At 38.3% G+C, this 72,089-nt stretch overlaps 2 protein-coding genes across 3 annotated transcripts; both read left to right on the top strand.

Annotated features, from left to right (window-relative positions):
- The first annotated feature begins 22,942 nt into the window (after nucleotides 1-22,942).
- LOC121354120 (sulfotransferase 1C1-like) lies at nucleotides 22,943-29,735 on the top strand. Its single transcript, XM_041468506.1, is given in 9 exon segments — nucleotides 22,943-23,057; nucleotides 23,890-24,066; nucleotides 25,656-25,793; nucleotides 27,048-27,145; nucleotides 27,456-27,582; nucleotides 28,801-28,895; nucleotides 29,106-29,279; nucleotides 29,282-29,294; nucleotides 29,438-29,735. Coding segments are annotated over 8 exon segments (924 nt in total). The 5' UTR covers nucleotides 22,943-23,057; nucleotides 23,890-23,900; the 3' UTR covers nucleotides 29,551-29,735.
- Nucleotides 29,736-36,993: 7,258 nt separating this feature from the next.
- On the top strand, nucleotides 36,994-68,748 carry GCC2 (GRIP and coiled-coil domain containing 2). Of its 2 annotated transcripts, XM_041468465.1 has the most exons (23): nucleotides 36,994-37,109; nucleotides 40,093-40,155; nucleotides 40,813-40,897; nucleotides 41,972-42,039; nucleotides 43,193-43,297; nucleotides 44,115-46,586; nucleotides 47,254-47,323; nucleotides 48,042-48,142; nucleotides 48,222-48,320; nucleotides 49,868-49,987; nucleotides 51,395-51,559; nucleotides 51,939-52,043; nucleotides 52,598-52,760; nucleotides 53,318-53,418; nucleotides 53,526-53,603; nucleotides 54,289-54,426; nucleotides 56,894-57,015; nucleotides 58,640-58,816; nucleotides 60,371-60,588; nucleotides 61,995-62,189; nucleotides 63,005-63,144; nucleotides 63,915-64,116; nucleotides 65,212-68,748. In XM_041468465.1, exons 1-23 carry the CDS (start codon nucleotides 37,008-37,010, stop codon nucleotides 65,280-65,282), a joined length of 5,160 nt encoding a protein of 1,719 aa, XP_041324399.1. In that variant the 5' UTR covers nucleotides 36,994-37,007; the 3' UTR covers nucleotides 65,283-68,748. The 2 variants fall into 2 exon arrangements, with proteins under 2 accessions (XP_041324399.1, XP_041324400.1); XM_041468466.1 differs by lacking the exon at nucleotides 43,193-43,297.
- The last annotated feature ends 3,341 nt before the right edge of the window (nucleotides 68,749-72,089 follow it).

The raw sequence follows: 72,089 nt of genomic DNA, 5'->3' as shown, positions 1-72,089 counted from the left end.
ACAATTATATTCTCATTGGTTTTGCATTTTTCAGTCTTTAGTCTGATTTAATTTCTTAACAGTCAATTGTCTGTCCCTTTGCCCAGCCATGTTGTCATTGCTTTACACCAAATAAAATCACTTAAATACAAAACACACAGTGGCAGACAATTCACTATTTGTCTCTTCTTGAAAGCATTCTCACACACAGTCAATCAATGCAGAAGTAAATCACTGCTCCTGAATTTCTCTTTTCCAAACACCTAGATACCCTATTTTCTCACCTATTTTGTTTTTCTGCCCCAGCTTTCTAAACCAAACCAACATCCTGTGGCACTACCTGTGGCCATGTTCTCATAGAACATATAGTACTTCCTTTCTGTGATATAGCAATAAACAAACCCAGAACCTGATGAAGACCAAAGGTTTGACAAAGACCATGCATTTCCCATGAAGTAACAATGTCTTTCTCAGCTCCTCATAAAGCCACTCTCCCCTAAATTTCCCCAGGCCAAACAGCAGTGAATTAACAGAGCCTTGTAAACCTACCATTTAAGTTGGCAACCTACAATTATCTCAGGTGAGGCAGACTCCCTAAGAGCAGAAAGGGCTGCAGGTAATTATAAAATATTCATGCCCCTTCCCAGTGACAAGCTGGTTCAGGAATGGTGGGATAGTTAGGAGTCAGTTAGAGAAGTTCCTGTTCTGGCCTTTGGTTAAAAAGACTTATTCATGAGAGGTTTTGTCAGGAGCTGTTTTGGCACTATGTGTGAGATAGAAAGTGAATTGCAGAGGATCAAGGATGGGACAGAATCATAGAATCAAAAAGATCTCTGAGACATTGACTCCAGCGTATGACTGAACACCATCTTGTCAAGCAGACCAAGGCACCAGGTGCCACGTCCAGTCTTTCTTTAAACACTTCCAGGGACAGTGACTCCGACAACACTGTGGACAGCCCATTCCAATGCCCCATTCTAATCCCATTCTAATCACCTTTTCTGGGAAGAAATTCTTCCTAATGTCCAACCTAATCCCCCACTTGGTACAGCTTAAGTCTACATCCTCTCGTCCTGTTGCTGGTTGCTTGGGAGAAGAGGCCAGGTTTTGATAGCTGGGATATACAAGGGAGGCTTCTGTAAGAAGTTGTTGGAAGCTTCCCCCATGTCCAATGGAGCCAATGCCAGTCGGCTCCAAGACAAGGACCGGCTGCTGGCCAAGGCTGAGCCACTCAGCGAGAGTGATAGCACCTCTGGGAGAACAGATTTTAAGAAGGGTGAAAGTTACAGCACCACACCAACTGCAGACAGAGAGGAGTGAGTGTATGTGAGAGCAGTACCCCTGCAGACACCAAGGAGGGAGGGAGGGAGGGAGGGGAGGAGGTGGTCCAGAGCAGAGGTTCCCCTGCAGCCCGTGGTGCAGCCCATGGTGAGGCAGCTGTGCCCCTGCAGCCCAAGGAAGTCCACAATGGGGCAGAGATCCACCTGCAACCCCTGGAGGTCCCCATGATGATAACTGGTGAGTCATGGCTCCCTGTTCCTTATCTCAACCCACAAGCCTTTCATTGTTTTATCTTTCCTCTGCCCAGCTGAGGAAGGGAGTGTTAGAGGGGCTTTGGTGGGCACCTGGCATCTAGCCAGGGTCAAAACACCACAGGGGAAAGTAATACTAAACTTGTGATAAATTACTTGGGACTGAAACCTAAACATAATGTAGATCTGCTTAATGCTTCTGGCCATTTAAATGAGACATTAAATAATAAATTTCAGTGTGAAGAGTAGTCTGAGACCAGATAAGAATGCAGAGATCAAATAGGCAAAAAAGGCTCATGTAGAGCCCAAGGCAATTGTCAGGACTCTTTGGAGCCATCACATATGCTAACTGCTTTGGAAAGACCAGACACAACTTGACCTTATCTAGGAAGTCTTCTTTCACTTACAGAAAATGATCCCACAGGTCCCATCATGCAAGCACTTTAACTGGAATAAATTATACTACTTAAAACCAACCACGCTGTCCTCAGCTTCACTCAGTGCTCACAAAGCCATGATAGTGTCTTGTTGCCAGACACACAGCTCTTTAAAAATTACAATATTGGATTTTGCCCTTTCTTTATTGTGTTGATTATTTGATCTTGCTTTTCATTAGCATATTTTTGAAAAGTTTTGAATAGCTTTGTGCAGTTGTCCTTTCAGTTTATGAAGTGAAGTCTAGATAAATTCATAAATACTTTTCCAAATATTCTGGTGTCCAGAAAAGATCATATATCACCTCAACTAAATAATAAACATACTGAATGTCTCATAAATTGCTTGTGATCCAAATAATATACTTAAAAGACAGAATGAGCAAGTTTAAGGCAGAGGTATTAAAAAAAAAAAAAAGGAGAAGAAAGCAACATGATTTAACATTAATTATTTCTGAATGGGCACACAGGCCTAACTACTCAAGGCCCTCACTAGTTTTAAGCATATGCTGACATCACCTCTCAACCTGCTCAATGCAGTGCTACAATTGGCTTAATTTTGGGAGAGAAAAAGGTTTGCAGGGTACCTTTAGCAGCAGTGGCCTAGTAACCAGCTCATCGAAGTGGTGGCAGAATGTAGACTGTCTTCACAGACAATGAGGTACTGTCCATGACTTTTGTAAAACTGAAAACAGAAGTGGAAAATGTGGCTCTGATGAATATCTAAGGCATTTTGCTTGAAAGAGCTATTCTAAGAAAGACTACCTTAGTTGAGGGTATGTATGTGGCAGATTAAACACATTTTTCTGGAGCACACTGGGAGCCCACTGAAACCCAACCAGCTTATAAATGACATACAAACTTCATTTTTTTTCCTAATGTTGCCCATGTACGTCTCTTTGAATGCTTTTTAAAGAACTATTATTTTAGCCTACAAAGGGTTTTTACTGCTGTTAGCTTCCACAGACGTTACACAAAGAAAAAATAAACCCATTACACTCATGTTTTTTCTGCTTTTATCCTTTGATGAGCTTGGGGAGGGAAAAAAGAGAAAGAAAAATCTCCCACAGGCAGAAAGTATTCCTAATAACAATGCTCATGTGCCGCTAACAGGAACAATTCACTCTCATTTTTAATCATAGTTACTTCTTATGTGCAACTTTATCATAGATTTCAATGCTTGCCACAATGAAACCTCAAGTCCTTACCAGTGTACAAAATCCATGTGTGCAAAAATTTAAATTATTCCACAGCTTCCCTTGCTGAATGGCATCACATTGAGCCATGTTTTATTCATCAACACAAGCCTGGCTTTTTAAAAAAAAATTCTTCCCAGCTGTTTAAAACAGGAAAAAAACGCTTTATGTCAATTTATTTCTTAATAAAATGAAGTTCAGAGGATAGACCTTTGCTTGGATAAGTGCATCTTCATAAAAGTCATATCAGAAAGCTGCTTCAAACCTGTGTCTGATGAATCCTGTCATCAGAAACAGGATGGAAATGGCAATGCTTTCTGCCAAAGAGGATGCAGCTTTTCTTACCAGACTAGAAATCATGCTCTGATTCTTGGTTTCTGTTCTCCACACCCACATTCATTTCATCTTGTACCCTACAGTCTCATATGGCTGTGAACACTTGGGTTTCCTCTTCTTATGAATGTGTCCTAAGGCTTCTGTAGAAAAGGCATCACTGGAAAGTAATTCCATTTTGGCATCATCACTACAAGTTGTTTTGTTATGTGTACTGTGGTGGGTCAAACAAAAAAATACGGGCTTTATACAATTTTGAAATAAAACACCAAGAAATGCAGCAGCGAGAGGGAACACCTCATCTCTACTAGCCTGCATGGTCAAGAATGGATCTCTGATCCGAAGATGCAGCTAAACACCTCAGAAAGGTGTCTTAAGCACTCACAGCTCCGTGTGGCTTGTGCCTCAAGGCCCACTAATGGCATATTGGTATTTTGATTACTTCTGTCCTATGTGTGCAATAAATCCATAGCTTTGCAGTTACCTCTGACATACTTACTCAGCTGTATAGGCAAAGACTAGAGAAGGCAGACACAAGATGTGCTTCTGATGTATCTGCACAACAAATAACTGCATCAAAGGGTAAGAAGACAGGGAAGGCAGGAAGACTTACTCTGATCCTTTGTTGTTTCTGTGTGCATGGGCTGTGTGCAAGCCACAGTCTGTTTGTTATAAACTATTGGAAAAATGGACATTTAAGGATAAAAAATGATTCTATGCAAATTTTAATATTTATGACTGAGGATGTATCTAGGACAAAAAATAAATTGTGCCTAATTACTACCTGTGGAGTCATGGCAGTGACTCTAATCTAAGTTAATAGCAGCCACAGATGGACAATCAAGAACAAAATTTGGCCAGAAATCAGGATGAGAACCTGTGAAGATGTTATGTTTACCACATCACAGGCAATACACTAGGGTTAAAAACAACAACATCAATAATTCAGCCACCAGATAGATTTGCTTCTGCATCAGAAATCTCCTGCAGGTCAAATCTAATTCATATTCTTTATTCTGGCATTCAACTGTGTTTACTGCTTTATTAGAGATGGCAACAGGAAAGTGTTTTCCCTCTCTCATCTCACACTCGTGGACATGTCTTTCATAAGGAATAAACTGGAACAGCCACCAGCTGGCTGCAAATAACTGGTTGTTAGTGCTGAGTAGGACTGACTTTGAAACCACAAAGTTCCTATGCTCCTTCAATTCCAACATCATTTTGCAGCAATCCCTGCATCATATCCAAGAAGCTGAGAGTGTGTAGCTCTCTTGGCTGTAATGTTTATGGGGGTAGTTTATTTTTCATGGCGCCATGAACAGTCTGCCTCAGCAGGCTCTACTAAACAAAGGAGCAAAGTGCTTTGGTCTGCTGAAGAAAACCAAACTCCCTTATCAGCACTTTCCAGAGTCTCAGCCAAGTACCTGGTAAATTGCTCAAAGAAATAAGAGTCATAAAGCCACCAGCTACTGGTGGATTATCCTGCATGGGGATACACAGTGCATCTCATGGAGACCATAGGAGCCTGGTGACCTTGATTTGGGAGCACCTGCACAGACCTGGCGTGGTTCTGGATATATTAAAGAGAATGGAATAGAGATATCAAGTTAGATCCCCTGCAGCAAGGGTTCATTCATTTTTTTATTTGCATTTCACTTTTTTTCTTTCCCCTTATGTAGGTAGTTACATCTTCTGGCCTTTTGTGTGATAAACGAAGACCTGGGGATTTATAAGTGATTCCAGTAAAGAGAAACCAATTAAATAGTTAGCCATCATTGATATAACTTTTTATTTAGAAGAATTCCCAGAGAGAAAGTAAAAGTCTTTCTTTTGTCTTTCCACCCTTACAGAAGTAACATGGAGGTGACTATACTACACCCTAAATACCCTTCCCTTATAATTCATACTGCTACTTGCATCCTGCTCTTGTTTTACCTTCCCCATTTCAAGGTCCAAAGAAGATGACACAAATTGTTTCCATTCTGCTGGCTGCAAGAACCAGAGAAACTAATTCAGCTCCTTCCTTCTGAGAATTACCAGCCCGCAGAGTATGATTCAAGGACCTTATCCTTGCAGAGAGGCAAAATCTGTGGAAAGACTTCCACTGAACCTGATTAGAGCCCTTCTTGGGCTACCGAAAATAATTTGTGAAACAGTTGAGCAATGAAGAATGTGCAACAGTAAAGTTGCACAGCAGCAGCTTCAGAGGACAATCCATCCTCAAACAACTTCCCTGATGCTCGTTATCCCAGATTAGGCAACTCACTGATTCAGCCTCAGGACAGCATCTCTTTCTCCCTGTCACCCCTGAACTTCAGGGTAACTTCTGAAGATGCTTTAGGTTTAAATTCCATTATTTGTCTGTTCAGTGTTTGTCTCTCCATTCACTCCTCCTTCACTAAAATTCTCTCAGCAAATTCATCTGCTAGGTATTTACCAAACAACCAGGTTAAAGGGACATGGCCATGGGTGAGCAGAGCTTTTTCCTAAAGCAGAAGAGAGCTGTGCAAAATAAGTTCAGACAGCTACAAAACTTCAGCCACGCTCATCTCATGATGTGTGGTGCTTTGTACCCTCAAACCCCATCACTCCCACTCTTACAGCTGGTCTTAATCATGCTGGGTTATTTTCTGCTTTTCTGAGACCAGGACAGTTTGGATACACACTGAATATTAACACAGACATGGGCATTACATGCATGAAGAACTGAGCTACAAAAACCATACAGGTTAGAAAAAGGCATTTAAGCCCATGACAAAAAGGGCCAAGGTCACCAGGATCCTGTTGAACAGATGTGATGTTCTACTCCATGCAAAACTTGGTGATTGCATTAGGGAACTCTGGCTTATTTTGTAATTTTGTACATTCACAGGGATGTACAACATCAAACTTCCACAGGTGGACTGAATGCTGAAGGCTTTTTCCCACTCCTTCAATCCAATATCTCAACACTCTACACTCTTGTCATGACAACACACAGATGCTATACAATATTCACTGTGATTATTTTCCTTTATCATTTATTCTTTCATCCACATACCCTGTACATCCAAAATAATAGATAGACCCAGCTCATCCACACATATCACTTACATTTCCAAGCTGCCTTGACTGTCTCTACCTGAGGCTGAAATGTATGTCCATGATCTTCATAAACCTATTTTAAATGAAAAATCTACTAATTTCAGCAAAATTTAATCCAACCCATAATGAGATAACCTACTCTGTCAAGCAGTTAACACATTTTGAATGGCCAAACTGCACCTGAAACCTGCTTATTCTAAAGACTGGTTTCTGACTTCAACTACATAATTCACACCTGCAAACACAACTATAATTGCAGCCTAGTAACTCTGAAAGTACTTGTTGCAGAATTAATATCTGAGGTTTATTGCCAAGCCCAGAGGCAAACACATTTATTATGTTTTGCAACTGGCAAACATAGACACAAGAATTAAAATCTTCTTTGAAGAAAAACCCTTTTGAGCTTCACCATTTGGGAGATAAAATTTCTAAAGAGGAAGAAAGAGAAATGACAAGAGAAAGACAACAGTGTTGTGCATGTTGCAGAACCACAATGAAGGAGCAGTTAAAAAATGTATCCTGTTGTTCAGTTAAGGAGCAGAAGAAGAGGAAGTGCCCATAGGTTTTAAAATGTCATTACATTCCTATTCAGAAGAAAAAAAAAAGTAAGAACAGGGGGCCCAGAAAGGCCTCTGTTTTCACATTCAGGCAAAATTGCAACAGACCTTACAAATTTAAGCAACTAAATATATTATTATATTAATGATCAAAGTTTCTACTAAAGGCTGAAAAGGACTGGACAGTGGGTTTTGCCTCATCCCTTTATGATGCATAAATTCCACCCCTGCATTAAATAATTTTTAAAAGAGCATTACATTGTGAGCCTGGTCAGTGGAGGCTGTGTCTTGATTGGTAGAGTACTCTATTCCCCAGTGGCAATGGCTGCCTTTTTATATTTAATTTCTAAGCCATCCTTTATTGCAGCATATATCTATGAAAGCACTCAGTCGTGCAAACAATAACAAAGCACAAAGGGTGTTTGTATTTTAAGTCATACGTTGTAAATACAGAAAAGATGACCTCAAACTGCTTACCTCAGTAGGAAATGGCAATAGACAATGTTCATATTTACTTGTCTGAAATTTTGTTTTTAGGTAATCACTTGCCTGGGGTAAGACATGGGGGAGAATTCAGTGTTTCCTGGTCTGGCTGGTCTTATTTTGGTTTTCTGAAGAGTGACAGCACAGTAAGCCAGCTGTTGTATGCACTTGGAAAACAGCAGCTCAAATTCCCACTGAAAGTTTTAAAAATAGAAATGTTGGAGGAACAAGCTGCTCAGGACTGCCCAGTGAAGACTAATTTTCTTGAGCCTTTAGAAAGTGAGAAAAAAAAGTGCCTAAGTTATCATTCTCCCCTGCTAAAGCCTATGTTTTACCCAGTTCCAGTTATGCAGTCACCCTGAGCACAGCTGGTGAAGGCAACTCCCCCACCTCCATGTCTGGCCAGCACCAACAAGAAGGAGCACAATTCACAAATAGCTAAGTAGGACTGTGGCAAAGAAATAATGGACAAAGCTGCCAGGTTTCTCTTGTTAGGAATATAATCCCCAGAATCTCAAAATCAGGGAATGAGTCCTCCCAAGAGTGTCTTGCCTTTGGGTGACTATAAAAGAGATGTTTCACTCCACTTTGTTTTTCCTAGCAGTCAAACTGGTCAGGAGAAAAATAATGCTGTTTCCTTCAAGAGCCTTCTGACTTGGAGAGCACATTGCCAGCAAGTTACCCCTGGAGTTTGCTGATGGAAGATGACAAAAAGGGGGGGAAAATGGGGAAACTGGGATTTCTAAATCTTCCATTCAAGAACTGAAATAAAACCAGTCAGTTAGTGGCAAGAAGAAAGGACAAAAAAAAAAATACAATGGATACAATGAAGGCTGGGAGCTGCAGAAGCAAAGAGGGCTGGATCTTACATAGGGCTAAAAGTAGGAACTATGAAAACTTGCATGCTGAGCAGGGAGCTGCCTGAACTGCACAACAGGGGCTTGGTGGAGAAGGGTAGGGCTGACCACTAGTCCGCCACCAGCAGTCTTGCTCTCTCCTGAAAGGATGTATCAACCCAACAAGGGAGGGGGCTACCTTCCCCTCCAAACAAATTCTTCCACTTTCTTGGGACACTTAATCTTGGGAAGATTTCTTCCTGCCTTTCCAACCACATAATGGAAATTTCAACAAGGCTGTATGATTGTGATCCTCCCAGTCTATTAATTCCATTTTATATAATTTGTCTTAATAGATGTTGGCCCAAGTGCTGGAAAGAATAATCTGTGCAATAGGCTAGTGATTACACCAATCACTTAGCTCCAGTTTTAGTCAACAGGTCAATGACTACCTCAGGAGAAGAAAAAAAAAAAAACCCAACACTTTAAACCAGCTCTTGTTTCCCAGCTGAAGAGGACTGGGTCCAAAAGAAGCAAAGACCAGAACTCCTCATGCTGTTCTCAAACTAAAGAGAATTATCTACCCCATAGAGGGATTTCATAATTGGTAATTGTGGCAACTTGCAGGAAAAAGTGCAGGTCCTTCCAGCACAAAGATCCATAAAGTTTGTGGCTTGCTATACCCAGGGGAAGAAGAGGGTGCTATTTTCAGAGTTCTCATCTGCTTGATAACAATAATTAACTAAAAGTTAGATCCCTCAAATTACAGAATCCTAGGAAGGAAGCTGTGAACTCCCTTCAGCAATTCATATCAAAGCTGTTCCTCATGTTAATGGCTACTTGCCCTACAGCTCAAAGGTACTGAAGGCACTCACAGTTCCCCTCCAAGAAATCAGAGTAATAGCCAAAGCCAGCAGTCAAAAAAGTGATGCAAAAAACGTCCCTGTTTATTAACCTGAAAAGAATGGTGTGATTTAAGCACCAAACTTGAGAAGGGAATTCACCAATAAAAGCAGGAAAGAAAAACAGAACTCTGTTAACCCCAAATGTGAACACCGTGTTCAGTCTAATGCCAAATGTACTCTCATTCAAGGAAGCCTGAGCTTCCAATTAAGGACAAAGGATTTTTCTAGGCAGTAACCTATCTGAAAGTTAAATTTCCCAGTCCCTGAGGGCATTTGCAGAGGGAGCATTTAGGTCCCTGATTTCCTTTATGGAAGCAAATCAGCAGCAGATGCACATCCAAAGGCAAACTCACCCCCCAGCAGAGACACAATCTCTCAAAGCAGCTCAGACGGTGTCAGGGAGGGAATTCCCATCCCTGACAGCATCACCAGTGACCTGAGAGAATGGAGGCTGAATGCTGAAAACCAAAACGGGCAAAGGGAAAAGCTATCATAAAGTGAAGCAACAGGTACAAGCAGCAGCCAGCAAATCACGACTACAGCAGTGGATACAATTACTTTTTTTTTTTTTTTTTTTCTTCTCGCTAGCAATAAACTCTTGATTACTTTAACAAAAAAATAGCAAAAAACTGTCAGGAGAATGCGAACGCCTCCTCCCGCCGGCGGGACAGTGCCTGGAGAGAGCTCAGTGCCGCTGCCCAGGTGCGGGGCAGGAGCATCCTGCAGAAATCGCTGGATCCTGCTCAAATTATTCAGAGCAGTGCCATCTACCGGAGCCAGCTGCCGGATCCTTGTTTTTCTTGGGTTTTGTTCCCGTTTTTAATTAACTTGGGTGTTTTGATAGACGAGGCAAGGGCTGATGAATGCTAAGGATTTTAGAAGTACCCTTCACATTTCATTAAAATGCCTCACAAAGTGTTTTCTAAAGGTTTAACTTCTCGGTATGGTGCTCAGTTTCTTTAGATGTTTTGAATCATGACAGAGACAAGGGACTTTTTTTCTTTTTTTTTAATTGATGTTCTCCAGCACAATAAAAGCTCAATCAGTAAAGCACTTAAGCAAATCCTCACCTTTAAGTGATTTCTCCGATGGTGGTAGAAATAATTGCAGGTCCTCAAAGTCCTGTAGAGCAAGGAGAGAGATCAAGGGAAAAAAGCAAAAACACAGTTCTAAAAGTACCTGCCTCTTACCTGCCAAACAAAAAGTATCTCTCTGTATTTTACCAAGGAATCACTCAGAAATATTCTGGATTCAGAATCATGCATGGGGGAAAAATAGCAAAAGGAAGAGTATGTGAAGTAAAACTTTGATTCTTATATGAAAAAATATATGTATTGTAAAATCACTCCACTGCCTGAACTAGAACAAATCAACAGTGGAGCATTTAAAGTCACTAACAAGTTAGTATTGAAAAATCCAAAAATTCTTTTCTTATGTTTTAAAATTATTTATAGACTTTACAGAACTTATAACCTTAAATTCTTTCTGGACTTTTTAAATAATGCTAATTTAACAACCTGTATACCAGCTCTACTTTTACATTCGAGAAACTCAGACACAGAGTGTCTAAAGCTAGAACTTAAGCTATGCTGATCAGTCTTGGGTGACCAACCTGTGTAATCAATGGAGCCTGTAGCAAATATAAAAGGTGTTTGCCTTACCACTTTTTGGACTGTACAAAGAAGCTGATAAGGAAATAATTTTCAAAAGAAAAATAAAGAACTTTTAGTGAAAGTGTCCTGCTTATATTTTTAAAGAAATAGATTCTTCAAACAACTTGTGGACTTCTGTGCAACACTTTGTTAAGGGTATAGAAATATGCTCCAAAAGTATGATCTTAATTTATGGATTATAACTCCATCAAAACAGTTATACTGCCACATTCTTTTTTTTTTTTTTTTTCAAAACTGCCTTTTTTATAGGAGTTATAGTGCCACATTCTTTTTTTTTTTTTCAAAACTGCCTTTTTTATAGTCTTATGTGTACTTAAAACACATTTGCAATCAGCTCCTTATCAGCTGTGAGTGTGCTCAGCACCACCACAAATGTGTCCCTAGGTCTTTCCCTTTGTTCTCCAGACAATGTGACACACATCATTTAGTGGCCAGCTGTGATCATTTCGCCTTGCAGTTTACTGCCACATCTACAGGAAGGTTTTGAGCATTCATGTGTAGTGTGATGGCCTCTGTTGGCAGCCAGGGAGTCTCTGAAGAGCCAGGCAGTTCCTTCAGAGTGGTGGAAGTTGCTTAAATCCCTGGTATGCAATTTTAGCCAGCACATTTGCCTAAACCCCACTAGAATGGGATTTCCTCAAGTGCTGGTGATCCCTTCAACATCTAATCCAACAGAGAGCATCAGAGCACTCTTCTAGGATAAACTTCATGTTTCAAAGGGGAACCATTGCTCTGGATGAAAAAAAACTTCTGAGAGAAGACTGCTTGGTTTAAGACCTTATGAGTGGCTACAGCTGGCACAGGAAGCTGTACAAAGTGAGAGAAGAAACATCTAATATCTGTCCTGGCTGCGTGCAAGCCCACAAACACCTATTTCCAGCTATGCCAGAGTCAACCAGCAGTGCTTGCTGTCTGTACCAAATCCAGCAGGGCCTGGTGCAGCATTTCAGTTTTTGGGATTGGAAGTCTTCATCTCATTATCAAGTTCCTATATCAATTCTCCCAGCATCCTATGTCATGATTCATGAGCTTTTTAAAGATGTAAGCAGGGGGTTGTAAATTCATGAAATAATAAGGCATTAAAAACAGCTCCATGGTTATGAAGGAATCTGCACTGATCTAAGAGCAGAGGAGGAGTGCAAGCAAGAGAAGGCTCAGGCAGAAAAGCAGATAGAAACAGACAAGCTCTGGAGATCAGCCAGTCCTTATTGGAACAAAAACCATTTCATCTCAGTCTTGGAGGATGTGATTGCTCCTGTGGCTTGCCACTACTGTTGAGTGACAATAAGAGAGCTGGATGAGCGACCAGTTGACACGGAAAATAAGATGAAATTAGGTTTTACAGTGAGAAAAGTGAACATGCAGTGAGGACAGTCATCCACTAATTGGAACACTTATGAGCACTCACAGAGCACTGCTCAAAGGACATTTTTGCTGCTTGTTCCCCAAACAAACTGCACAGGTTTGAATCATTTAGTTGCTGAAGCACAGTGGGTGCCAAGAAAGGAAAAACCAAATCCTTTTGACAAGATACCGAGAAATAAGCTGGATTTAGAGGAAAAAAATGTGCTTATCATTCCTTTCATTTTGTATTTTACATGTAAATTGCATGATATTGTACTTTATCTCATTCTGAACTACAACACAGAACTGGCAGGAATATCTTTGTCTGGAATGTAAACACAATGGGAGTCCTGAGGCATCCTTCAGTCATACACCACATGCACACATACATGTACACAGTCACATAAATGACTATACACATACATGTAAACACCTATATTTTGAGATTAATAAATACATATGACAGTATCTCAGCATTAATGCATTGTCTCTGGAGCAAAAGGACAAGATTTTAATTTATTTGTAAGATTAGTTTTTGCAATGTGCAACAGCCTTTTTAACACAAGGAAATCACACTACAGTACAGTTACACTCTCCATGCTGAATTTAATCACATGTAGTTTTTATGCCTGCTACAAATGGATAGGATTATTACTGCGAGACATCTACAGGTGGGAATTGAATGTGTTATTAAGTCTTTAAAACAAGTGATCCTATCACTGATGTCCTAAAGCTCTGTGCTGAACACAATGCCTGGTTGCTCCCTACTAGCTCTCCACCACTCCACTCCCAAGGCAGAGGACTGTGATGCTAAGGATCATTTTTAGATCCCTGGGCTGAAGAGAATCCTGAACGATCCATTCTGAGGGACAGTCAGTATGAATGGATCTTAGGGAGCACAGCCAAGGACCAAGGACAAGCACTCACTGGTGCAGCCTTGCTGGTCCAGCTCTGGGATGGAGGCAGGATGGATGATGGGATCCAGGGCACGGGGAGGCTTCTGGGTTACTGCAGACCTGGCTTCCTCCATGAGTGTAATTCAGTCTCTGAGTGCAGGCTTGTATTTGCTGGGCCAGGAATCTCTCACTCCCTCTCATTCTTTTTTACTTAATTCTGTACTCCCTCAGCACTGGATTTTAAATAAGCCTACAATCAAAATACAACATAAATAGAGCAAGAAAATCTGCTTGTGGATTTAGAATCACACATCCAACTGTGATGCATTACAGATTCCTAGTCTCTTCAGCAGCCCACAACTGAGTTACCTTCTTGCAGATACCAGGGATAGGACAAGGTAGCTGGTGGGTGCTCAGGTCACTGTAGAGGACATCAGGTGAGATGTAGTCCTTGGATTTCATTTAGACAGAATGCTTCTTTCTGCAACAGTCCTCATGATAGTGCTCCAACCCACTTCTGACATGTGGGAGATCTAGGGAGATCATACTAGGAATGTTGATAAGTAGTGCTGTTGGCTTTTACATGCTGGAAAAAGAATCTGGAAGTAGTATACAGTACATAATACTACTGTAAAAGAACAAAGTTTAAGTATCTCAGAATTTTCCAGTTTGTTACAAAGTTTACAGCAGAGACCAGACTAGGAGAGCACAATGAGCAAAAAAAAAAGGCATTCAAGTGATGACAAACAAGCTTAAGAAGTATCTGCAGTTATCTAGAAGTATGTCTTTGTGGTTTACAAAAATGAATACTTTTTAATAGAAAGCTGTGATCATTGGTCATGTTTGGCAGACTATTTACAATAAAAGTTTTATTAAAACTAACCAGCTTCTTTCTTTCTGCAAGAAAGAAAAAAATAATACCTTCTTTGAGGAAAAAAATTAAGGAGCTTTATTTTCAAACTTTTGACCCCCCAAACAACAAAACAATTACACAAATGCACGGCTTCAATCATATGCTGAAGTTCCCATAATCAGTGAAATAATGGGACTTTGGAATGCTTTGAATCAGCTACACACCTAATTTTCCATTGAACTCTGTATCAGTTATATTTCATCACAAAATAAGAAGGTCATGGAGAGGGAGTTTTTTTTTATTTTCTAAATCAATTTCTTGAATCAGTCAAATTGTAAAATATGGGGTTCAGAATTCCTTAAACTGAGTGGTCATTAAAAGTCACAAACCTCCTGGTACGACAAATCACAATTTAGCATGTTGGCAAAATCCAGGTCCAGTTTATGGAGAACAGTATTACCAGTATTATTTAGGTTATGGGGTTTTTTTTAATGCTTTAGTTGAGCTGAGAGATTCTGTTTTCCCACAATTAATTTAGAAAATCTGTGTGGCTGATGCTATAGAAAGAGTGCAAAAGACATTGTCTTACATAAAACCTGGAAATAAGCACAGGTACTTGTACAAAGCAAGCAGATTATTTCACCATTTTGATTTGCCAAATTTTTAATTTGGCATATAAGTCAGCATTTATTATGTAACTACTAGCTAGTGTTACAGCAGAAAGAATAAAATGAATGATCAGACTGAAGAAAATCACCTTTATATAGTGGCCATTTAGCCGCCAAAACCCAGGATCAATCGTGGCTCATTGGTTGAATGCCATGTCAATTAAGGCATAACTCAAAAACATTTAGAGGCTTTCATACATGTGAAAACATCATGCCGGAAGGAACAGTGCTGTCAGGTAGGTCACAGAGCAGTTAAATGTTCAGAACATGGAGAAGTGAGCAGGAATTCCAATCTCAGAGCTTCACAATCACATGATAAAAATGATTGATATTCCACAAGTTGAACTCTGAACACAATGTGCAAATATAGCCTCAAGGATTCAAAGCTTAGACAAGAGTCTTTGCATGTTGATTGATGGCCTCGTGTCACTCTGGTTTATGGGTTATGACCATTGGAGACTTCAAAATGAACTAAGCCAAACATAACAGCATCCTTGCTCAGTGAAGCAAGGATGCAGGACTCAGAAACCAAACTGTTCTGTCAAAAAAGAAAATACTTAGCTCAAAAAATCTGTCAGACTATCAACACTTCTGACAGCTTCCATATTCAATGCATACAAAAGAGACTAAGATGAATGCAATCAAAGCATCCAAAATATTTCTTAGACATTAAAAATCCCTAATTTGGTATAATAGCCTTAAATAATTCACACACCTCTTTTATGTAGGTCTCTCTGTCTTGGTTGTTCTTTAGAAGAAACATCTTCATTAAAGTAAACAAAAATAAACTATTCTATACTGGATAGCATTAGAAACTGTTCTTACATACAGTATAAAATTATGATAGTACTTTAAAGACACTGATGAACAGCATATTTTAAAATATGCTGGAAAAATAGTTGTCTTTTAAGCACACAAATATCAAATGTGTTCATCTGGTATTAAGACTGTCATTTCTTATGACAGGAGCAATTTTTCTCAGCATCTATAATGAAATGTATGTTAATGGAGATAATTACCCAATCCTTGAAATTCAGCCATTGTTATTATAAGGACATTGTTTTGTAAAATATTTGCCATTAATTTGCAATCTTCTGTTCTTTAATTTCATTAGGAATCCACATGTCTGACATCATTCTAGTTGAAAAAGAAAAGTCACATGAAACTGGATTATTAATATGTTGCTGAATTTTTTTACCATTTGGAAAGCTGAAACAGTATAGAGTTTATGAACTTTCACTAAATTCAAGAGAAGAGTTTTAGGTCAGACATAAGCAATCTAAGGAAAGACACCTATCCAAATTTATAAAAAAATCATTGGCCATATTTTCTTGATTTTGTAGTGAAGATACACTTAAAAGATTTGAACTGAGATTTAATCATCAGTAGTGACTTTCTAGGAGATATTTTTCAAGATAACTAGAAGAATGAAGAGTGAACACTGTTAAAAGGTAAGAACTTTCTAATAACTGAGAAACCATCCTGTGACACTTTTGCCATTAGGACAGTTTAGATCAAAGCGCAAATACATAACTGGTCTTTTTTTTTTTTTTTTTTTTTATTTATTTGTTATTCCTATAGCATTCTTGCTTCATATCTGTTTTGACTTTAAACTCTACTTTTCTTGTTGGGAAAAACTGACAGCTGGATCTTGTCTTTCTGTCTTGCAGATGACATGTGCAACCATGTACCTCAGCATCCCAAGGAACAAGGCTGGACCTACAGGAACAGAAAGTATGACACAAAGTACACAGAGAACCAGAACCTCACATACCTCCTCTACACTCTCTGGACAAGAGGATTGCTCTCTATGCCATTAAGCAGAGATTTAAAAGTCTCTTGTTTATTGCAGAATATTCACATGCCTGTAAGATTTTTTAAAGCCTTAAACCTTATGATAGTTTTTAATCCCCCACCAAGTTAGTATTCCAAGCTAGCTGTTCTGCCATTAATATATATATTACTCTACATTTTTATGGAAGCAGAACTCTGGCACACACTTTAGAAACTATACTATTTGTACAGAATTTTTTTTCAGACCTTATGTTCAGCATTCAGTTGGACAACAAAGATTTACACTAAAGAATTCTGTTTATTTCTAGATACGCATTTGCTCTTACATAGGTTACTATTCCTCATATGTCAACTTGTAGGTGAGATTACTTAATATGTGCAGTTCAAAGTCCATTTTATTGATAGCCACAGCTGAGTCTGGATTTTACTTGACTAACTTCAGGAGCTCAGGCCTTTTGCAGCTGCAGAGAGCATGGCCATGACATTGCTCTCTCCACAGCTTTCTTACTGGCTACACCCATGTGCTTGGCACCTCAGAAAAATGCAGCTTTTCCTGTTCTGCCTAGGGTTAGGGTTACACTTAGGGTTAGGGTTCAGAAAACCACAAAGCACTTTGTATTTATATTTTATTGGGAAAAGTACTTTTAAGAGCTGCAGAATTCCAATTCTATTTTATCACTTGAGTATGCATGCCCACAATAACAAGATTTTATAATAATATGACTGTGACCCGAACACGTGTAGCTGGTCAGTGTTACACACACAGTAGGCTCCAAAACTTGTTCTTGGGGGAAACACTACTGGAGGGAGAATACTTAAAACCAAGAAATTTCAGAACTGTGATGGCAATGGAGCATACTTGTTTTACTGATGGAGATTGCACTTAGGTATCATGCTTAAATGTGTTTCTTAATTAAAGCTTTAAGACTGTTCATTCCATGGTTACATTTAAAATATCCTTTAGTACTTACTTTGCTACTGCATAAATATATCAGTGATGATTATTTCATCTGTGTTTGGCTGGAACCCAATACTAAATACCCATTACAAAATTGGTGGTAGTGTTTCTATTTTATGGACACCTGCAGGATCATTCTCCACAGCATAGCCAGGAGCCTATGGCAGGATGTATTTGTAATTGAGTCTAAATGTACCCCATAGTACCAAAAGCTTTTGTTGTCTAAGGTCGCTCACTCACTTACAGTCAGATCAAGCTTAATTCAGTCGCCAAGATATGAATGCAGTTTTAAAATTCTAGAAGCCTCAAAGTGACATCTTGGTTTGTCCAGAGTGTTTTTTCATTTCTCCAAAGTATGCTTTTTTTCTGAATGAGGAATACAGGTTGGTATCTAAGGATAGCAATAGCTATCAAATGTAATTTTAAACTCAAAATATTTTAACTTCTTTTGGAATAAAGAAATTGTGTTTTGTCCAGCAGAGGGAGACCTGAGTTTAAGAGAAATGTAATACAAACATGAAGCATAATACAGAAACACATTCTTTCACTCAAATGTCTCAGATACAGATTTTAATTTATAAGAAATAGTACCGTATATTATATAGACCATTAAGTGTAGGCAAAATATGAAGTTAATCAGACTGAAAACCATATCATAGTGCTTGATACTGATGTAACCTTTGACACTGATTTGTAACCTTTATCCCCGTTGAAGTCTGATACTATGGAAATAATAAAAGAAAACAAATACAAGCAAAAAAATAAAATTAAATTCAATAATAAAATAAAATAAGCACAGTGATTTTGGATGAGGAAACACCAGCCACCAGTTTGTACTGAGGAAAAGGTGAATGGAAACCTGGAGGAAGCTCTCTATAGAGACTTTTTTTTATAGTGGTCCTGTAAATCATGGCTGCAAAGAAATCCAGTTCCTGGACTAGCCAGTTCCACCCTGATCTCCCTTTTTCAGAACTGGAGAAATTCATCACTCATTGCCTACTTCAAAAGCAGTTTTAAAGCTATGGGCAGTGATTTTTAACCTCACTGCAGCTTATCTGGCACAGTGCATTGTCCAAGGGCTACTCAGATTCACAGCTGCAATAGAAAAGAGACACTCAATAAGCAGTCTTGGGTTTTCTTTGTCATACACACAAATGATATGCTTTGGGGTTTACTGCATTATCAGGATGATTGCATAACTGAGCGTGGTGAGCAATGTTACAAACCAGTAAATCATCTGCCAGGTATGAGAAGAACAAGCAGAACCAGCACTGGCTTAACACAGAGAGGAAAATGGCAAATCTTCCCATGAGAGAACTTGAAAGTAAAAAGAAAAATATTGTACCTTACCCATACATACTCTGCTTCCTGTGTTTTAATTATTCGTTCTGGTGTTGTCAGCCTTCAGAAGAAAAACTTGGTGTAAGAGTCAGAAAAAGATCAAGTGTTTGACCAAAGATTAAACGAATATTCCATAACATATGATGTCTACTCAGCAATAAAAGCTAAAAGAAAGGAGGAGGAAGAGATGGCATTCCTAATTTACACTGCTTGCCTGGTGGAGCAACCACAATGTGTCCTGAAGTTTTGATTCCCAGGAAGTGCCGTGCAACACTTGCTGATGGGAAGTAGAGAATAAAATCTTTCAGTTTTCACGTACATGACCCTTGCTTTTTCTTTAGTAAACTGCATGATCTCAGCACAGGAGGTATTTTTCCCTCTTATTTTCTTCCCCACTGTCCTGCTGAGTAGGGGAGTGATAGAGGAATTTGGTGGGTAGCTGGTATCCAAAGTCAACTCACTACAGTCGCTTTTGGCACCCAACATGGCGCTCAAGATAACAGCAGTTTTGTATTAAGTGTGCTGTAGCTATAGCAGGTATTACATGGCAAGCTCCTGTGCAGGTCACAGCTTGTTGGCTGTGCTGCTTCTCTCTTTATTTTGTGAATATGTTAATAAAAATAATGTCTCTGTGTTTTGCCCTGGAGTTGCTGGCCTTGCTGTGCTGTATCTGCCTTGTGGAGACGATGAGGGAATATATCTCTCCTGTCTGGGACTGATGTGGATGGTTTATTAGTCAGGCTCACAAGGTCCTTGTTCACCCTCACATGAGCTTTCATACTAATAATTAACACTGTTAGCATATTATGGAGCTTGTGGAATCTGGTGTTGTCCTGATATCAGAGAAGACAGATTTTGGACGAGGCAAAATTGTAATGTGCCCTGAAGTGGTCATCCCTGGATGGCAGGGTGTGTGGAAGGATTTGGGCAGATTCCCAGGATAGTTATCTCCTCCTATGACCCAAGACTTTACATCTGAACAAATTACTCTAGCAGACTGAAAATCAGCAGCCTCTAGCACTGTACTAGAGCCTGGCCTGTGCCCAGTGAGCCACAGTTCAATACTGTCAGAGAACTGTAATTGAGGCAGGGACACAAAACATGTTGGAGAGCACCATGGTTGAGATAGGGATCCGAACAATGACAGTAATTGTGAAAAAGTTGACAAGGAGAATAATGGATCCATATCATCCTTTAAAAGGGGGCAGGAAAAAGACAATGGGTTTTATCAAGAAGTTGTTTTTTCAACAAAGAAACTGGAGGAAGGAGTGAGAGAATTCAAAAAGAAAGAGGAAACAATACAGTCTCCGGTCCAATCAGAAATTTGAGACATTCTAAAAGATTATATCCACAACCCGGGTGAGTGAATTTCTGTCTGGCAGCTTCAACAGTTGAGTGCTTCAAGCCAGGGAATAGACAACCCTACCAGAGGGGATATGACACTGCATCTGGTGGTCAGCAACATAAGTGAGCTAATCAGGGACATCAAGATCAGAGGCACCTGGGCTGAGGTTGTCATGCAATGGTAGAATTTGCATCCTGAGGAATAAGAATCGGGTGAGGACAAAAGTTAGGCCCTGAAGTCTAGGAAAGCAAACTTCCAGTTCTTCAAGGAAATATCAATAACATCCCCTGGGAGACTGCCTTCAGGGACAAAGGAGCAGAACAGAGGTAGCAGATATTTAGGAAGGCTTCCACATAGAGAGTAAGAGGTATCAATCCCCAGGAGCAAGAAATCAAACAGAGAAGGCAAGAGACCTGCAAGAATGAATAATGAATGAAACTGCTGATCAAACTAAAGGGAAAGAAGGAAGTCCACAGATAGTGGAGAAAAGAACAGGTGACCTGGGAAGATTATTGAGATAATCAGGTTGTATGGGGATGGGGTGAGGAAGGCCAAGGTAAAGCTGGAACTGAACACGGCAAACAACACAGAGAGTAACAAGAAGGGTTCCTATAGATATGTTAACCAGAAAAGGAAGGTTAAAGAGGGTAAACTTCCAAAAATAAACTATGATGAAAAACTGTAACAATGGAGGAGGAGAAAGCTGAGGTGCTCAAAGACTTTTTTGCCTCAGTCTCCAATGGCAACCTCTCTTCCCACATCTCTTGAGTTGATGGACAGCAGGATGGGAACTGAGGGAACAAAGTACCTCCCACTGTAAGGAAAAATTAGGAACCTGAACATATTAAAGTCCATGGGACCCAAAGAGATACATCCCAGAATCCCGACAGAATTGGCTGATGCAGCTGCCAAGTCACTGTCTATGGCAGTCAGGTGAAGTCTCAGGTGACTGGGAAAAGGACAAAATTGTACTTGTCTTTAAAAAGTATAGAAAGGAGGACAACCTGTCAGCCTGACCTCTGTGAAGCTTCCCCCTAGAAGCTGTGCTCAGGCACATGGAGGACAGGGAGTTGATTAGGGACAGTCAGTATGACTTCACCAAGGGCAAGCCCTGCCTGACCAACATGGTGGCCTTCTATGGCAGAATGACCATATCAGTGGAAAAGGGAAAGGTTACACATGTCATTTATCTGGACTTATGTAAACATAAGTTTTAACACAGTCCCCCCCAAAATCCTTCTCTGTAAATTGGAGAGAGTTGGATTTGATGGGTGAACTGTTAGATGGATGAGAAAGTGGTTGGACAGTAGCAGCCAGAGTGGTCAGTGGCTCAGAGTCCTGCTGGACATCAGTGACAAGTAAAGTCTTTCAGGAGTCCATACTGGGACCAGGGTTATTTAATATCTTCATTAATGAGAAAGACAAAGGACTGAGTGCACCCTCAGCAACTTTGTTGATGACACAAAGCTGAGAGGTGCTGTTTACACATCTGAAGGACAGGATGCCATTCAGTGGGATCTGGACAGGCTTGAGAAGTGGGCCCATGGGAATCTCGTGAGATTTAACAAGACCAAGCACAAGGTGCCACACTTGGGTCAGGGCATCTCCCAGTATCAACACAGGCTGAATGGGGATGAACAGACGGAGAGTAGCCCTGGTGAGACGACTTGAGGGTGCTGATGGATGAGAGCCTGGACAGGACCCAGCGATTTGCACTTACAGCCCAGAAAGTCACATGTGTCCTGGGCTGCATCCAGAGGAGGTTGGGAAGTGTAATCAGGGAGGTGATTCTGCCCCTCCACTCTGCACTGGTAGGACCCCACCAAGAGTGCTGCATCCAGCCCTGGGGTCCCCAGCACAGGAAGGACATGGACCTGATGGAGCAAGTCCAGAGGAGGCCACCAAGACAATGAGAGGGATGGAGCACCTCTCCTATAAGGAAAGGCTGAGGGAACTGGAATTGCTCTGCCTGGAGAAGAGAAGGCTTCAGGGTGACCCAACTGTGGCCATGCAATATCTGAAGGGAATCTACAAGAAGGAGAGAGACAAGAGCATAGAATGACAAGGACAAGGGAGCTTCAAACTGAAAGAGAGTAGGTTCAGATTAGTTGTTAGGAAGGAATTCTTAACTGTGAGGGTAGTGAGACAGTAGAACAGCCTGCACAGAGAAAGTGGGGATGCCCTGTCCATAAGATGGAGTTAATTTTCCCCATAGCACCCCCACAGTGCTAGTAAGTATAAGTGCAGTAGGCTTACATACAGCAACCACCTGTGGGCTGAAGCCCTGCTACCTGGGAGGTGGTTGGATCACCTGCTGATGGGAAGTAGAAAATAATTTTTTTTCATGTTTTTACCTTTGCCTGCACACAAGGGATCTTTGAAATTTAGATTAGGTATTAGAAAGAAAACTAATTATTCTAAGACAATGGGAGAGACAAATTAATAATCTTGCTCGAGCTATTGACTGACATTTTACATTGTTGTCAGTAAAGGGTCATACTTTACATGAGAATTCCAAGTGTTTTTCTTTCACAGGATTCGAAAGGATTTCACAAACCATGCCAGAAAAACTACTCAGCTGTTGGCTGCTGCTGCACTTCCTCCTTTACTCTCCTCATACTGATAGGAAGAATGGAATCTCCACCCACACAAGTTTTCAGCCTATTTGTGCCTGCAGATTTAAGTTCCTGCATAGTTGTCAATACAGCCAAGGACTGAAGACATTTAAGCAGGAAAAATTATCTGACAACTTTCTTTTTCCTTCATTTTTTAAAAATTTCTTGAGTGACTGCCCAGCCACCAATCCAACATCTCACTCCGCTCAGCTGAATCTGTATGAAATTGCTGTGAGTAAACAAGAAACTAAAGAAAATATTCTAGCAATGTTTGCTGTTGGGATTGAAATGTCTTTTTCCTGGATGATATTTTTAGTTGAGATTACTTCTGTAGCCTCCCCTTAAGCACAGCTTTCTTCTGACCAGACTCAGGAGCTGTGAAAGTTATGCTTAAGAGGTCTCCCTGGGAGAAATTCAGAAACCAATAACTAGTTATTGTAAAACAGATTGATTCACATAATTAAAGTCTAACAACATTTAGTTAATGATCAATCTAGTTCAGGTTATTTACGGGCAACACATTTCAAAATACAGCAAAGAGTTCCAAGAGTGCTAAGATCCAGGAACGAAACACAGAAAAGGTCTGCAAATATTTTTGTGAGTATAAGGCACAAAGGGTGTTAGCAGGCCTTTGTGTTTATTTTCTTCATAGAGGATGGGTTAAGTCCTGTATGCTGATTTCATTACCTGCTGTTATTCTCTGCCTTCTTTTGAATCATGCCTCTGATTACTTTTTTTTTTTTTTTGCCTTTAGAAGCCTTCATACTGACCATCAGAATTTTACACAAATGTGTTTGATATGACAATAATGACTTTTTTTCTCTTCTTGTATCTGAGTAAACAGTTTTTAGAGACACAGAAAACTACCACTAGCAATACCCTATGCATTTCTGAAAATGAGATCCAGCTTTAAGGAGTGTATATATGGTTCCAGATAGGCCAAATCATGGCCAAAGAAATCAGAGGACATGGAATTTGGTCAATAAGAGAGACCTCAAGATGAGTAAATTCAGAATTTTTTTTTCAGAGCAGCCATGTTAATTCTAAGCCTTTCTTCATGCAGTTCTCATTGCAATGAATAAAATGAAAGATTTGAGTCTGGAAGAGAAAATGATTCGATCTGAGTTATTTGAAGTGGATGGTGTTCCCCTCACACAACCAATTGCCAGCATTTGGGACCAAGTGTGGAAGTTCAAAGCCAGGCCTGATGATGTGCTCATTGCAACCTATGCAAAAGCAGGTTGGTGTGGGTAGGAAACAGAATAGAAAAGTTTGGCATAGTGCTCATTGTTGGGATTGAGATATAAGTTTTTTCTATTGTGACTGATATTTGTTTAACTCCAAACTAGACATATTTTAAAGACATGAAGCTGTGTCAGCTGTGACTAGTAACTCCCGACTTCTTTGGCAGATCCAACAACCACCTGTTACTACTCAAGTACAAATAGCTAAAGTCTAATGACCTATAATTGTTACATTTAACTGAGTTTATATACATTTACATTACGGTGACAATAGGAGTTTTCCACCAATATCTAGTGATTTAACAATGCCTAGAAAGAAGTGATCATTACTAAGAAATGATAGAAACTAACTATATGACTATGGAATGTATAATGTATTTGGGGAATGATTTCTGAAAATTGATTAATTCTTTAAAATAACCAAATTAATTTAATAATTTCAGCCAGCAAAATAAAATACCACCATTAATATTAGCTATCTGGCATTTTACTCAGTGACTGGACAATATTTCTCCTCTTCATCAAATCCTTCATACTTACTACACAGGAAAACAATGAATAACAAGCATCAATATTAATTCTGTATGATTAAAAACATGTACAGTTTTGGAGATTCATATTGGATCATCATAAAAAAAAATTGTTATTTGAATTAGCAACAATTTTTAGGGTGCTTTTTTATTTTTGTCAGTAGGGGAAAAAATGTTTTTAACAAAAAACTCACCATTAATTTTGTAAAACCTGAAAGCTTTTGATTTACTACCTGTATACTAAAGGCAAAACCACATTATTTTATCCAGCTGGGATTAAAACCTTCCAGCCACTGAACTGAAAATAAATAAAGTTAGGATTCCATTTGGTATTATGTCATATCTGTGTGAGATGCATAACACAAGCATCTTAAGAAGGGCTGAATCTCCTGCCTAAATTGCGTTCCAATTTATCCCTTAGCTTGATCTGTGGCTGACCTGCCGCAGTACCTCCGAGGAGATGTGGTTGACACAGAGATGACAGCTATAAAAGAAAAGAGACAGATGAGATACACTATACTGTAACTCTTACAAATGTTGCAGTCACTCAGGCAGATGAAATGTTGTACAGACTTTAATGAAAGTGTTTCAAATGGAAACTTTGCAAATACTGCCACTTTTTTATATTTTCAAACTGTATGAAATTTTAATTCATTTGAAGTTCAGGTATTGCATTTTTTTTTGCTCAAATTCAGTATGAAAACAAAATACCTGAATTTTTGTGAGGGATTAAAGGAGGGAGTTTCATTCCTCTGCAAATAATATTCTCCCAACAGTAGTGAGTTTGTCCCAGTGTTTTTTTTCAGTACTGGTGTGGGGACTTATTTCTTTAGGCCAGAAGTCTGTCTAAAATGGAATTCCTGAATTTGAGAATTACCTTTGTTGCTTAATTAGGCATTTTGCCTGTAGTATACTCTTTTTCCATTTTGTCTATTATTTTCTACGCTATGCTTTCCCTCATTAGCACAGAGTCCATCCTTCTGGCTTTCAGTGCCCTAGTAGAAGAAACTCTTGGCTATCCTGGAGGGAAACATCTAAACACTTGACATTTTCAGGTACCACATGGACACAGGAGATAGTAGATATGGTTCAACAAAATGGAGATACTGAGAAGTGTAAACGTGAGACTACTTACAAACGCCACCCTTTCCTCGAGTGGTTTTTGGCAGAGCCTCCGTCTGCACGTTACTCAGGTGAATATTATTTGTATTTTAAACAAAATGAAACAAAACAAGCACATAGTGCTGATGGCAAAAGTTTCTTGAGAAAGGTCCCACTTGCTTTGCTCTTGAACTAAGCACCATTTTGGCTATTAAGGACCAGTTCAGGCACTTTAACATAAACATCTAGTGCTACTCAAGGTGCTGCAAGGCTGGCAGATGGGATTGCTTCAGGTGTTACCACGTTGTTTTGTAGTCATATCTGAAGCTGTGTTTGATACTCCACAGTATCTAAACCAGCAGCCGATATGTATATAATGCTAATTGAATGGGGCATGGGGGCAGTTGAATGGCATTCTGTGATTACAGGCTATATGGAAGAGAAACATTTGCCATGGACCTATTTCCAAGAGGTGCATAATGTTTTAGTGGTGTTGCTACTGTTTCAAGTAACTGCTGCTCAGTTCTAGGGTCTAGTAATCTAAACAAGCTATGGAACATTTAGGCAACCAGCAGGCTTCACAGGCTTGCAGTTTCTTGCAAAAGTCTCCCTCAGCAAGGGCTCCATTTCTACAAAAATTGTTAAGTCAGACTCTTGCAACTGAAGCTAAAAAGCTTGACTAGCTCTGCAGAAGTGATACTTTTTCTATTCTAAACTAGACTGTGTTGACACAGAGAGTGACAAAAAAATTATAGACAACAGAGCATGACAAGGCTAAAAATTTTGGAGGTCATAATAGATGTTTAAAAGGGAAAGGGGAGGAGATAACACATCCCCAAATATCACCAGATATTCCCAAGTAGTCCCATATATCCATAGCTAATGAAAATCCACTGTCATTCTCCTAGTTTATGTGCTATCAACAAAGTCTAGTCAGCAGTCATATTCTTGTATCCTAGAAAGAAACTAAAATTTCTTACCTGTAAGGTGGAAGGAGACCACTAAATACTGCAAAGGAAAAGCTTTGGATGGATAAATAGAAATCATTATTCATCATTATCCCTTGGAGAGAAGGAGTTAGGTATGGGCCTAAGAAAGCAAGAAGACATAAATCAATGTTTCCCATTTTCTACTCAAATACACAGGTCGAATTTTCTCTAGAAACATTGAAGATGCTTATGTAATGTTGTATATGTTACCCTGCTATGTAAGTGCTTTGGAGATGAGTGATCAATGCAAGGTGAACTGCTGGAAAGTCACAGTCACAATCACATGTGTGAGCACAGGAAAGAAGTGCTAGTGGAATTTACAGAAAAACTCACATCTCATAATTAAATATCCCACAGGTCTGGAGTTAGCTGAAGCCATGCCATCTCCACGGACAATGAAAACTCATCTGCCCGTGCAGCTGCTGCCTCCATCCTTCTGGGAACAAAACTGTAAGGTAAGGCTGAAGAGCCCTATTTACCTTATGGACAAAGAAAGTGACATAAACCAGGGCAGAATATATTTTCCAGAATCGCTGGGAAATCAAAAGGTCTTAAAAAATATTTTCCCTTTAATGTGTGAGGTCTGTGGGAATCTAAAGTCACGACTAAGTTACCTGAGCTGGATTTTAGAAAATGGCAGCTTCAAAGCAAAACCTCTTAAATCTCTGCCCGCAGGCTCTAAGAGAAAACTCCAGGAGATGCTCAATGTCTGTATTTGTATGCACAAGTTAATTTATTTCTCTCTCCCTTTTTATATCAATAAAGATAATCTACGTGGCAAGAAATGCAAAAGACAACCTGGTGTCATACTACCATTTCCACCGAATGAATAAAGGATTGCCTGATCCAGGAACATGGGAGGAGTTTGTGGAGAAATTCGTGACTGGAAAAGGTGATTAACTGCAATCAGTTATATTACAGATTTTGATCATTTTAAGAATGCACGGCATTGATTTTTTAATTTCAGATATAGTTTGAAATCCTATGCAGATGCTGTGGAAGGACATCTGCTGAAGATGTTTCAGTCATAATTTTTCTTCATTCGCTGGTTTTTATTATTACCTAAAGGATTAAATCTATCTTTATGCTCCCATTCTGAGAAAAAATATAAACACTAATCTTTATTCTAATTCAAAAACATATATGACAATTTTCAGGCTTCATCTCTTCTCTCTGAGATTAAAATAAGCCATTTGAAAAGGAACAATGGTTTAACTGGTCTTACTATAAACTGATAAAATTTGAAATTAAAAAAGAAGTGGAGAGTTAATTTTGCTAGAAATGTGCAGTGTGAATTCGAGATAAGAGAGCTTTTGTACCTAAATTAATGTATCTAAAAATCAGCCATCTGAACAAAGCCAGTTATCTAACTAAGGGCAGGCAACCCAGAAGCTGATTCTTCCCCTTCTAAAAGAGGTGCTGATATCACAGGGTATTCAAGAAACAAAATCTGACCAAGTTGATGGCAGTTTACAGTTTGAGTCATTAAAGTTTCCTTAGGTCATTAATCTTTTTGCCACCAAGTAAGCCTACAGATACCACTGTCTGGATCAGCATGAGAATCACATGTCCAAAGGAGACTTATGCCATGTGTTTGACCAGCTCAAATATGTCCCAGTGCAGACATATAGAACGTATTTACTTCTGTCTTAGTTAATCATTTTGATGCTTGAGAGAAGCAGGCATTTCTGATAGCATAGCAAATAGTAAAACCAGGTAGAATCATAGAATAATGCAAGCTGGAATGGATTTTTGTTGTCCATATGGTCCCAACCCCTGCCCTGCTCAAAGCAGGACTAATTAAGACAAGCCTTGTCCAGATGATCGAATGAATACTGGAAATGCGTTTTTCCATTGACTATAATGCATCTGCATTTGTTTCCTTCTAAAGTTACATATGAATCCTATTCTGAGCATCCATAAACCTAAGATATTAATAGCAAAAATGCTGTAATAACCACAGAGCACAGCAGTGCTCATTATCACAGCCATACTGATTCAAAACCAGCTTGGAAATGCACAGGTACTGGTTAAGAGGCAAACATGAGTGCCACATGTGTTAAAGACACAATCAGCATTTATAGCTGCTGCTGATTTTCTTCTTTTTCAGTCCTCTGGGGTTCCTGGTATGACCACGTAAAAGGATGGTGGAAGGCAAAAGATAAGCACCGTATACTCTATCTCTTCTATGAAGATATGAAGGAGGTAAAAGGCTGAACATATGTTTATAGAGCTCTGAAATCTGTAAGTCTAGCAGATACTAATTACAAGCAACAGTTTTATATTATAATGCCAGTATCAGTAAACCACACAGTAACCTGATCTTCTCTGTGTGAGAATTGCAGCTCTCACGTGATATTTGATTTCTTTGCTTTTCCTAGCTCTGTGTCTTATCCCATGTAATTGTCTCTGCAGAATCCAAAGCGAGAAATTCAGAAGATTGCAAAGTTCCTGGAGAAGGATCTGAGTCAGGAGGTTCTAAACAAAATAGTCCATAATACCTCATTTGAGGTAATGAAGGAAAACCCCATGGCAAACTACACTAAAGACTTTCAAGGAATAATGGATCATTCCATTTCCCAATTTCCCCATTCATGAGAAAAGGTTTGTTACTGACAAACTCTGGCTGTCATTATGTTTTGAAATAAGCATTGAAGTACAAGTATCCAGTAAGTTGTGGATAATGAGCTGCAGAAAATACTGGTAAATCAATCTTTTCTCTTCTTTTTTGCTTTGCCATTTCTTAGGGACCGTTGCAGATTGGAAGAATCATTTCACTGTGGCACAGAATGAGAAATTTGATGAAGATTATAAGAAGAAAATGTCTGATACCTCTCTTGTTTTTCGCACGGAAATATAATTACTTGTAATTTAAATTTATGATCCTCAGCCTTTCCCATGTTGCATATTTTGCTTTTCTTTCAAAAAAATCCCTAAGATTCCAAAGTCTTCCTTTCACACATCACTGATTTTTCATTATTGGAAGAGTGCCCAAATTATGCCAATGTTTAAATCTCCCTCCAGAAAATTATTCCACTGGACACTTCTCAGTCACTCCTACCACAGTATATTGCAGCATTAATAAAAATATTTCAGACATACTGTGGGTTTTCTTCTCTGTAAAATTGCAATCAATAGCCAGCATTTTCAAATTCTAACAGAAACTAGGAGCCAACAGGAAAAAAGGTGTTAAAAGAATGCAACAGGTTGTATGAACATTAATCAATAAATAGAAATATATAAATTGAAAGGTGATCAAGTGTAAAGAGAGGAACAGAAGAGCACAAATAATAAATAAATTTCATTTTCTCTCATTTTAAGTTGGACATAAGAAATGCTGTTGAAATGAAAGCAACATTTCCAAAAACACCAAACACCCATTACTTCCTTTGATAAAAATTGCTGAAGGGCTATATAGAGGCATTTATTTACAGTCTAGCTGTGGGCACAGTAGTCCTTATTGCATCTCACATTTGCCTTCTGAACTGGATATCATACTATTCTCTTAACATTTGGAAAATTCTGAAAGTTGGTATGAACCAGATGGAGAGTCAATGCTGCAAATGCCATCTCCCTCTTCACTGTTGTAAAAGTGTTCATCAGACATTTCATGTCATTGCCTTCTCCTTTACCTTACTCTTAATCAAATATATAAACATCTTGTTGAGGGCTCTTAGTTGAAATAGGGCCTGGTAGATACTGGAAAATAAAAACCAGTTCTGCTTTAGTATTAGTACCATAACTAAAGCCTTGCTTTGAGCTTGTGCAAAATTAACTAAAGCAATTCATAACCCATTTAATTATAGGTAACTGCTGCCAATCCACTTTTGGATTTAAAGTGCCATCATGGAGTTAGCACACAAAAAAGGCCACAAAGACTTCCTGCTTAACAGAGTTTGCACTCTGAATGTTAGAGGGAACAGAATGTATATTACAGCAGCTAAAGGAAAGTACTGTCTTAGTCTCATTTAGTCTAGTTTAGTCAAATTTAATACAAAAAATGTTTGCTGGGGATATTTTCTCTTTGGCTCATGGAGAGTTAAAAGTAAGCTAAAAAGCTGTAGCAATATGAGCAGCTGTCAAATGCAAAGCTCATTTCAGGCTACCTTTTTAATCCACATATTGCAGTCATTAATGCAGTCATAAAGGGCAGCAATACCTTGCATCAATTTGAAAACCAACAAAAAGTTGCCTAGTAAAAGTAGGAGTTACATTGTCCTGGCCCACAGAGTTTTCCCCAAAAATGCAGGAATCACAGAAACTGGAAGCATGTATTTACTACATTAGTATAATTTTTTTTTTTAAACTTCAGGTCCACAGATTCCTGCCCACAAACAAAGGATGTCTCAGTAAAATGACTCCCTGAGAAAAAAAATTATCTGTCAGAGGCACTGCTGTTCATCGCAGCAAGGCTAAATACCAGCTTGAGGAGCTTTCTGCTACTTGTTTGGGTTTTGTTTATGATTAACTTGATTTACTGTCTCACTAGTATGAAGAGAAGGTGTTGCCTACTCTTTCAGATATTTCCACTCTTTTGGGTTGCTCTATGAAACCACATGAGTCAGCACAGTTTGTCAATCTAATCCTCATTCAGTGCCACAAGAGGTATCAGTAAATGAAAAACATGCTTAACTCAGGAGCTTGGTGACATTTTAAGAACAGTGCTGTACAAAAGGTCACAAAGATGACCTGTTTGCTCCTCCCTTGAAATCTCAAAACTATCAGAAAAGCAAAATGCTGACAGTGGCTGAAGCCTTATTTGAAAAGGGAGTTGCATAGCAACTGCAAGGATAGAGGCACCGTATTATAAGGGATTAGTATCACATTGGGAAAGTCACCTTTGCTCTCACTTCCTTAGGTAATTTTCACTCAGCTGCAATTCAGTTGCTATAAACAACAGATAAAAAGTACCACAGGTCAGATTGCAGTCCTAGAATGCAAAAGGGAAGAAACGAACACTTGATGTGTGGCTACATAAGAAGTGGCTTTTCTTATGCTATTGATATTATGCTTCTATATATTCAGAGACAGGAGTCTTAACTATTTTGACAAAATATAGCTGGCAGGAGGATAGAAAAGTGGAGGATAGAAAAAACTTTCTGCTTTTTATGCCTTTTCAGGCCATCATAGCTGAGAGATCAACTTATGGATTCAGTCATGGTCTGCAAAATGTTCTCTAGTGTAAAACTACAGGGAGTAGTTTATTGTTACCAGTGAAAATTATTTGACCTGTAGTTATGAAGAAAATTTGGGAAAAAGGTTAATGGGTTGTATGCATCTCTCAAAGGCCACAGATTTCACCATGGTTTGGTGTCTATTTTGACTGTATGTCAATAGGATTGTGCATATGCTTCTGGGCATATGTCTGGAGGGTGCCCTCACCTAGAGTGCCTTTAACTTCCATATATTTAGGTCTGACAGTTGTTAGGTACAGAAGAGCTTTAAATGATGTGTTTATATATGGAGATTTTTTACTAATACCAACAAAAGTTGGTAAGAGATTTAATATATTTCTATGTAAGATACTGTAAATTAATGAGCACCTGCAGGAGATTGTATGTGTACAGCCAAATTATTTCAAATAATTTAAACTATTGTCACACTTCTGATGCAACACATGACTCTGTTTACTGTGGAGATAAAACTGTACAGAAATATATTAGACATAAGTCCTAAAAATACATCCATGCTTTATTTTCGTTCAGTTATCTAGACGCACAGTTTTACTAACCTTCTCAGATGCAACACCTTCAATGTCAGTTTAACAGGACTTGTGTCAGTTTAGCTAATGCAATCCCACAGCAATTTCTTTGATGCTGCTTGTTTCTTGTTTTAGAAGAAAGTGTCCCTGCTGGGTTTTGATAGTACAGAAACTTTGTTATTCATCTCTAAAAAATGTTTCAGGGTCAGTGTTGATTAATACACCTTAACTGTTCATGTGGTTCTGTTTTGCAGCTCTGCAAACCAAACAACTACCAAAACAAATCCTCCCATGGGAATGACTAAAAGATTCCTGCTTCAATACAGACTGTTTAAAAGACACTGCCGTATTAATCCTACAATAGTCATATTCACCTTTGAGCTTGGCTGTCGTTAGCAGCTAGGGGAGACATTTTACCTTCACATGGAATGCAACCATTTGTGAAAGAGAATGAAAGAAGCACACAGCTCCAAGAAAATTAAAGAAAGAAACACAGAAGGGAGCTGTTCTATCTTCCATAGCTAGCATTCAAAGACAGAGGGACACTGCTTTCCTTTCCACTAATCTAACTGTAGATTATCTGCTTCTTATACTTGAACTGAAAGTCTCTGTTTCTCTGGTTAGGAAAACAGACCATGCAGAGGAAGAAGATTTTGTGTAATTTGCCCTATCCATACAGGATATGGATATCATACTTTATATTAATGGTTTACATCAACAAGTTCACAAAGTGTTTTACCTTGACAACAAGGTTAATTATCAATTCTGCCATTTTTCAGAAGTGCATTAACACATTTTAAGCCCGGACGGAAGTTTTCATTTCCCTCACATCCTCAATGAATGCTGCAAGGTCTGAGTGTAGGCTATAGGTGAGCCTAGAAGCACATTGAGAGTGAGAGTTAAGCCCTTCATACTTCTAAGATGCAGCCAAACTGTGCTGCCAGACTGAAAGTAATGGGCTTAGGCTGGATAACAAACAAGGCTCTACCTGTCCTCCAGACCAAGCACTGTGTAGGTAGATCAGAAAAGCCATCATTCAGCAGCACCCTGTGGTTAATGTCAAAGAAGCAAATTACTCATGGATTCCTTTGCAGAAGGGCTTTGGCAGAGGCTGCTGCAAGGGCAGTTGTTATCTATCAGCTGTGTGAGCTCAGACTGCCTTCTGAACTGAAGGCTCACAACAGAATCATACCCATCTACCATGACTATGGAGACAGAGGCATCATGTCGAAAGCAAGCTACACTGGGTCCTGCTGTGGTACAGGCAATATAAATACAGGTAGAATCTTAGGTTAGGCACCTAAAAATTAAGGTAATTAATTTTTTTTAAATTTGTTAAAATTGGACCTTTTGATTCACAGTAATTTGATATTGTACCAATAACACTCAGCTACATTTGCTACTATCTCTTTGTGCAATTAAAGGTTCTCCATGTGCTGTTAACCATAGAACAGTCTTTTGTAGCCAGACCTCATACCAGGTGTGAAAACAAAATGGTTCCTTGTGTGAGTTTTACATTAATCTATCAAGAGGCTTGTTGGCTTCTGCTGGTGAGAACACCAAATTGCCCATCTCTGTTTCCTATTACAGTTTAAGACCAGAATTAAGGACTGTGTATACAGTCTAATTTTTTAACACCTAACCAAATCTTTCATACACAAAATGGTACTGAGATAAATAACTCTTTTATTCACTGTACCATTCCACTCCTGTGGGAACCTACTGAACCTCCAACCAAGAAAATGGCCATAGTCAGCCAAATAATTTGCAGTTCATCTGCACAGGGGGTGTGCTTTAAGCTTCCAAATAGAGGACAATAGTTAAAATACTAGAAATTCATATGGTGTTTTCCTTTATATTAATCTGGCATGTAAAAAAGGCATAGAAGCAGCTCAAAGGAAGAACTCTGACTGGCTCAGCATGGGTCAAAACTAAGAGTTTGCAATCCTCAGAACTTGTTGCAAAGACAGATTCTACAGTGGCAAGTATTTAAAGCATCTGCTCCTTTATGCCGAAAACACATTCCCCAGTAGCAAAATTACAGGCATTTTCTCATTCTGTGCTCTTCAGAAAATTCTTGCAGGTCTAATAATTCTAATGACAGTGAATAAGCGTTTGTAACCTACCTTGATGTAAGGACTAATTACAGCCCTGTGGGACTTGGCTTCTCAACGAAAGCAGAACTGAAAATTTGTTATGCTCTGCCCCAACACAACCCATAAATCTCTTGGCAATCTTGTTTTACATAGACAATGCTATTTAAAAAGATGAATTAATTATCTTTTACAAAGATAATAAAATCATGAGATATATAGACTACGTAAGTTATTCTTGTTTTTCTCACTTATCTTGTCTCAAATTAGCTGCACTTATTATGTATCAGCTTACTGTCTCCTTCTAGATAGGTAAGACACCATTCATAAATTGTTTAAGAAAACTTTATCAAACTATTGCAGGTACAAATCAACATTTTTCCCCACAAAATTCAGAGCAATTTGCACTTTATTGTAACAAACGGAAACAATCAACAGACAAAATCGTCAATCTTTTTTCTTATAGTTATTCTAGAAACTTTTCAAATTCTTCTACCGTTCCCTAACCAGGATTCTTTGCAATTGTTGTTGCAATTCAGGACCAGAAAGAAAGACTGTTAAGACAATCTCAAATGTACAATATACCTAAACTCTGTTACATAAAATGGAGGGAGGGCTGAGTGGTCCCTAGCCAGAATCAGCTACAGAAAGCCTGCAATGAGCGAGCCGGTAGCTCAGTGTCTTCAGTACTAACACCTCTGAAAACTCTTTTGTGTCTGCCTTGGATGAGCTCCAAAATCAATTCCCTCGTAGATTAAATAATGAGATGACCCAAGAGTTGGTACATAATACATACTGTGTGAAGATAGGCAGAAGGAACAAATTTGCATGAAACATTGTTTTCTCTGTGCTTTCCCAAAAGAGAAGGTTAGTTTCCTACAGTGTTCTTCCCAAATATTCAAATTCAGTTGGAGGTTGACCTCAAAGTACAGAGCCGTGCAGTATGGCATAATTTGGGGTGAAAAGCTTCTGCTCTGGAATGGTTTTGGAAGGACATTATCTCAGAAAGCTCTTACTGAAATTGTGTGAAATCCCCATGTTAGATCAGAGCAACACAGGCATAGGTAACCAGTTCAGAGTACTCCAATGTAAAATGGGAAGGAAAGAATAAATCTGTTTACTGTTCTCTGAAGCTTCTAAAAAGTATAATACAGAAGTAATGAAAAAACACTGTCATGCTATTTCGTTAGCGACATCTGCTCCTTACCAGCAACCTCGGTGAGCATGGGACCATGTGCTCCTGCTACAGTTGTGTAGCTGAGTAAATAGATATATATGAATATATGTAATGGACAGTGAATGCCTTGGAGGTGGGGAAAAAAAAAAAAAAAAACTTTCTTAGGTATATGTGAAGAACTTTTCTGCTTTTTGTCACTATTTGCCATTTGAATTTTACAAGAATGACAGTAAGCAGACTCAGAAAAATGCAATTATTCTTCCAAGACAAGCATTTCAACAAACGACTCTCCTTTTTTATTAAAATACATATTCCCCTCATGACATTATAATTAATTCGGTGATATTCAGTGTTCCCAGTGAACCATAAACAGAATAATATGCCTAAATTGTTTTTCCCAGGCAACTTTTCATTAAAAATCAATTACTTATCATGAAATGTGAAAAATTATTCAGGCACTACCAAAGTGCATTCATGGTTACAATGAAAAATGTGTGCCCTTTAAAGTAGGCATTGCTCCTTCCAAACACCTACTCAAACAGGCATAAAAAGTCTCTTTAAGAACACGTAATTACAAGCCGTAACACCTAGGTTCTACTATTTGCTCTGGTAGTCCTTCACATCCAGTTTTAAATTTATGGAAGCACAGAATTGTTAGGGTTGGAAGGGATCTCTGGTGATCAACTCATCCAACCTTCTTGCCAAGGCAGGGTCACCTAGAGCAGGTGCCAAAGAATGCATCCACGTGGGGTTTGAATGTCTCCAGAGGGAGACTCCATAAGACCCCTGGGCAGCTGTGCCAGTGCTCTGCCACCCTTACGTGGCAGAAGTCCTTCCTCATGCTGGGGTGAAACTTGTTGCAGTTTTATTTCAGGCCATTACTCCTTGTTCTGTCGCTGGGCAGTGATGAAAAGTCTGGCACCGTCCTACTGGCATCCGCCGCATTTAATTTATAAGTAATTTACATCACTTTGTGTTTCCATCAAGGTATTAAAAACAGGGTCTTAAATCGCTACGTTTCTGCCCGAGCACGTCATCCTTCACCTCACACTCTCCTTACTTAGGGTGGCAGCGAGACACGCGCCTGCAGCACTGCTTTGCCCTTAGGAGCCCTTCAGGAACAGGGAAGAGCGGGGTGCACTCGTCCTGCAGCCGTATCCCTTCCCCTTTCCCCTTTTTATAAGGCGGAGAACACGAGGCCGGCAGCGATACGCACTCCCCAGCCCACGGCTCGTCCCAGGCGGGCTCGGCCGCTGAGGCACCGGGCCTTGGGTTCAGCCCCGCCCGTTCCCCGGGGCGGCGCTCCGTGACGGACGGGCCGAGCCCGGCGAGCCCGGCGTGCCGGGATGACGGAGGCGGAAGCGGCTCGGGGAGGATGTAGCGGCGCTGGCAGCGGCTGTGGCGCCGCGATCTCCCCGCCCCTGCAGCCGGCCGGCCCCGCCATGGAGGTAACGCGGCGGGCGGCGCGGCTTGGGCAGAGGGGCCGCGGAGCCCTGGGGGTCACCGCAGCTGGGGCGGGTGCGGAGGGGGCGGTGCGTGACCTTGGCATGTAGCACGGGGGACCGGGGACGGTGCGGACCAGCCCCTCCCACTCCGCGGGTTCCTTTCCCTTCCCGCGGTGACGGGCGGAGAAGCCCGTGGGCCACTGGGCGCCCTTCGCCGCCGCCGCCTCGCAGCCCCCGAGGGTAGCGCAGCAGTGAGGGAGGCCGGGGGTGGGAAGGGGGCCCTGCCGATGCCTCTGCCCTGCGGAAATGCGAGCGCCGGTACGGGCTACGAGGGGCTTGTTCTGTGCCCCTCCTGTTAGAAGGTGGGGACATGGCCCTGTTGGCATGGGCTGGGAGAGCGGGCAACGCTAACTCCAGGAGAGCGACACTCGGGTGACACACCCGAGGCCAGGACGTCGAGTGGTTACCGTGTGGCAGCACCCACGGGCCAGCAAGGGTTCCTGCTCCGCTGAGGTGACCCGATGTGTTAACAGGACGTCAGCTGTGAAACACCTACCAACGCAAACAAATAAAACCACTGAAGTGTCTGGGTCTAGTGAGGCTTTTATGAACACCAAGGAAAATCCAAAAGCAGCATTGAGGAATTTTAAGTTCACACATTAAATTAACTCTCCTCTGCTGCTCATGTGCCACTTTTTAATAGAGGTTCAGTGCCATTGTTCCTTGAAGCAGTCACAATTCGAATTGTGGTTTATGTGAGTCTTGGTGCACTTAGAGTTGGTGATGTCTAATAGTTGCACACTGCTCAGAAGATTGCTGTTCATGATGTCCACTACTGCCACAGTTCACAGCAATATGGCTAATATATTGCATTTATGCAATATATATTAGCAAATTGGTTGCTAATTTATGCATTGGTTGGGCTTTCTAAGAGTATGTTAAGCTATTGCAAAAGTAAGGGATAGATAGCAGTTAAAATACATCGAACATCTTGAAGTGTGGCATGGAAACCCCTTAGTGTAGCGGGTAAAGTAGGCTTGAAATAAAATCTAAAAAAAGAATGTATGTATGTGTGTACATATATATACATATATATGTATATCTCAGTAAACTATGAAAGCATCCAGATTTCAGAATGGTGGACTAGGAACCATGCAGGACTGTGTTGTGCTTAAAAGCATACTTAGTAGCTGCTGGCTCACTGCTTGGATGCAGCTAATCTATGAAAAGCTCAGGGTTTTTCGGTAGCTCATCCTCCTCATTTTTCTTCTAACTCAACTGGGTGAAGCCCTCTACATGAGCTGCCTCTGGTTTCTGTTACCAGAAAAGCAAAACTGGATGCATCATTTTACACAGTATGTGGTTCTGCTTCTGTATGTATTAGCTTAAAGGAGTAAAAGTATTGTGAGAAAAAAATTCATCTGACCTTGATGTAGTAGGGAGAGTGGTGAGCTATCATTTTCTCAACAGTACATGCAGTTTGTTATCATTCATTATGCTGTCCAAGTGCTAAAATACTAGGAGTGTAAATGTTGACAAAGTTTTACAGGCTAAGAAAATCTGAAACTTTATAGCTTTTTTTCCTAATGCTGTACAGCGCATTTTTTTTTAAGTTTCTTTTTTCCATCTTAAAAAAAACCCCAAACACTTAGCATATGTGTACATAGATAGATGTGTACATAACTGCCTTTGTCCTTGGTCTGTACTTGAACTCATATTTCTAAAGATGATACTTTTTATCTGTATCACCTGTTCTGTCTCAATTATTCGTGATTGTCCATTTTCACAGTGTTCAGATCTAGTTTGGTTCTTCCTTAGTTTCTACTATAAGAGTTTTGATTTTTTTGGCAGAATGAAGAGAGTAGCAGAACAAAAGTGAGTGTAGGTGTGTATACATACACACTCACACACACAAACATCTAGATATGTAAAAATGTAAATATTTATATATATATATACCTCTTCACTTTTATACTCATGCACATATGATAGATAGTATGAAGAAAAAAGTAGGGTAAAGGTGAAGGTTTGGAAATTCTATTCCTAAGGTATTGGAAGCGTCTGTTCCCTTTCCCTTCGCAGCATCGTGGCTGCGTACATTTCTTTGTGTTCCTGATTATACGTAAGCATATCCCATCTAAACAACTGTAAAGTAACAGTCTCCCAGATTAGATGTGTGGGAGTTTACAGTAGAAGGCATTTTGCATGTATTTTAGGGACAGAGAGCCCAGAATTTGCAGAGCCTTTTCAGATATGGTTGTCAGGCCAGCAATCCTAGTGGGCGCTAGTATGTTTAAAAAAAGGTAGAGAAGGGTTATAATTTGTCCGAATGAGCCCTGACTTTGCCGAATCTTTTGGAATATATTTGATAGGCTAACAATTGTAGTGATAAATCAGTGTGTTTAAGAAGTAAACAGTAAACAAAAAAAGATTAGGAGCTTGTGTGGTTCAAAAGTTCCCAAGGTTTGATTTAACTACAGCTCTTCTACAAGTTTTTTTGGGGTTGGTTTTTTTTTTTTTTTGTTTGTTTTTGTTGTTGTTGTTTGGGGTTTTTTGGGGTGTTTTGTTGGTTTGGGTTTGGGTTTGGGTTTTTTGTTTTTGTTGTTCTTGCTTTTTTTTTTTAATGACTCTTTTAAGAACAGGATAGTGAGTCATGCTTTTGAAACTGCTTGTACATAAAATTAATTTACAATACCGTATCAGCTCTAGATGTCCATTCAGTAATGGAATCATAAAGTCATTCTGGTTTGATCACTGGGAGCTTTCTATTCTGCTGTTCTCATAATCATAGTAGATCTTTTTCTACTATGTTTCTGAGTCACCCTACAAATACATGTTGTTTTAAAAATTTTGTTTTACTTCTTTTCTTGGGCTTTTGCTATATTCAGTTCCTCTCTGTTTGGAGACTTTCAGTTAGTTATTTTGGTAGTCTTACACTGAAAAGTCTGCTACTGCAGCTTGTACTTTATTTTGTACTTTGTTGTAGGTTCAAGATGCTGGGCAGGAGATGGTGGCGTCTTCTGGCCCACCAGGATCAGGCAAATCAAAGGTAATCAGTCCTCACAAACCTAATTTATTTGGATAGCAGTAGTTGCAAGGCTTAGCATGCAAGCTGTGACTAATAGGAAGACAAAGATATTTTTAACATTTCTTCTAGGCAGGAAAAATTAACTTATAAACATTAAGATAAAGTGCTTTGGAAACCATGAGGGAAAAAAATATCTCTTTTTGGTATGTTCACTTCCTGTTATATTTGATAAATTATTAATAGCATCCAGTTTTGGCAGCAGTCTGTTTCATAATGGACACAGACATCTTTACATACATTTGAAGTAAATTTAAACAATGATAATGTTAGGTCAGTATGCTATTTTCAGAATATTGTTCAAATTGTATTACTGAATTGTAATCCTTCCTGAGATTTCCTAACCAATGCTGCCCAATTGTGTGCTTCAGAATTGTTTCAGAAAAGTACAGAATGAGGAGTAGTTTCTGTTACTGTAATTGAAATAACAGAATTGGATAACAGAACATCAGTAACTTGGACTGTTATTCTTCTTTGAAATGTTACACTTCTTGCAAATGTGTGGTAAGAGTTACTTGTCCTAAAATTCAGCTTTTTGGAAGTCAGATGCTAAAATGCCTTGTTTCTGTTTCCCTCTGGGTTAGAGGAAACTGGTTTCTCTGATACATACTTTCTTTACAGCTGGACACATTGCCCAAAGAAGACCTCATCAAGTTTGCAAAAAAGCAAATGATGCTTATACAGAAAGCGAAGTCAAGATGTGCAGGTATCTTACTGGAAAGTGCAATTTCTGCCTTAATGCGTGGCACTGCCTGACCTTTTCAAATATCACTGTGTGGTTTTGATAGGTAGATTTAAATTCTAAGCAAAAATACTAGATTTTATTTTTCTTCAATTTTGCTATTTATGGTGGGAGGATAAGGACCGAAGTAATTTGATTAAGAAAGAGAAGAAAAGAAGCATTGCTTTTGTCAGGTATTAAATTAATTTTGGTCTGAGAGTATGGCATGATGGAACAGTGTAGCTTTTGGAAAAGTTGAAGTGGGATTTGTCATTGTCTCTTCCCCATATTGGTGGAGGTTGCTTTTCAGGAAGCAAATGGGAGGAGGAATGTCTGGGGGGGTTTGCATAATTAATAGAGTATTGTTTGTTGTAGAGTGCAGTGACTTCTGTAAGATAGATTGCTACTTTATATTTGATCATTTATTGCTTTAACAAGAAGTTGTAAAATATACCAAACAAAATTTTATGCTTAACACCTAAAAGTACCTGTAAATCTGTGCTCTCATGTGCTGTCCTTGTCCGCTCTGCAGTCTCTTTTCCTCCAGTGGCCCACTACTTGGACTGGTGTCATTTCCCCTTGTTTGGAATGGCAGTTATGCCGACTGCTGGTAGCTGCCCTCTGAAACAATAAGGATACAGAAATGGGCTGTACCAGGCTTTTCCTCAGTGTGGTTATTCATAAGATCTTGTTCTTCTGCTTGCTGCCTATTTTTAGAGAAACAGTAGAAACCGAGTATCTTTCCTCTGATTTAAATTGACCATTAAATAGAAGGTAAGATGGATGATCTTCAGAAGAATTTCTATCTGTTGTCCCTCTATCCAAGCCAGGAAGTTTTGCTTCCTCAGGAAACCATGCTCAGTGTCAGGACTGGAAAAGTAGTACTGAATATTTGTTCTCTTTCTGTAAGTCCTGTCTATCACTCAGTAACAAACAAAAATTGGTGAACTAAAAGCCTTCTCTGATTTGAATAGAAGTGTTGTCAGGCGCAGGATTTACTAAAATTTGCTACTGTGATGCAGCATCAATTAATACTGTAACATTTCTTTACATTTTAAGAGCTGGAGAAAGAAATTGAAGAACTCAGATCTAAAGCAGCTACTGCAGGAGCTGATGATATTATTCAGGTAGGAATATGTAATTGGTTTCTACTGTATTATGTATAGTTAGCTGAAACAAATCCACAGAAATAATTTGGTAAAAAATTAATAGCTTGAAAGCCATTATTCAAATTGAATGGAATCAATCTGCAGGAGTCCAAGACACTTCCTAAAACCATATTTTTTCGTTCTCCCCTCACATCCTTACTCCACTTGCCAGAAACGGTCTTGGTTCTGTGAGGAATAGTACAAAGTAGTACACATTCCAGGCAGAGCTTACCACAGCACTTCAGTACTTGAAGGGAGCTTATAAGATGTGGACAAACTTTTCAGCAGGGCTGTTGCAATAGAACAAGGGATAATGGAGTTTTAAACAAAAAGAGGGTTGATTTAGATCAGATATAACGAAGATTTTTTTTTTTTTTTATATAGAGGGCAGTGAAACATTGGAAAAGGTTGCTCACAGAGGTGGCAGATTTCCCCCCCACAACAGAAATATTGAAGATGAGGTTGAATGGGGGTTCTGAGCTACCTGATAGAGTTGAAGATGTCCCTGCTCACTGCAGGGGGGTTAGACTAGGTGGCCTTTAAAGGTCCCCACCCACCCAAACTATTCTCTGTGACTCTGTGAATATCCCCAGCAAGACTTTTCCTTGTTTGGCAGGTTAGACCAGCTTTTGTTTATTTTGGAGTGACCATTGCACAAAGACTTTAGCCATTTAGAAAAGTTCTGAGACAATAATTTGATGAGATTAGAAACACATAATTCAAATTGCATGTCACAAGAAATACGTTTAGGATTTGTTTTTCTCAAGATAAGGGTCATAGCATACAAAGGTGAAAATTGGTAGTGAGGAGGAATTTCTCAGTTATAGAATTGTTTTGAATAATTTGGATGGAGATTTCTTTTCTACGGAAAGGGAACTTCACCACCATCACCTGGTAATAAAAAGTTAGCTGATCACAAGTACAATTTTTAAAAGAACTCAACATCATTGTTTTAATCTCCGTGTTTCATATCAGTTTTATTTGGGCTGAAAGCAATTTTTAAATTGCTGACTTATGTGTTTATTTGATGAAAAGTGTCATAATCTATATGTGGGTTTCTACATTTTGCAGACATCACTGTTTCCATTGTTAAGAGACCCTTCTTTCAGTGATCTTTCTCATTTAATATTAGGCTCTCACAGAAAGGCTGGATGTGGTGCTTCTGGAAAAAGCTGAAAGTCAGCAGCAGTGCATAGCTCTGAAAAAAGAAAATGTTCAAATAAAGCAAGAAGCAGAGGTACTGAAATGAGCCACGGAACATTACTGAAATATTTCAGAATTTTATTTATTTTCTAGGTTTGCTTGTTGTGCATCTAATTTTAATCTTTTTCTTCACTTACCTTCACTTACTATCTCTTAAAAAAAATCTAAAAAAATATAAAGGCTTTATAAATTGAAGCATATTTTCTCTTTCCCCCTAGTTTATAATAATAAATAAAAAATTCTTATATATGCTGTCTAGATCCATAGCTGCATGAAGAATTTAGTCTGTGCATTAAAAGCCTACGTAGGCATCAATCAATCAATCAGCTCTGTCTTTCCATGGGAGCATGAGTTTACCTTTACAAGGTAAACCTTTAGATATTCATGTGAGGTTTACCTTTAGATAGTCATAAGAAAGAGCCTGTCAGCCAAGGCACCTATATGATATCAATAATCTCAATTAATAATAAAGTGAAGACTGAATTGCTTGCAATTGATGGACATTGTTATATTCCAGATACCTGAATGTGATACTTTAAAAGTAATCTAATCTTTAATACATTATCAGAATAGCTGCTAAAGCTGAAGTCTGTTGTGACCATTTTGTGAAATTATGCTGGTAAACGTGATCTAGAACTTAGAACTCTTTTCCTTTCTCATTTTGCAAATGTTCTTGTGCTCTGTGTAGTGTCTTCTGAATTGAGTTGTTCTGATACAGTTAGATATTTTAAAGCTATAGCAGTTTTTAAAACTGTGGACTGCTATGTTTTCTTATTCATTTTTGTAAACAGTTCACTTGGAAATTTTGTGTGCTAAATTACCAGTATTTAATAATTTGCTTGTTTGTTTAGGCTGCAGTAGCTAAAACAGAAGAATTGCAGAAGCAACTGGAACAATCAAGAACTGACTCTCTGGAAGAAATAAAAGTTCTGAAGAGTGAATTAGCAAATGCACAATGCAAGCATAATGAGGATTTAAAAAAGCTGAAGATGGAATTAGATGAACAAGTGAAGAAACAAATGGAGCTGGTGGAACAGGTTGAATGTTACAATGATAGTCAAAAAGAAGTTAAAAGATTACAAGATGATGTCCAAAGAATTAAATCTACTTATGAGGAGCAAATTTTGTGTCTTAAAAAGCAGTTGGAAGCTTTGAATGAAGACAAAAACAAAGAAGTGGCAAATCTGCAAGAAACTATTAAAAGCAACTCTCAGTGTTACCAGAATGAAATAAAAAATCTGAATGAGGAAGTTAAAAAATTAAAAACTGCTCATCAGGAAGAGGTGTCAGAACTAATGCATCAGATTGAAATATCATCTAAAGAAAATGAAGAAAAGCAAAATCAAATAAATCAGTTGCAGCATAATTTGGCAGAGAAAAATGCCAAGGATGAAATGCATGCTCAGGCTGACCAGCGTGAATATGACTTGGAGCAGCTGAGAGAAGTCTTACATAAAAATTTAGAAAACAAGATAGATGTTGCAGATAGACAAGAAGAACCTTGTATAAAAGCAAAAATGGAGGAAAAAGTTAGGTACCTGGAGCATAGTTTAGAAGAACTCCAGTCCCAACATAGTATATTAAAAGAGGAGTTAACTTATATGAGCAATGTCAAGATAAAACTGGAAGAGGAAATCCATCGTATGAAGGATGAGTACTTTCATGAGAGGGAAGACTTGGATTTTAAGATAAATGAATTGCAGCTTACTAAAGAAGATTACTGCTGTGTAATTGAAAAACTAAAATTGGAGCTTCAAGCAGCAGGACAGCACTATGAAACTGCTGCAAAAGAGCACAAATTAGAGATTCAGACTCTGAAAGAACAGCACCAGAGAGAAATTTCTGAACTAAATGAAACTTTATTATCTGGTTCTGAAAAAGAACAGATGGCATTAGTTTTTGAAATGCAGGAACTTAGAGAACAACTTGAAAAGGTAACTCAGGAGAAAGAAGAAGCAGTGTCCAATTACAACGGCCTAAGAGAAACAATGGAAACTCTGCAGGCTGAGCTAGGTGAATCTGCTGGAAAGATCAGCCAGGAGTTTGAATCAATGAAACAACAGCAAGCTTCTGATGTCAGTCAACTGCAACAGAAACTCCGAGCTGCTTTCAATGAAAGGGATGCTCTTCTTGAAAATGTAAATCGCCTCCAGGAAAAAGTAGAAAAATTGTCATCGTATCAGTTAGAGACAGAAGAACTTAAATGTAAAGTCATTAGTCTTCAGGAGGACAATAGTGCAATGACAAGCTCTCTTGACCAAAAAGAGATTACTGTAAAAAAACTGGAAGAGAAGATCACTGCTCTTACTGATCAAAACAGGGATGTTTTAAATGATATAAAATGCTTGGGTGAAGAGAGAGAAACCCTTCAGGAAACATGCAAACAAAAACAAGTTAAAATTCAGGAACTTCAACAAGAAGTAGATTGTGCTAACCAGCACAATAATGACCTGAAGCAAAAGGTAGAGGAATTAACAGAGAGACTGAACAAAGCTTTAATTTCTAAGGGTGAAAATGCTCAAATGCTAGAGCAATTAGAAAAACAGATTGAATCTCTGGTGCGTGATAAAGAACAGCTTTCATCTGAAGTGCACACTCTCCATGAGGAAAATAAGAAACTCATTCAGGAAAAATGTGAATTAAGTGAAGAGCTGGGAAAGACTACATCTGAAAAGGATAGTTGTTCAGTATTGAAAGAGCAGTCTGAAAACTTAGAAAAGAAACTACAAATGATGACTGCAGAAAAAGACCATATATCAACATTACTTGAAAATGAACAAGTGCACACATCCCTTGTAAGAACTCAGTTGTACCACCTACTTGAGCAAGTGGGATTCAGCATTTCAGATTCTAATGAAGAACATGATTCTCTTAACTTGTTAAAAATTGCAGATGAATGCTTGTCAAAAATTAAAGAAGAGCAGTCCCTTGCTCAACAAAAGGAGGAGGAAGTAATTAGGTTGCAGCAAGAAGTTGAGAGATTGGAGGAAGAAAATTCAGCTCAACATAGAGAACATAGATCCTTGATTCAGGATTTTGAACAAGAAAAGAATCTCTTGAGAGAAGAACTGGAAGGAGTGTTGTCTGAAAAAGAAGCGCTTCAACGTGATATCCAGGAGTTGAAAAATGCCAGTGAAAAAACAAGGATTGAAAATCAAGATCTTTTAGCTAATACTGAAGAGATGAGTCAAAAACTTGCTCTTTATGAAAGTCAAATACAAGAACAGCAAAAAGGATCTGAAAAACAAGACGACTTAAATTTCATTCTGGAACAAAAGGAAACTGAGCTTAGAAATGTGAAAGACGAACTGAGTTCTCTAAAGGTTATATTTTGTTATTGAAGTATAAAGACTAAACCTCTAAAGTCTTCAGAATTAAGGTTCAAAAAATACTTTCAATTCTCTCTTTTCTATTTTTTCTTTTTTTTTTCCCTTGGCCTGAAAGTGAGTCTCCCTTCTAGAAAGCACATATTTCTGAGTTTTCTAGCACCTCAGAATTCCCTTCTTTCCCCCAGGAAAAAAAGAATGGGAAAAAACCAATCATAATGCTTTTTTGACAAAAGTTGCTTGTAGCTGAACCTTCATTCCTATCAATATCCCTTGAAGCAATAAATTGACTAGATGGACTACCTAACCTCATAATCTTTCACCTCTAACTTTCTGTGGTTCCATCTCAAACAAAACTTCTTGATCTGCATTAGCTTCAGGTCTTGGGAATTGCTAGTTTTGTAAAGCTGACAGCTGCAGAATGAGGGCAGCTCCCCTTTTTTATCCTTGGACAGGATGGAAAGCAGTTCTTAAAAGATTGGAATTGTCTGCTTTCAGCATAACTGTACTTTCATCAAGCTGGTACAAATTTGTTCATAAAGGCTTTCCTGGTTGTAAGAACATAGTTTTAGCTGTAGCTGAAACTTTGGTGTCTTGTTAGGGACAAAACAGGTACCACAAAGAAATGTTTGTAATACTTCTTTTATCTTTGTTTATAATACAGAATTTAATGGAAACAATGACTGAGAAAACTGATCAACAGTCTTCAGTGGCAGAGCTTCAAGAAAAAATTGGTATCTTTCTCACTTTATTCTTTTATATAAATGGTCTGGCTTCTTTGGATTGTTACCTTTTCTTTCTTTGCATGATTGCCCTGTATTTTCACAAATCAAGGCAGATGGGGAAGTGGATATTAATGCATCTTCCTACAGTATTCCTTCCATGGAATTTGGGAATTAAAAATGCTAGCAATTTTGGGAATTTAAAATGTTAGCAATTTTAAGTTGAATATGATTTGGTACTTTTTAAGGCTTTTTGTTCCTCTGTATATCTGTCTATAAACAGTGTAGTGGATTTAATCTTTATTTTTTAATGTGGGAAATGTATCACTGAGAATCCCTGAGGCTACCAGAAGGAAAGGGAAGCAACGCTGCCAAAACTACTGTTGCTTTATTGCAGTTATCCCAACACAAGAGGAGGAAAATGCTTCTGAGTTGTTAAATTTATGTAGAAGTAGACAGGAATATTGCTCTTAACTGTGATGGAAGCTTCTGAAACAGGGGAAGATTGTCCAGGGAAAGATTGCTCCTAAGTTCTCTGTATGTCTGGATGTTTTAGCTTCAAATTAAATGCTTGACTGTATGAAACACTTGAACATCTCCCCCTGCTTTATATTTTGTTTGGTTTTAAAGTCATGCTGATGTTTGTGTTCTAATTGAATTTCATTTAATTTCATTTCATGGGAAGAAATGGAAAGGTATAATTTTTAACTTTCTTATGTATTTCTTTTAGGGATGCTCGAAAAAGAATCTGCTGAAAAAGGAGAGAAGCTAAATAAAATTAAAGTGGTTGCTGTGAAAGCAAAGAAAGAATTAGATGCCAGCCGAAAAGAGGTACCCTGACTAATTCCTAATATGAAGAAGATTTTGCATGGGGGCTTTGTTTTAATTGCACACACTTCTTTTTAATAAGATGCAGACTCTGAAGGAAGAGTTGGACTTGGTTCGATCAGAAAAAGATCAGTTGTCTGCTTCAATGAAAGATGTAATTCAAGGAGCTGAAAGCTATAAGGTAAGAATAGTGCTGTATTCACAAAAGACAGTAAACTGTCAGAAAATACTTTGGGTTTTAAGCCTAGCCTGGATATACAGTGCTATTTACTTGCACAATTATGTTTGGCAAAAGAAATTGTGTCAGTGCAGTTGAATACCAGAATCAAGAAATGTAAGGTTCTCTTCAGGGAACCATGCAGCTGCTGTCAGAAGAAAATGAGACACTTCCTTTCTACTGGAATGCTATTTTTAACCCTTTTGAATCTAGCATCATACATACCAAGCAATGTGTTGCTAGACAAAACATAAATCCCTGTGAATTCTGAAAAGTTCATAAAATCAAAGATCAGTTTGAAAATCCTTAAATGATAAAGACAAACTTGTGATTTCCTGGGAGCAAGTCTTCTTGGAGCACATCTCTGGGCACATGGAGCAGAAACAGGTGACTAGTCAGCGTTGCTTCCCCAAGAGAAAGCTGTTCCCTATAAAACTTAGGAGGAGAAGCTGAGGGAACTGAGGTTAGGTAGTGTGGAGAACAGCAGGCTCAGGGGAAGCTTATTGCTCTCTCCAAACACCTGAAAAGAGGGTGTAGTCAGGTGGGGATCAGTCTTTTCTCTCAAGCAACAAGATAGGACAGAGAGAAATGGTTTAGATTGGATATTAGGAACAATTTCTTTACAAGAAGGATGCCTGAGCATTAGAACAGAGAAGCAATGGGATCACCATCCCTGGTGGTATTTAAAATACAATAAGCAAGCACTTAGTATACAACTATATGAGGTAAACACAGCACTTAAGGACATATGTTAGTGGTGGATTTGGCAGTGCTGGGTTTACAGTTGGATTCTATGATCCTAAAGGTCATTTCCCATCTAAATGATTCTGTGACATCATTGAGAGTATTAACATCAACTCTTGTTCCTCCTTCTCCCCCCAAATACAAGAAAGACATTGATAACTGGAAGTGATTTCAGTAGAGAGATGACAGGTTGGTCAGGGGACTGGAATAAGTGATGAGAAGCTGCTCAGCCTGCAGAAAACTTCAAAGGAACCTGATAGGAGTCTTCCAGTACCTACAGAGACATTACGAAAACAGTCAGGTTATGAATGGTGGTGCAAGATAAGACAGTAGTCCTCAATTGAAGGGAAAGATTCCAACTGGATACATGAACAAACATTTTTATGCTATGAGAATGGTCAAGCTTTGGAATATGTTGCTTAGTGGAGTAGCCATCTCCATTTTTGGAGGCACGTCCTTGGAAAGACATGATTGGGCAAAGCTCTGAGCAACCTGGTCTCATCTCACTGCTGACCCTGTTTTAAGCAGGAGGGTGACACCTGCTGAGCTATCTTCCAACCTGAATTATTTTAGATGTCATGAACTGAAAGGGTTTTCTCCCAGAGCCTGTAATGGAATGATAGCTTTAATTTCATTCTGATATTTCTGATGTTGCAGTAAGACAACTCATGTAGTGAAATACTGGGTAAGCACACCTCAGAGATATAGAATGTGCTTATGCAATACGTCTTGTAAAAAATTATACCTTTGCGTTTGTATGTGTTAAGAATCTTTTGATGGAATACGACAAGCAAGGAGAGCAGCTGGATTCTGAAAAAGGCAGAGCAAATAATCTTGAACGTCAGGTAGAGGACCTCACAAGACAGCTACAGGTGTCATCCGAGCAGGTCAGTTCTGGATGTGGGTCTGATCTATTGATAAGTACCATAAAAATTAATTCTGCCTGTTGAGTGTAAGTCCTAATCATGTCATTGTTACTATAGTTTCATAACCTAAGTGTGTTTTAAATAGTAACTTGAAATTCAGAGTGGTTTGTTTGTTCCTTTTCAACATCTGATACCTTAGCTGGGCATACCTTATATTTATGACAAAGATAAATATATCTAGAATGTCTGACTTTGTCAATAGAAAGAGTTTAATTTATCCCAGGTCAACTCACAGAAAAGAGCAAATCATCTGTGGCTTGATTGTGGATCTACAGCTTTGCTGCAAGTATCAAACTTGCACTGTTTTTCTGACTGCACACCTACACTTCTTATGAAGTGCAGTAACCTTTAACTGAGACATTTTTTCTTCTATTTCTTAAAAAAAATGTGGCTTTGGGGTTTTTATTTTTTTGTTTAATCAACAGAGTGTTTAAATATACTAAATGAGTTATGGATTTTGCATTTTTCACAAGGATTAGACTTTAAGATGCATTGTAGAGTACTATTGTGGCATTCAGAAGAGTCTCAAATGGTAATTAAGGGGCTGTGAGACACATCTTTGCAAAGCTAACTGCAATGGGTTTGGTATTTAGGATTTAAATTCCCAGGCCCCATACACCAGAGATCCACCTAGGCCACTGTTTCCTTATAAACACAAGCCAGTAGTAAATAGCATAGAAAGCAATAAGAAATAATAGTATATATTCTGCTGATTATGGAGGCTTTGCATTTTTCAAGTTTGTTTCAAAGAATTTGTAAATAAAACACTGTTTAAGTAGTTGATATCTTTCACTTACACTTCATTCTTAATAGGCAAAATAAAGACCAGGATACATCATTGAAAATGTCAAAATGAAATCTGTCGAAGTCATTGCAAAAATATTTCTGATGCAGTAGAGTTCTTATTGTGTACTGGTGCAAGACTTGGTGGCAGTCAAAGTTTGCAGTTCAGCCTTTCTTAGGAGTTAATAGTATGATCATTTGTTTATAAATACAGCAGCTGTATTTGAAGTGTGGCAGTAGATATTGAAATACTGTATTGTTGCAAGGAGAAGGTGATAATGCAGAAAGCATACGTTTTTGGGTATTTTTTTCAGATTTCTTTTGATTCTTGCCATTTTACAGAAAGCTGGGCAAATTAACTGAACAAAATAACCAAAATGTGCTAATGGCTTTAATTTCACCTGTTTATTAATGTGGTTTGAAAGAATTAAGCTGGACAAGACTCATCTGTAGGAGTGTTGTTTGTAAGGGATTTTGATAGAAATCAGTTGGGTAAGTTTTTTTTAAATACAGAAAATATTTTATCTGTTATCATTGCACATAAATTTAGCTTATGTTTTTATCATTCCACTGTGCTAATTTCAGCATGATCAGTTACGCTCTGCTAATGAAGACCTCCTGGCTCGTGTTGAAACAGTGCAAAATAATGCTAAGCTGCTGGAAACTCAGATACTGGAGATACAAAGAGCCAAAGCAAAGGCTGACAAAGAACTAGAAGCTGAAAAGTTTCTAAGAGAGCAGAAAACAAAGGTAGTACTTCATAATGATGGTAAATGGGCTGAAGCATTACTTTCAATGGATGTGATTTCTGTTAGACCTTTGTAAACTGTGTTTGTATAGACCAGGTTCTGAACTTTCCCTCTATGTTACTTGACTTTTTTTTGAAAATTTGGTCTGTTTATTGAAAGAACTTTGCAAGGCTGTCAGTTCAGGTTAGGGGTAGGTATATAGAATGTGGAAACCACTTCATAGTATTATTGGTTTTTCTCTGGTTCACAGTGATTTCTTAAGAAAGGAATCAGCTACCTTTGTACAACACAAGTTTGTGTGTGTGTGTGTCTAAGTATAAAAAGATGTTTGCATCTATTTTGAAGTTGGACTGCATAATTGACAACTACTTAAATTTCAGGAACATAGTGGTGCTCTCCGAGAAATGGAGGAGCTTCAGATGCAACTTCAGAAGGAAAAGAAACATCTGCAGAAAACTATGCAAGAACTAGAGCTGGCCAGAAAGGTAGAGTTACTATCCATGTTAGTGCTTAATGGACTACCAAATGGCCCATCGGACTGTGTTGAATGACTCCCTTTCTGTTCTGAGGATTTTAAAGCTGGAGGTTGCAAAAGGGAGAATGTGAGGGCTTTTGCCCCTGGTTGTGTGCTTGGAGAGCTGAATGTAGTTTTGGAATTGGTTTTGGTTTATTTTTTGTTTGTTTGTTTGTTTAGCTTGGGTTATGTGGCCTTTCATGAGTAGAAATAGGAGTAGAATTCAGATGTCTGGAGTACATGAATAGTGCACTGTTAAGAAATTGCCTTGGTTGTAAGGACTGAAGATGACGAAAACTAATACATACAAAATACCTACTGATAAAACTAGCAACAGATTTTTCAAAGCTTTTGATTCTTGTTTGAAAACAGATTATTTACAGAGGATATGGAAACCCAGTGGATGGGTGATATTTGTGGATATGGATGGAGACAAAATCTTTGTCTGATGGGCAATATAGTTTTTTACAGAATTACAAAAGTCTTAGCAGGCAAGGCTCTAACTTCATTTTATGTGCCTTGCAGGATGCTCAAAAGAGTACACTGATGGATATGGAAATAGCTGATTATGAAAGGCTAGTAAAAGAACTTAATCAGAAGATTACTGATAAAGACAGCAGAATAGAAGATCTTGAGCAAGAAACAGGGATTCAGAAACAGAAACAAGAGACCCTACAGGAAGAAATAAGTGAGTAAACTATAAATAGAAGAGTCACTATGATATAATTATAGCAGTGGTAAAAGATACAATTCAGGAAAAACTTCTCAAGTCAGCAAGTGAGGGTAAGCTTTGCAGGGAGTACTAAACAGTTGCATTAGGAAAGCAGTTTTGTCTTAGAGGAACCTTTACTAGGTTATCAATCACTTAATCCAGTGTTCAGCACTTAAAAGCCAATTTACCTGTCTGTCATACTGTGTTTGTTACCTGATAAAGTTATTAATAAGTTCTAAATATTGGTGACTGACAAGGGTTTCATTCAGATATACCACACTCATAAAACTTTACTGATTACCATGTGGTTAAAAATTCAATTTCTTCCTAGGCTCAAGTACAAATCTTGAAAACATTTCACTTATTTTAAGATCTTTGTGATAACTTAGGAAAAGGATACTAAAGTTACTGTAAGCTACTTGTTCGCAGCTCTTAAGGAATCTGTTGGAATTTTTAAAAATATTTTCCAGCATTTTTAAGGAAATATAAGAGGGGAAGTTTCCTTTGCATATAATTGTTTTTCTCTGCATTAGAGTCACTTCAGTCAACTATGCAGCAGGATGAGGAAAGAAATGCCAAGATAAAACAACTCCTGGTGAAAACCAAAAAAGAATTGGCTGATTCAAAACAAGCTGTAAGTTCATATGCTAATGACTGCGTATTCTGCGGCTGGTAGCTGATTTTTTAGGTTACTGACTTTGGACGGGTTTTTTTTAATCTCCAGGTAATTTTATCTTGCAGGAAAATGACCATCTAATGTTGCAGGCATCATTGAAAGGGGAACTGGAAGCCAGTCAACAGCAAGTGGAAGCCTATAAGGCAAGAAACTTCACTTTTTGTTAGTACAAGTTTTCTCATTTAAGTAGTGAGGGTCTGATTTGTATTGGGCACATGGAATATCGGCTGAAGAATAAAGAGATGCTATTTTTACTTTTAGGTTACTGGTTCTTTTTCTTAAATGAGTTTTGTCTGTTTGCTGCTTCCCCCCCAAAATATTTTTTTGCTACGATTTTCTTTAAGTGGATTTACCCTGTCTTTTTCCTCTCCCTTTCCACCAAAGGAGAGGACTGTGGAGTTTGAAGCTTGTAACTGGAACATATTTTTTAATGTTTCTTTAAAAATGGAAGCTGCTCATTTTAAAAACAGAAGAGCACAACATTGTCAGCAAAAATCTCAAGTGTTGTCCATCTGTATACAGAATAGAAATGGATTAGAATGTAATGAAAGAAGCAGAGAAGAGAGAGAGGTTGGCTTTCTTAAATGCTTCTACCCCAACATTGTAATTATATCTTCAATTCTGTCTTTAAACAGCATCACTTTTTAAAAATTATTACATGGTAACCCATGTCTACTTTTTTATTCTCTTTTTGTTGGATTTTAATTTTGTATTCACCAGCTCTGTGCAGGAATTGCTATAGTAGAGTCCTAGGTTCTCAGTGGCATGTTCCCTTGGAAAAGTAAAAAAAGTTGTCGTGATAGTGAAATTTTCAACTGACTTTTTCAGATTCAAGTGGCTGTACTGACATCAGAAAAGCATAAAGTTCAGGAACAGCTACGAACATCTTCGGAGCAGCACCAGCGTACAATGAGTGCTTGCCAGCAAAAAATTGCAGCCCTGCAAGAAGAGTGCCGAGCAGCCCAGGTATTCCAGTGGAAGAAGTAATCTTAGAGGCTTAAGAAGGGAGATTGCTTGCACTCTTTGCTTCTTCAAAAATATTTTTCTGATTTTTCACTCTTCTCTTTTTCTCTGTCAAGAATTGCAAATTGCCCCAGTATTGAGTGTTGGTATAAGGGACGAGCCAGACTGTCCTGGTTGATGTGTATCACTTGGGGTGAAACATCTGGACTTGCATACTGCTGTTTACAGTAGGGAAAAACCTGTGATAGTGGGAAGCCAGGATTTATTTAAGATATCAGTAAATATACACTCAGGGAAAAGAAAATTCTTTAAAGAAAAGAGCACAAATGAAAAAATAGGAATATAAGTTGTTTCATATAAAACCAGTTAACACAGATACCACTTTAAAGAAAAAAAAGCTGTGAAAAAATATATTTGCAAGCACCTTCTAATATGCTGAAATATGAGCAGCTTCTTAACTGGCAGCTGAACCGCATGGAAAACTGACACTGTTGCTAAAGTTTATTATTGTTTCTGGGATTTTTTTGCTTATTTAACCCTGTTTGATAGTCCTGGAATGCAGTGTTTGCATTGGAGACAAACAGATTCAAAATATATTAGGATTCTTATGTTCCAACCACCTTTATGGGGATTACTGCACTACTCTATGGCCACTGTTGTATGGTAGGTGTGGTGGTAGGTGCATCCTGCAGGTAAGCAACAGCTGAATAATTCAGCCTCTCAAAAGAACTTCTGCGTTTTAAAAAGCTGAACTGAAATGGACAAGCTTTGTGATTGCTGCCACAGGACGTTTGCTTTAGTTGTGCCTGTACACATGGATCAAGGTTTTACAAATGTATTCTTCATACCTGGGTGCTTACAATACCTGTCTGTGGTGGTTTGCTCTGTGATGCTGTGAAATCAGCAAGGTTGTAGATCTTCCATATTGGCACAGCTTGAACCTCTTGGAGGATTAGCTTTCCTATTTAGATGCCCTACATATGGAAAATAGATACTATTACAAGGTTGTTAGCAAAAGAAAATTCCCTCTAAAGGAAATGTGGACACCAAAGCAGATAGTAGAAAACAGAAATCATGCTGACATTTAAAGGAGTGTACCTGAGGACTTAGGAATATTCACACAGTTTGACAGGAAGAAAAGCAAAGGATTAACGTAAAGAATATGGCTACAAAATGTACAGACTCTGAAAATCTGGACCAGTGGTTAATCAGAGGCAGTTCAGCTGAAGGGAAGGTTTCCAAAATCCTCCTCTTGGAGGTGAGAACATTTTAGTTACTTGTAAATGCAAGTGACTAATGAATCCATGACCTAGTCCTAAGATCCAAGAAAGAAAGAAAGAAAACCTGAGTCAGTGCTGTTTTGTTTTTGGTTTGTTTTTTTTTTTTTTTTAAGAGGAATATGCAGTGTCAGTACTGGAAGGGTGGCAGTAATCTTTGCTGTATAGTGTACAGTCAAGGATGAAGCTACTGTGATGTGAGGCAGTTTTCTATATGTCCACAGAAACTCAGGCAACAGCTGAATTTAGGAGAAAAGACAGACCAAACACCTTTACAGTCAACTAGAATATTATATCTGGTGCTATGTAATACCATTGCAAGACTGACTCAACTCAGAATTATGCATAACTTTATGGCATGTTAGAATTTTTGTCGCCCTTGTAGCGTTGGAGAGAAACAGAATTATGCCTCTTGTATTTTCTGTCACCTTTGCTTTCATTTAAAGCTGTGTCACAGATCCCCTGGCTTATGAATCAGTTGAATGCATTTTTTGAATTTTCAAGTATTCTTTCTTTTCTTTAATACTGGTATGTTGAAAATCAGTGTCTCAGGTTTCGCATTATGTGATACTTAGTTAAAATCTAAAGAAACATTGTTATGCTGGTCACTGTTTTAATTATCTATTTTAAAGAAGGAAATGCAGCAGGTGGTTTTAATTTTTTTTCAGTGTAAGATGCATTTCATTATAGAGAAATAAGGGAGCAACAGTATAACTTACAGGTTTCTTTTCTGTGTGATAGGCTGAACAAGCATCTGTTACATCTGAATTTGAGAGCTACATAACTCAGATTTATGCATAACTTTATGGCACGTTAGAATTTTTGTCGCCCTTGTAGTGTTGGAGAGAAACAGAATTATGCCTCTTGTATTTTCTGTCACCTTTGCTTTCATTTAAAGCTGTGTCACAGATCCCCTGGCTTATGAATCAGTTGAATGCATTTTTTGAATTTTCAAGTATTCTTTCTTTTCTTTAATACTGGTATGTTGAAAATCAGTGTCTCAGGTTTCGCATTATGTGATACTTAGTTAAAATCTAAAGAAACATTGTTATGGTGGTCACTGTTTTAATTATCTATTTTAAAGAAGGAAATGCAGCAGGTGGTTTTAATTTTTTTTCAGTGTAAGATGCATTTCATTATAGAGAAATAAGGGAGCAACAGTATAACTTACAGGTTTCTTTTCTGTGTGATAGGCTGAACAAGCATCTGTTACATCTGAATTTGAGAGCTACAAAGTCCGTGTTCATAATGTTCTAAAACAGCAAAAGAATAAATCTACTGCTCGGACAGAATCTGAAGGAGCCAAACAAGAAAGGTAAAACTAACATTTTCACTTGATCTGTAATTTGACTGTGGTGCTGCCTAGCTGAACAGAATAAATATTATCAGTTCCAACTGTCATGGTGCTATATTAGTTTCTAATAGCTGGATTTGTCTTTTTAACCACTGTTTTTGTATAGATCACCTATTGTTACAGTTGGAAGGAGAAGTAAGGTCTTAGAAAGTTTTTTATAACTCTCATGAGTAGAAATTAGCTTGCCCATTCTGTGTAGATTTGACATTTTCTCTGATGTGAAGTAGCCAAGTGCTATTTGCAGCTAAGAGGAAAAGAGCAGATTGGTTCAGTTCAGCTGAGCTCACTTTTGAACTTTTTCAGGAGTGAGTGGTTAAGTGTAGGTAAAGCTCTGGATGGCAATTCAGTCATCAGTTACTGCATATTTATGAAATCCTGTCTGTTGTATCATATGAGGGAAGGAAGGAAAGAGTTACACTACCAAAAGTTCCCTGAAAATCCTTTTAGTACAGTCATAAGCCAGGTGAATTCATATTCACTTCAGAAAATGTCTCAACTCACTGCAAAAGTCAATCAGTTTGTGCAGGTTATTTTTATTAGTCATTGGTGGCTGCCCTTGGTGACAGACTGGGCGTTTTTGTGTGGAATGCCAGGATTCGTTTCTGCCCCAGACCCTCAGTCGGTGCCGGCAATGGCGGCCAAACATCCACCAGAGGGCGACTTGCGCCTTCTTGGAGGGCTTGGCTTCGGGGCTGGTTTGGGGTTTTTGAAACGTTCTTGCTTTTGAAGCAGACAAACTAAGAGCTGCATTTCTTTGACTCTCTTATTTGCAGAATTTTAAGAAGTTCTGGTATAGTTTTTTTTTGTTTTGTTTTTGGGGTTTTTTTTTGTTTGTTTGTTTGTTTTTTTGTTTTTTTGTTTTTTTTTTTTGAGAGAGAACCATCTTGGAAACAAATTGGATAAGCAATAAATAGATGACAAATGGTTCCCAAAGAAATTATTTACACGTATCAACTCTAAGGATTAGTGAGATACACAGTTCATGAGATAATGGAGGTGTCTGCATCTATAAACACAGAAATAAGTAAAAAAAGAATGCGTGTGACTTAAGATTTTTTTTCTTCCTGGTATTTCTGATTTTGAATTGTTTCTTACCAACTGAGTTTGTCTGTTATGGATTTGATGTTGCTTTCTAGTAATTTGCTCAAAATCTACTCTAACCATTTGTCCCCTGTATTTGGTCTGATTGAACTGATGTTCAAACAAATGAAACAAATGAAAAAAAACCCTCACCACTTTTAAGAAGAAATTTTTTCTCCCATCTGATTCCCATCTATTATTTTCCTTCTGTCTTGTCCCTCCCTGAAGTAGAAGGTGCTATCAGTCATGATTCCTACCCCAGTAGTTACATTCCAAGCAGTTCAGATGGCATGTGGCAAACCTATTTGAATCTATGTTGAAAAAAATCTGATTGTTTCTGCTGTAGCCACATTCTGAAATTATTTTGGTCTTAGTGTTGTGTTGATTTATTAATAAGTGCACAAATTGGATGAACTATCCAAAATGTTGTGGATATCGTATAGGTTCTGAAATAATGTAATTATTTTAAATGCATGTTGTGCATTCCTTTTGCTTCCACGTGCAGGGAACAGCTGGAAATGGTGATAGATCAACTTAAAGTTAAGCTGCAAGATGCTCAGCATAATTCACAGATGAATGCATCTGAACTCCAGGCATTGCAGTCTGAACACGACACCCTGCTGGAAAGACACAATAAGATGCTGCAAGAGACTGTTGCAAAAGAAGCAGAACTCCGTGAAAAGTATGGTCTGCTGATAAAAAGATAGGGATATTTTATTTTGTTTGAATTTTAAGATCTTAACATGTAGAAGCCTGTACATGTACTTGCAAAAAATAGGCATGTTGTTGAGAAGGTTAAGGAATTTTAAAAGGATTGTTTACTATTTTTCACAAGCCATCAGAAGCTTCCACAATGACAGTGAAATAGCAGCTGATAGGGGAATTTGAGATTACTGCAAACCTTCTACCTCTTAACTATCAGATCTAAAAATTAACATTTTTTAATGTTAATAGTCAGTTAACACTGACTATTTTTAAGTATAATGCCTTGCCTAGCACCACATTTATGTTGTACCACTCTACTAAATTTTATGGATGTTTCCTGTTAAAAAAAATAAGATAATTATATGGAAAGCAAACAAGTTCACTGACAAAATACCCAGTTCTTGTCCACGAAACACCTTTGTTACAGAAAGTACTCTATTTTGTTTGTGCTTGCCAGAGCTTAATTTGCCTTATTTTTCTTTCAAAATGAATGGAATCTGTATTAATCGGTATCATTCCTTATAAAATCACATGAGTACCTAATACGTGAGCTCCACACAAAGAGTCTATCATTGTCTTTTCTTCTCCATTTATGGTACAGAGATATTCACATGAAGTATTAATTAGAAATTACTGATGGATATTAGGAACTGTTGACTTCTTGTCACTGTCTTTGTACAGTTTTGTCTGTTCCTGATAGCTACATAATGATTCACTGTAGTCAACCAAATTATGTTCTGCATTTTTCTGGAAACAACCAATTTCACAATGGGTTCCCTTTATACCTAAACACTGGTCGTTTCTGCTCTGGCTCTGTTTAAGTCTGTATGCTTATAAGGGTAAGTCCTGGGCTTAGTTTTTGCATAAATGCATTTGTTTAATTGCTTGTGACTTTATTTATTATATTAGTATATATCATGTCAGTATTATATATAATTATTTATTTAATTTATTTAATTGCTTGTGACAGTTTTGGTGTGCTTCTGGAGTACCTCCAAACCAAGTTCAACTGATGAGTTACTGACATTTTTCTTGCTAACTACTACACTCTTCTGCACTGAAAGTTGAGGTTTAAAAAAATTAAACTTACCATCTTAGAAACCTGTGTTTATAGAAGTCCCAAGTAAGTTCTTGGTAAATAAATGTTAGAGAAGGTGGAGTATAAGTGACATGCCCTGTATGATACTATAAATAGTCATGATGCAGTTTTAAAATTTAAGAATGTTTAGACCACAGTGTCTCTTAAGTCTTTCATTATTTCCCAAAGATGTCTGAATTTTTTGTTCTGGAATAGAATTCGAGTTTATATAGCACAGTGCATTCATATAATAAGTAATGTGTAGCTTTTTCAGTCTCAGATTTTCCCTGTAAAAAGAGGACTTTAAATGAAAAAAAGTTGTACACATAGTCGTTCTGAGATAATCATACACATGAAAATTGAAAACTGCCTCAAACTGTAAAAATTTTGAAATGTAAAACTTAGAGAGTTTTGCTGCTTGTGTCTTACTGTTTGTACATGCACTGTTTTCAGACTCTGCACAATACAGTCTGAGAATATGGTCATCAAAACAGAGCACGCCCAGGCGCTGGGTCAGCTGACAGCCCAGAATGAAGCTCTCCGGAACAGCTTCAGAGATCAGGTCAGGAACCTGCAAGAAGAGCACAGGAAGACAGTAGAGACACTTCAGCAGCAACTCTCCAGAGTAGAAGCTCAGCTCTTCCAACTCAAGAGTGAACCAAGCATTAGAGGTAACTTCCAGGCAGAATACCAGGTTTTCATGGGTTAGTTACCAATTTGTGTACCTCAGTCTGAAACTAAAATGTGCTTACAGTGTTTGATTCTGTAAAATCCACCAGCAACTTTTTCTGGGAAATCTGCAATGTGGTGTATCAGTCCACAGATACCAAGTCAGGAATGCATCTTTGTTGTTATTTACTGTTGCTTCACAATCCTAAGGTCCTTAGGAATATATTCCTCGGGAGTACATGCAGAGGAGGGCAGCAAAGGTGGTGGAAGGGCAGGAAGGATTGTCCTATGAGGAGCAGCTGAGGATTCTGAGTTGGTCTGGTTTGGAGGAAAGCAGTCTGAGGGCAACCTCATGGCTGCTTTAGAGATTCCTGAGTGGGGGAAGTGAGGAGGGAAGTGCTGAGCTCTTCTCCCTGGTATTCAGTAATAGGACGTGGGATTGGTTCAGAGCTGCCATGGGGAGGTTCAGACTGGACATTAGGAAGCATTTTCTTACTGAGAGGGTGGTCATGCTCTGGAAAGGCTTCCCATTGAAGTGATTGATGGCCGAAACAGAGGCATTTTGACAATGCCCTTGATAATGTTTTAACTTTTGATGTGGTCAGGCAGTTGGACTAGATACTTGTTGTAGGTCACTTCCAGCTGGAACTATTTTGTTCTAGAATCTGCACCACTGATACTTATTCTGCAGTATCAGACAGATGGAGGGAAATTACTTTGAAAATACTTGTTTTTCTTATCATGTTGTCTCAGGTTTTGGAGCATGCTGGACATCTATCTCAAGTATGAAGCGTAAAACTAAAGAAAAGTGTATTGGAAACTGTTTTAAGAATGTTAGTTGTATACATGCTGTTTATTATACTTGCTGTTTGATCCTTCTTTCAGTTTAAGATTTTACTGTCTTCAATCTCAAGTGCTATTTTTGTAACTGTAAAGTTACTAATCAGGATGTAGTTGGACATTTGCCGAGCAGCAGTAGCAGTTTAAATTGCTCTGTTATTATTGAAGTAGAAGGGTCATACACACAGTAATAAAACAGAAGAATTTACACCTCCCACAGGACTGGTTGAAACAAAAGCAAATTGTTTTGCATTTAAGGTATTTGTTACTCTTACCATAACTAAAACACATATTCAGGGAGATGTGCATGAAGGTTTCATTGTAACTGAAATAAAAATTGCCAGTCAAGTTTGGGTTTAGAACCAGACTTTGACTGGAATGGCCATTTGGAGGTGAAAGACAGTATTTTAGTATTATAAACGTTACATGCATATCTGGCTTTTTCTTTTGGCTTCACCTTCCCCGGCATTTTGAAGGCTATTTTATGTACCACTCTCGATCCCTGGCAGTCACACCTAGGAAATAGCCCAATTTCATTCTGCTATGAACATCAGTAAGTATCTTCCAGGTCCAGCTGTTTCAAATCCGGCAACGAAGAGCTTGAGAGAGCGGCGGAGCACTGACCTTCCTGTGCTCGATGTGCACTCTGTGGCTAGGGAGGAGGGAGAAGGTATGGAAACAACAGACACGGAGTCTGTGTCCTCAGCCAGCACCTATGTTCAATCCTTGGAGCAACTGCTGAACTCACCAGAAGCAAAGCCTGGTAGGTAGGGCGTGGCTTTCAGAAGTGCTTGCCTACATAGGTTGCAGAAGTTCATGCCCTCAAAATATTTTAGAGCATTGTGTTTTCATGCTTTTAGGTGCAAGACACAAGTCTAGTCAAGTGCCACTGAGTTTACACTGTCCTGAACTTTTGTAGGAGTTTTGTCATTGAATAAGGACTTACAGTAGGACATTTCTACAGGTTTTAGTGATTTAAAGATGTCATATTTCTCAGCTTTTAAAGGGAAAAGACCAGGTGAGCAAGTCAGTGAATAGTTACAGAAATTTTTGTATTCTGGATAAGTCTCTACTAGGGACAGTTAAGTGCTGATTTAACCCTGTTAGTAAAAGGATAAAATTTCTGTTTATCTTAATGAGGCTTATTAGAACAGTACTTTATTCATAAGTTTTTTTTTCTAGGAAAGTGAAATCCAGCATGAAAAAGAATGTTTTAGGAGTCCCCAAAAACCAGAAAAATACATGGTAGCATATAATCCTGTTTTCAAAGTCTACTGAACACTTCATGGATAAATGTTGAAAATCTCCATTTATGGGTAGGAAACAAGGAATAAATTAAAACCAGGTATCTTGAGGTACTCTAGAACTATTTTGCCAGCCACCTTCTAATATATAAACAGAAATAGATCAGAAAATAAGCATGCAGCAGCAGCATTGATGCCTGTTAACTCTGCACTCTCACTTCCCATGAATTCTGTTCATGAGAAACTACATTAGTCAAGCCCTGATGTTAAGTTAGTATGAAATAGATGCAAGTGCTTTTTCCTTCTCTTAGTTTTCTTTTCCAATTAATTGCAGAACCATCTCAGTGGCAAGCAGATCTCACCAAGGATGAACTGATTCAGAAACTAAACACAACAACTAAGAGCGCTGATCACTTGAATGAATTACTTCGTGAATCAGAAGCAACCAATGCAATCCTAATGGAACAAATAAAGGTTAGCAGACACACAATAGATGTGAGGACAGCTCTAATTTCCATGGTCTGTTTCTTAGACCAAATATCTTTCAGAAAATCCCAGTCTATAAAATATTGATGATGTCAAACTTAATTTGGGAGGGGCTTTTATTCCACAGGTCTAATTAGTGCTTCCAGAGTATACTTCAGTTTTTTGGGGTTTTTTCCACCACAGTTTCTGGTTGGCTGAGGGGAAGGGAGAGAGGAGTGTAGGAGTAAAAGCTTCTACAAAAAAAACTTCAGGAGTTGGGAAGTTTGATGTTTAGTAAAGAGATTTCACTTAGATAAAAGCAGTAAATCCCAAGGGAAGCATTGTCTGGTTTCTCTTTCTGTAGCCTGTTTTAGCTGTCTTAAGTTAAAAGAAGACACATGAACTAATGTATCAGTGGGCTTTCTGAAGACATTTCTAAATGTACTATGCTTTCTTTTGTAAAATACTTTTAAATTAATGTCATCAGATTTCTGAGTTACTTAACTGTTCCACTGTTACTACTCTTATATCACTGATACTGTATCTCTATACTGCACAAATTTTATCCAAAAAGGGCATTTTTAGTCAATAAGTTACTTCTTACAACATTATCACATATTTAATTTTCACTGAATTTTTGTCCTGAATATGTTGCTAAACATGCATGATTCTTTTTGAAGCAAGCTGCATAATTCATTTTTTAGCTCTTCAAAAGACCTTTGTTCAATTACTCATTAAGTGAGGCAAGCAGTATTACGTATTTTTTTCCTCATCTGCAGCTTCTTAAGAATGAAATAAGAAGATTGGAAAGAAATCAAGAGAGAGAAAAGTCTGTGGCTAATCTAGAATACTTGAAGAACGTTCTATTGCAGTTCATATTTCTGAAATCAGGAAGTGAGAAGGAACGGCTGCTCCCAGTAATAGACACCATGTTGCAACTCAGCCCTGAAGAGAAGGGGAAGCTGGTAGCAATTGCCCAAGGTAGGTGGTGTTCAAAATATTGTCACAAAAAAGAGAAAAAGTGAAAAAGGAAAAGGATAGTTCTGTGCTGTTGTGTAGACCTTTGAGAAAAAACAAAACTTAGTATCATAATGCCAATGAACTAGTCAGAAAACCATTTTCTTTGTTAGGAAGTTACTATACAGTTTTCAATAAACAGAAAAAATACCATAAAATTGACATAAAATATAATTTCTACTGAAACATTCACATTTTAGGAAGACAGTGGTAAGTTGAAAAATTTAATGTGTTCATGTTTTGAGTAGAGTTTAAAAATTTTGTCAAAATAGATGTTTATATCATTGAATTATTTTCTTGGCAGATGTTCTAGACAGATAGCTAAAGTGGTTCTCTCAAGACAGTACTGCAAATGTAATATTAGTTTCAATATAATACATTTAAAGATATCTTAAATACACTCTTCATTGAAGAAATAAAGTAACTGGGGAAGGACATAAAAAGAGTTGGGCATTTGCAAAAAATAAGCACTGGATTTCTGTGTACAATAATGTTCTGTTTCTGCTTCAAATACTCTCAGCATTTGTTCCCTTAAATGCTTTTAAGGTATTGTTTGTCACTTCTCAATGGTAGTTACTGTAGCTTCTTGTACTTCATTAGCAACTGAAATATACTTTATCTTAGAATTAATATAAACAGTAAGCAACACATGTACATATCAGAACTTAAAACTTATGAACAAAAGCACATTAAAAAGGGAAGTGTTCAAGTATTGCATTCCATGATAGGCTGTGCATTTGGAAAAATAAGATGTAAGTTAAGTTCATAGCATGTTGATGTTGTTCTGGCCCTCTAATGAAGACTGATTGGATTTTTCTGGAGGATGTTGATAAACTACCTTTTTCAGTCATTCTTAAGTACCCAAAGTAAAGTGGACTTGGTGGTACAATCCATGTCTATGTCAGCCCAAGAGTGAATTCCTTTCTCACTAAGCTTGAGGGAGCATTTGAAAAAGGATGAAGGCAAGGAATGGGGGCAAGGATATGTAACCAAACAATGCACTGTCTAACATAATAAATGTCTAACATAATATAAAGTCTGGTTTTCTTCCTCCTTCAGGTGAAGAAGAGAGTACCTCACGGCCTTCTGGGTGGGCTTCGTACCTCCACAGCTGGTCAGGACTTCGATAAAACAGTGGAAACACTGAATCTTTGAAAACATTCCACAACTGCAAAACTGAGAAATCTTACTGTAGATCTGTTGGTGTTGTAGTGTTGAACTACAGGGTTTTATTTTTGTGGGTTTTTTTCAACTTTTAAGGCTCCACCAAGAAAGAAGCCTGCAGTAGCTCTGAAAGATGGTCTTATGTTATGCTCTGGCAGCAGTGAACTATTTTTCTTGTAAATGTTAAAGCTCATAATAAGAACTATGAGAAGTGAAAAATTCATTGCAAATAGCTTGGAAACAGAATTTGTCAACCTGTGATAACTCTTTTGATATCAGTTTAAAAGTTTGAGCTTATATTAACTGGAATAACTAGAGTTTAGATTTTAAGCATTTAAAAGTGTTTACAGTTGCTTTCACATATCACTGTCAGCTAGCTAATCTATATGGTTAGTGCTACTCTCTGCACATTTAAGAAATTTAAAATTATTTCCTCTCTTGTGATGGCTACAATAATTAAGATAATTAAGAAACAGAAAGGGCATTTTCTGCTTTAAAGTTGTTGTCTTTCTTAAATTATTTTGCTTTTGCAAAACATGAAGGCAACAGTTCACAAAATGTAGAGGGTGCAAATCTGTATGAAATGCAGTGCTTGTCACACCTGGGCATGGTACTGTAGTAGAGATTAACGGCATCTATGGAAGCCTTAGGATAGTACTCCAAGACTCAGAGGTCCTAAGTGAGTTGAGGAGCTTTGTGAGAAAGAGCTTAAACTAGGGCTTTTTAATCTGAGGTTGGAAGTTTGTGGAAAAGACCAGGAAGAAATGTTCCATTACTGTAACAATGTCTCTAATTGGATGACAAGACTGCTCGTACTGACTTAGTCATAGTGAAGACACTAAAGAATGAATCTGAGCCCACAGGTCAGACTCCTAACATTAACTTCTGAGAGAAAGGAATGAAGCTTTTATCAATAGATGCAATTTAAATGTTCTAATGAGTGAAGATCTTATTCTCTCCATTACCTGTGTGTGTGTGTGTACATTGTTTGCGCAGATATTTGCACAGATGAGATGGTCTCTGTTCCAGGTTACTCAACAGAATGTTATAGGTTTTTCCCAAGAAAAATAAATTTCTACCGTCTCTTCTTCTATTATCAACACAGCACCTCTTTTTACCTTCAGTTGTCTTCTCCCTTATACAGTCCATAATGCCTTTCACCATCTTAATTTATTTGGAAGGTTTTAAAAAGCATACGCATGTGTTTGAATCCTGCTTATGTTTAAACCAGAGTCCTTCTGTCTTTTTCACTCATATTTTCATATGTTGTTTTACAGAGAGTCTTTCCCTGGTACCCATACAGATACTAAATAGGGTTCTTCCTTTCCTATCTACCTTAGCTCTGAAGAAATTATGCTTTTCCTTTAATATTGCCTTATTTCAGGCTGAGATTAATCTGAACATATGAACAGCAGAATGGCAACATATTGAGAATAAACTATTCTGTAGGTTTGCCTTTGGTTTAATTTTTTGCTTGTTGTATCTATTTCAGTACATAATCAACAAAGCCAGCAGGCTTTATTTCGGTATTTTAATTCCTTTTCACTGTCTTAGGCACTTCTATTTTCTTCCCCTCCAATATATATTTTAACTGGAACCTTTATGGTTTGTGCTACTGGGGAAAACATCCTCTGGGAACTTTCAGAACACAGAACTGATCAACAGTAGTGTGAGGGACAAGTCTTTTAGGTGTCTGTAGGTAGCAAACAGAAGGCTATGTTTAGACTTTCTTGCATTTGCCTTTGGAATGATTTGGACCAGATCTCAGATGCTGGATTCCAACTCCTTATTCAGCTGGATTTGGTTAATGTTATTCAGAAGAATGCCAAAACAGCAATAGGAGAGATTTGAAACATATAAAAATAAGTGCTAGTCATCCTGCTGTGATTTTAACAACGGAAGCACATGAGTAGAAGGGTATGTCTTTGTCTCACTTAGATCACACTGTTTGCTGCTGACCTGATTTCCGCTATTGCTTAAGAGCTGTGACAAGTTCCTCTTAAAATGCACATATTTCAGAACTGTAAATTATTGAACATTGTAAGCTGTGAATAAAGGTGTGCAAGTAACATATATCACTGGCTGTATGAAATACCAGTTGCTTATTGACTTCTTTCAAGTCTGAGTTGCATGCTCACTGTTTTTAGTAAAACTTGAGTAACGTACTTATGAATGGAGTGAACAACTTGCATTAATATATTTTTTTTACAATGAAAGATAGAGATCTTAATGTAAAAATATTTTAATAACTGTTACTAAACTGTTTTCTGTTGTTAAGATTGCCAGAACTTACCTATGTGGCAATAAACTGACTATAAGAAAATAAAGTTTAACAGACACTTGAGCGAATGGCATAGAAGAACATGAACTGGAAACAGGATTATTTTGCATAGAGAACTTTTTATATGTCATGTATTTGCATTTTAATGTACAGCATTGTAGCTGTGATTTGCTTTCAAAAAGCAGTTTAAGGTTTTAACTAGTACTGCTACTTCTTGTTATACTGTGGTGCTCTTTTTTGGAAGAGCACTATGCTGACTTTGCTTTCTGGTTCTTTTTGTTTTCTTTACAGTGTCACATCTATTAGAATGCTTCACATAAGGAAGCAATAATAATAATAATAATGATAATAATAGTAATTCTGCTGTCACTATACAGATTATATATTAAGTAAAAAGCAAAAATGGGAGTGATTCAGTGTTCCCAAACCTGCACCGTGGCTGAATTTTCAGCTATCTAATGCTGACTTAGAAATGGGTTATCTGTCTTTCATTTTCCCTTTACCCAGAAGGGAGACTCACCTGTGCAAGCAAAAGTGCTCCAGCTGAAAGACAGGAAGATCAGAACTTGTCAGGCTGTTGTATAGATACGGCCAGTTGAATCCAGGGTTCAGGATGGCCAAAGGGAACCATGTTAGAAGTTATACACAGGAGAGTAAGGTTGCTTTTTTTCTTTCATGACCCTCCTTCCCCAAAGTAGAACTGTGAGGATACACGGTTATATTATTTTCTAAATTTAAATCCTCCTTCGTCCATCTCCCTCCATCTATTTGTTGTGATAAGAGATGATATATTATGAAATTGTGGAGGAATGCCTAAAAATTCTCCTTACTTTGTACTAAGTGACTTTGAAGCCAGTTTAAACATATATGCTTCATTTGGCTTATGCCTTAGCTTCACCCAGTGCACCAATACTTCCTAAACTACCTGCTAGTTCTACTATTGTTGGTACTGTGAAAATATCCCCTTAGAAGCCTTGCAAATACCAGTCATCACTCACAAGCTGAGAAACCAAATGTATGAAGAGATAAAAATATATTTGTTGTAGTAATTTCAGAATTGCTAGTCTGATAGATAAGTATTTTGTTTGGAAATATGTTTCTGGTGGCCTTTTCATGTGGCCATCACATCAATAAAATTCACCTTTATGCAACAGAGTGACCTTTTTTTCCATGAATGCCTGTGTCTACCATTGTATTGAAGAGATTTTATGGATCTGGTGTAGTATCCAGAGCCTCTACCTTGGAAGGCAGCTACAGCAATGGATTCTTCTGGGTGAACAGAAGAGAAATTGGTTTGTTCTAGGGTTTAAAAAAAATTTAAAAGCTCATTTAAATGGCTTCAAATGTATTACTAGATTGTCACCAGCAATCTGACAATATTAGATGTGAAGGAGAGGAGGGTTGCAGAAGCTGCTAATGACCTTATTAGCAGAATTGCATTTAGTGTGTTTGAGTACTAACTACCTTATAAATCAGCACGCATTTCTAATTGCACTCAGCTTTGAAATGGCCATAATTACCTCTTCCCTACTAGGCTGTGATAATTTTTCTTAATATGCTTAATTGTCCTAGTGCAAAGATTACATGCTCAGTGGATGAAGAGGTGCTTGGTTTGATTTAAGCAAGAGTTTGGTGTGTTTATTTTCTTGCCAGCCATTTTTCTTAGACCATGCTTATTACAGAAATATGTGGTCAGAGATGGGATCATAAGCTGTGCAAAGAAGACATAATAAGTGGCTATAAGGGTCAAAAAAGAGAGCCAGTGAACTTCTAACAGCTTTCACATAAGTTTATATATGCTATGGGGAAGGGAAATAATAATCTCACTACTTTTTAAATGAATTTGGTTAAAATTTATCATACGGTTGTGAAAGGATGAGAAGATGTATCTTAGATTCAGGTGTTTCGTTCCTTTCCTTCCTGTCCTGTGTTTCTCAGGCTCATTCTGAGGATTCAGGCTGGATTGAATAGTGAAGACTGAGAATAGTAAAACAAGTATGGAAATGAACATCAGTTACTACTCCAACAAATCAGCATGCCTTGGTATTTGCAATTTTTTTTTTCCACTGTCAGTTGAATGCCTAAAGGCTTCTTGAGAATCCAAGGTAAATGTAATGAGTGTCAAAACCAGTGTTCTCTTTTGGGTGTGGGCACAGTCCCAGTCCTCCCACAGCAGCCTTTGAAAGTGTTTTAAATTGATAGACACATGATAGCAGCTGTGTTCGAGCATAGGATTTAAGTGGGGTTTATTGTTTCATTGCCTGAAAATCGAAGCTTGTTCTGAGAACACTCAGACTGTTTCCTGAGGGGAGGTACATACTAGCTCTTGGCTCTCTTGCCCTTTGCAGCATGCAGAGCATCTCAAAAATAAAAAGCATAGAAACCATTATAGAGTTTCAGAAAAAGGCTTTTACACAAATGCTGTTTTACTTTTATTACTCCCGTTTGTGGAGTTAAGTTGCTGATGCTCAGCATTACTCTTGCCAAGGGAGAAGGCCAATCGCATATTTTTGGCTTCAGCATCCACTTCTTTATACAGACTAGTTAATGCTCCTCTCACATCTAGTCCCAGCACTGGCTTAAACCTGCAACTGTAGCAGTCCAGGTGAAGCTGCCCACCTTTGCAGGGGGACAGGTGGGTGGTCCCTCTGCTCCAGGGGCAAGGGCTACAGCCTCTGCAAGGGGATAAAAGCAGATGGTGGGTATAAAACCCTAAACAGCTCCTGCTGTTGACGTGGCAGCTCTCTGTCCCTGCCCTGACTACCCACCAGCCTTTCTCTTGGAAACTGGTTAAACCAGTTGATTGCAGTGGTGGGGGACAGTGGATATCTTGCAGGAAGAGGATTTTCAGAAAACGTAGAAAAGCTAAGGATAGGCTTTGTAACATTCTGGGAAAGATGGGAATTGCAGTGACAAAAAGTCTGAAGTAGAAAAATTACACACTTTTACTATAAAAAACGTGAGAGTAATACCATGAACTCCAAGAGTCATTATTTCTTAAAGTACCTGTTTTGTGGTGCTGCCGTAAGTTTTTTCTTTAGCCTTTACTGTGTCTGCACGAGTACTGATCTTGTCATGAAGCAGAAATTTATGCTGCTAAATATGGACATTTATTGATCAATTTTGCAGAAATTTGAGATTGATCAATAAAATTTATGTCCTTGGTTTTGCAGTCTCCTTCCCTCTTCCAAGAAAAAATGATGCTGAATAAACTAGTTGTGTCTAAAATGCATGAAGCAGAAATCTGACTGCTTTTATATGGATGTCAGAATGATCGGTAAAATGTCTTCCAGTATTCTGATCAAACTACATATTGTTTTTAATAATAGCAATGTTTTTTAGAGATATCAAATAGTGGTCAAAACTTATTTATTCAATTGATTAGTGGAGTTAATAATGTTGAGCAAAAATGTGAAACCTAAATAATTTTTCACCTCTTAATTCATTAACAGCTTTGCTGAAATACTCAGCTAGACACATGTTCAAAAATTATTCCTACTTACATGGTCAAACTTTCCTTCACTGTTGCTTTAGCTTCATAGCTTTGGAGGTGTGACATGAACACCGACACAGTTTACAATTTAAATCCATTGATTATATTAAGGTGAACAACCATGGGGCTGCTCTGCTAACAGGCTCTCAGAGTCAGAATAGGCTTAGATTGGATATTAGAAAGAAATTCTTTACTGTGAGGGTGGTGAGGCCCTGGAACAGTTGCCCAGAGAAGCTGTGGATGTCCCATCCCTTGAAGTATTCAAAGCCAGGTTGGATGAGTAACCTGGTCTAGTGCAAGACATCCCTGTCTGTGTTTAAGGTCCCTGATGTTTAAGGTCCCTTACAACCCAAACCATTCTATGAATCTACCATCTGCAGTTGCATGAAGAAAGCAAAAGCTTGAGCAAATACCACAGTTAGAAGTTACTTACTCAGGTCTCTTGGTCTCTTCATACAACTCTGGTAAAATCATAAAAGTAAAGTAGTCTGGAAATAGAACATCAAAAGCATATGCCTACTTAAAACTGCATTTTACTCTGGTCTTAAAGGGAGAGATGAGAGTAAAAAAAAAAAAAAGCATTAATTTTGTGATTAATATGCTGGTCTGGATACATGGAGTCCAAATTCCCTGTTTTGCCACACACTTCCTTTGTGAATTTAATTTCAGAGTCTCTGTCTCTATTTCCTGACTTGCCTGCTGGGGATAATGGCACTTCTGTACCTGATGCCAAGTGCATTAGCAGCAGAATGTTAAACTTTGTGATGGGTTTGTAAGCTGAAATAAGTAGGCAGATTACCAGATTTTCTTTAAACTACATAGGAAGAAAATTGTCGTAGTCTGCATTATACTGGAATGGAAGGAATGATCTCCTTACGAGTCTGTGGTGTGTGTTTTGTGAATCCTATTAAATTACTTGCTTAAGTATTCTGGACTGAATTTTACAAGTTAATTAGGATGCCAGTATGGTCTAATACTGTGTAATGGATAATTAATAAC

This window comes from Pyrgilauda ruficollis, unplaced genomic scaffold (genome assembly GCF_017590135.1).
Source record: "Pyrgilauda ruficollis isolate IOZ18807 unplaced genomic scaffold, ASM1759013v1 scaffold22, whole genome shotgun sequence".
NCBI lineage: Eukaryota > Metazoa > Chordata > Aves > Passeriformes > Passeridae > Pyrgilauda > Pyrgilauda ruficollis.
The sequence above is the reverse complement of the archived record's forward strand: the minus strand, read 5'-3'. Positions and strand labels throughout refer to the sequence as shown.

Coding starts and splice junctions, on each gene's coding strand:
- GCC2 (XM_041468465.1), top strand. CDS start 37,008: ATGACGGAGGCGGAAGCGGCTCGGGGAGGATGTAGCGGCGCTGGCAGC. Junction 49,988..51,394: donor TACAGGTGTCATCCGAGCAG/GTCAGTTCTGGA, acceptor TGCTAATTTCAG/CATGATCAGTTACGCTCTGC. Junction 51,560..51,938: donor TAAGAGAGCAGAAAACAAAG/GTAGTACTTCAT, acceptor CTTAAATTTCAG/GAACATAGTGGTGCTCTCCG.